The sequence below is a fragment of the Callorhinus ursinus genome, unplaced genomic scaffold, assembly GCF_003265705.2.
Source record: "Callorhinus ursinus isolate GAN/ISIS: 27379988/994484 unplaced genomic scaffold, GSC_fseal_2.0 scaffold25, whole genome shotgun sequence".
Taxonomy (NCBI): domain Eukaryota; kingdom Metazoa; phylum Chordata; class Mammalia; order Carnivora; family Otariidae; genus Callorhinus; species Callorhinus ursinus.
This window is the reverse complement of record NW_027397087.1, coordinates 35,812-107,900: the sequence shown is the minus strand read 5'-3', so window position 1 is coordinate 107,900 and position 72,089 is coordinate 35,812. Positions and strand designations below refer to the sequence as shown.

General features: G+C 35.5%; 4 protein-coding genes and 1 pseudogene across 4 annotated transcripts; 1 reads left to right on the top strand and 4 right to left on the bottom strand.

The window, feature by feature from the left end:
* Window positions 1-4,381: 4,381 nt before the first annotated feature.
* On the bottom strand, window positions 4,382-5,323 carry LOC112832894 (olfactory receptor 4K13-like). The gene has a single exon (XM_025883737.1). The coding sequence runs from the start codon at window positions 5,321-5,323 to the stop codon at window positions 4,382-4,384; it is 942 nt and encodes a 313-aa protein (XP_025739522.1).
* An 8,632-nt stretch (window positions 5,324-13,955) lies between these two features.
* Window positions 13,956-14,882, bottom strand: LOC112833460 (olfactory receptor 4N5). The gene has a single exon (XM_025884639.1). It carries the CDS (start codon window positions 14,880-14,882, stop codon window positions 13,956-13,958), a length of 927 nt encoding a protein of 308 aa, XP_025740424.1.
* An 18,197-nt stretch (window positions 14,883-33,079) lies between these two features.
* LOC112833425 (olfactory receptor 4L1-like) lies at window positions 33,080-33,921 on the bottom strand (annotated as a pseudogene).
* A 13,703-nt stretch (window positions 33,922-47,624) lies between these two features.
* LOC112832893 (olfactory receptor 4K3-like) lies at window positions 47,625-48,494 on the bottom strand. Its single transcript, XM_073877438.1, has one exon. The coding sequence runs from the start codon at window positions 48,492-48,494 to the stop codon at window positions 47,625-47,627; it is 870 nt and encodes a 289-aa protein (XP_073733539.1).
* A 15,979-nt stretch (window positions 48,495-64,473) lies between these two features.
* Window positions 64,474-65,418, top strand: LOC112832892 (olfactory receptor 4K13). Its single transcript, XM_025883736.2, has one exon. It carries the CDS (start codon window positions 64,480-64,482, stop codon window positions 65,416-65,418), a length of 939 nt encoding a protein of 312 aa, XP_025739521.1. The 5' UTR covers window positions 64,474-64,479.
* Window positions 65,419-72,089: the final 6,671 nt, after the last annotated feature.

Below are 72,089 nucleotides of genomic sequence, written 5' to 3'. Positions count from 1 at the left end.
TGAACTTTCTCTAGTAAGTGCTTTGCACTAACTCAAGTGTTTTGGTTGGGCCAGGATGAGCACATTTATAGAAAATGGATCTATTATAGATGATAGACTTGAGGAAATTATAATTCTATCATTTTGATTACATCAGTCTGAATATTTATGATTAATTTGGTAATTGAATGCATTCAAGTAAAATTAGAATAGTGCCCACATTGAACAAGGCATGTAAGGAAATTCATGGCATAGAACAGTTCTTAACAGAGACAGATCTCCTTTTACCATGTAAAGGGAGAGAGAGGAGAGAGTTTGAGCAAGCAAGCAGAGGATTCTTTCACCATGGTAATCAATAAATGATTACTTAGTGGATTTTTGCAATCAACCATTCTAAAGATACAGAATTTTGCTAGCCCTTTATAATTATATAGGACTTCATGATGACTCAAAAGTATTAAGAAAGATCTGTAGCAAAACCTTTATAAAACAATTCAGTTAAGCAAGTAAAATTCTAAAGGCTAACAGCCATAACAATATATGATTGCAGATGAGTTCATATGCTACAGAATTTTTTTTGTATTTATTCTTATATATAAATATTCCATGTTGCTCTGATTAAAATCTTCATGAAAAGGTTACAAGAAAGTGAGGGTAGTAGATATATGATAAATGTGGTGCCACATTCATTTCCAAAGCCCATAGCAGACATTGTTAATAGAGTTCTCATACTTTTTAATTGAACCCCAGAATTTTTTAAAAATTTAGTTCCTTATATAGCCACTAGCAATTAGAATTGCCATGAAAAATAAACCTTTAAAAATATATATATGGATGAGGTGCTTGGGTGGCTCAGGCAGTTAAGTGTCTATCTTCAACTCAGGTCATGATCCCAGGGTCCTAGGAGCCAGCCCCGCCTTGGGCTCCCCACTCAGCAGGGAGTCTGCTTTTTCCTCTCCTGCTGCCCCTCTCCTGCACACTCTCTCCGTCAAATAAAAAAATAAATAAAATCTTTAAAAAAATATTTATGGTGAGGAAATATATGCCATGGTTTAATGTGGCATTTAAGGAGATGTTTGCAAGAAGAAGATTCTTAAATATAGAAATCAGAAGGATAATATTAGAACAATATTGGGTGCTCTGACTCGATTACCCAAACCAGTTAGTAAGGAATGTACACATAGAATTTTTCGGAAGAAAGTTGAACTGTTTTTTTTTTTAAAGATTTTATTTACTTATTTGACAGAGAGAGAGATAGCGAGAGCAGGAACACAAGCAGGGGGAGTGGGAGAGGGAGAAGCAGGCTCCCCGTGGAGCAGGGAGCCTGATGCAGGGCTCAATCCCAGGACCCTGGGATCATGACCTGAGCCAAAGGCAGACACGAAACGACTAAGTCACCTAGGCGCCCCAGAAAGTTGAACTGTTAGGAACACATGGTCTAGGGCCAAATCAAAGTAGGACAAATATACTTAAAAAGGATAAAGAAGGGGATAAGGAGGGAAAATATGTAAGTTTGATATTCAAGGTACATTGTAAAGCTTTTGCACAGCAAAGGACACCATCAGCAATACAAAAAGGTAGCCTACTGAATATTTGGGAGAGATATATCCAAGAAGGGATTAATATCCAAAATATATAAAAAATTTATACAGCTCAACACCAAAAAAACAAACAATTGAATTAAAAATAGGCAGAGGACCTGAATAGACATTTTTCCAAAGAAGCCATACAGATGGTCAACAGACTCATGCAAAGATGCCTGAAATGACTAATCACCAGGGAAATGCAAATCAAAACCAAAATGACATATCTTAACCTTGCACTTGTCAGAATGGCTAGAATCAAAAAGACAAGACATAGCAAGTGTTGGTGAGGACTTAAAGATAAAGTTGTGCTCTGTTGGTGAAAATGCAATTGGTACAGCCACTGAGGAAAACAGTATGGAGATTCCTCAAAAAATTAAAAAAAGAATTACAATATGATCCAGTAATTCCCCTGCTGAGTATTTAACCAAAGAAAACGAAAACACTAATTTGAGAAGATATATGCACCACTACATTTATTACAACATTATTTACAACAGTCAAGATATGGAAGCAAACAAAGTGTCCATCGCTAGATGAATGGATAAGGAAGATATGGTATATATACACAATGGAATATTACTCAGCCATAAAAGAGAATAAAGTCTTGCCATTTGCAACAGCATGGGTGGACCTAGAGGGTATTATGTTAAGTGAAATGAGTCAGAGAGAGACAAATACCATATAATTTCACTCATATGTGGAATCTAAAAAACAAAACAAATGAATTTAAAAAATAAAAAGCAGAATTAGACATATAAATACAGAGAACAAACTGATGGTTGCCAGAGGTGAAGCAGGTGGGGAGATGGGCAAAATAGGTGAAGGTGAATGGGAGATACAGGCATATAGTTAGGGAAGGAACAAGTCACAGGAGTAAGAGGCACAGCGTCAGGAATATAGTCAGTAATATAATACTGTTGTATGGTGACAGATGGAGCTACACTTCTGGTGAGCATAGCCTAATGTATAAATTTATCAAATCACAATGTTGTACACCTGAAACTAATGTAATATGTATTTCAACTATGCTCAAATACAAAGTTTCATATTAAAAAAACAAAAAATATTAAAATGCTTTTAAAACAGACATTTAAAAAATTTTTTAAAGGCATCAAAAGAGATGGTCCCCAAGATGTTCAAATAATTTTAGGTTTTCTATTTGCCTTTGGAAGTCTTTACAGTTTCCACAAACACATGTATTATATATTATTTTATGTATTATTATTGTATTATTTAATAAACTCAGGCTTACTATCTGAAGTAGTCCACTAACTATTCCCTCTACTTTTACTTTTGCTACATTATATTCTCTACTTAAAAGGACAGAGATATACCAAACTGTAATATATATGGGATCCCATCTTTCCCTTTATCAAAATACATTAATAGCTTTGTATTGATAATAAAAGGGAATCCACTAGCCTGAAAACTCTGGTCTTTTCCTTTCTGTAAAATCTCACCATAGATCTTCTCCCTTTTATTCATCAATCTCCTTCACCAAGGTCTCTCTTTAATACTTATACAAAATCTTTCTCACTTATCAATGTCTAGGTACACTGGCCTTTTGCCTGGAATGCTCTTTTCCCTGCTTAAATGTCTAATTCTAGAGCTTTCTTAATGTGTTCATATAAATGTCTCCCCTTAACGTAGTCTTCTAGACCACCACGCCTAACATAGAGACCCTTGGTTACTCTCTCTGGAACAGGGACCAGGTCTGTATCCATAACCGTATCTGTATTGATTTGGAAATGATTGGTACCTAGTAATATTTTTTCTTTTTTTTATTATGTTATGTTAGTCACCATACATTACATCATTAGTTTTTGATGTAGTGTTCCATGATTCATTGTTTGCGTATAACACCCAGTGCTCCATTCAGTAATATTTTTTTAATGTTTCATGAATGATGAAATTCAGTTGAAAAAGCATTGAGTGTTCATGCAATCTGATAGAGCAAGCTACACTAAGCAGTTCATGGTTTTAATCTTTAATATTTCAGTTGATATTGATTCTTAGAAAACTATTTGAGTACTCAAAGATATGTTGGAAATATTTATTTTTAGGCATATTTTTACATTCTACTAAAGATAATTAATGTATTGAGGCTATATAGTGAGAAAGTATTCTTATCCTTAATCAAATCACAACCCCTCTGTGAAGACCCATATGGTTGACAAATATTGATAGATATTTGAACACCTATTAAGTTACTTAATATAACTTCAGAAATAAAAATTGATACTAAATACCATATAGTGTGCTATCTTCCTAAAATTACCTATTTTTACATACTGAGTCATTAAAACTTTATAAAATTTTTGTAAGAAGACATATGCTTATGTATTTTAAGCATTCATCAGAATTGTTTCTCTGAATTCTTTTTTTTAAAGATTTTATTTATTCATTTGAGAGAGAGAGAGCACAAGTGGAGGGGAGACAGAGGGGAGCAGCAGAGGCAGAGGGAGAAGCAGACTCCCCACTGAGCAGGGAGCCTGATGTGGGGCTCAATCCCAGGACCCTGGGATCATGACCTGAGACAAAGGCAGATACTAAACCATCTGAGCCACCAGGCACCCCTTTTTCTCTAAATTCTAAGACAAGGAAGGAATGAATACACACTTATTTACATATTGGATCTGTGCTATGAACATTTTCCGTTAGATTTTTAATAAAACTGACCTTAATAATTGCATGAATTTTGAGAGAAGCAAATAGATAGTATTAATATTTTCATTTTAATTATTCCAATAAATATGTAAGACTCAAAATCCCCAAAAGGCAGAGAACACAAAAAAATCAGTTGTTATAGACATTACTTAGGAAGTGAGCCAGGAACCAAGATGCTGGCTGCTGAGTCTCTTAATGGCTGCTTTCATTTCCTGATTCCTCAGAGTATAAATAATTGGATTAAGGAGGGGGGTGATTATAGAGTAAAACACAGAAAGAAACTTATCTACAGAGTAACTATTGAATGGGAAAGCATAGATGAAGATAGCAGGGCCAAAGAAGAGAGTGACCACAGTGATGTGAGCAGATAGTGTGGACATTGCCTTGGAGGATGCACTGGAGGAGTGCTGCCAGATGGTGACCAGCATAATAATGTAGGATATGAGCAAGAGAATGAAGCAGACTAGGGACAGGAGTCCACTGTTTGCAATTATGAACAGTTCTAGGATATAGGTGTCAGTGCAGGCAAGCTTGATGATCAGGGGAAGGTCACAGAAAATGCTGTCCATAACATTCGGACCACAGAAAGGTAAACCTACAGTGAAAACCATCTGGCTGGTGGTATGTATGAACCCAGTTGCCCACGAGAGCAGAAGAAACACAATGAGTGCCCTGCAATTCATGATGGTCTTATATTGCAAGGGTTTGCATATGGCAACATACCTATCCATGGCCATAGCTATCAGAAGAGACATCTCTCCACCCCCAAAGAAGTGCATAAAAAACATCTGGGCCATGCAGCCCCACAAGGAGATGGTCTTGCGTTTTCTAAGGAAGTCTGAAATCACTTTGGGAGTTGCAGCAGAAGAAAGACATAAGTCAAAAAATGATAAATTTGCCAGAAAGAAATACATGGGGGAGTGAAGATGGTTGTCAACTATCACAGAGATCACAATGAGGAGGTTTCCTACTATGATGGCTACATAGACAAGAAGGAAGATTGCAAAAAAGAATATTTGAATTTCTTGAGAATTGGAAAGTCCCAGCAAGATGAACTCAGAAACACTTGATCTGTTGTCCAGGAGATCCATTCATCCTTTTGTATGAGTTTGTCAGAGGTTGCCTAGAAGAGGGAAGAAACAGGATGTCATAGGGACTGACAAATCAGTAAACCTGATCTTTACTTACACCCTGTCTCATATGCAGGCAACAACTCTGTTGGTAATATGACTGTTTGTAGGTATTTTGCAGGAGATATTTCAACAGGACCACATGGCAGTAGAAAGTGTGGAGGGAATGGAGCCAACTAAATGAAATGTGTGTGTTAGTTAGTAGGGGCAAGTTCAGTTGGACATTTGAGAAAACCTCTCCCTTCTTGTTCAACTGCAGATCAGATTGTGTGTGAACACATAACTTATTAGAAAGATAGAAAAGAGTTTTGGAAGGCACCAGCAAAATAGATTTTTATCTTTTTCATGAAGTGCATTTACTGACACATTTTTGTGACATTCTCAGTATGCAGTAAAAAGCTTGCCATATTAGGGGCATCTGGGTGGCTCAGTCAGTTAAGCATCTTGCTCTTGGTTTCAGCTCAGGTCATGATCTCATGAATGGTGGGTTTGAGCCCCTTGGAAGCTTGCACTGAGCCCATGGAGGCATCTTCCCTTCAGTTCATTTGGTCAGACATCAAGTGTATCCCATCTGTGCATTCTTATCCAGTTGTTGCAAAATTGGATCAAAAAAACATTTTTATCTATTTGTTTTTAAGTTGCATGTTTTCATATACATGAATATATAGAAACACCTAAATCACTATTATTAAGACTAGTGAAGTTTACCATTGTAGTCTTGTTCCACTTTTCTCCATTAGTGAGGGGTAAAGAGTAAGGTGAATCATTTACCTTTGTAAACATGACTTAAAAAATTTTTAAATATGATGTATTGTTTGAGCAGAGTACCATCTTGGGTTACTTAGCTTCCTTGGGCCTATCCACCCTCACAATTATTTTCCTTAAAGTTCCTTTAACCTTTAACTTTGTCAAGGATGGAAAAAAGTCATGGATATTATGTTACTGCCTTAGGTGGATTCTGCTAAGTGAAATGGACTATTAAAAAAATGCACACATTTAAAGGGAATAGGTCAGTGCTCAATCTATATAAATTCACCTATTTAAGCCATTCATTATTTGTCTGATTTTAGCTATTATTCCAGTCTTATTCCAGGCTTCTTGTTCATCTCCAGTCCTTTCCTTGCTTTTATGAGAGCCTAGACCCAGGCCTAATGCAGATTGTCAGAAAAGAAAATAGAATATACGTGGTTTCAGGGTACATTTTAAACTTCTAGTTACACAGTTCGAATTTTTTTTTAAAAAATATAGTATATTTTGATAACTATAATAAGCATTTAGTCATATTCTCTTTTCTATATATAGTTATTATCACTAAGACACACAGTTATTGTAAATGGCCCAGAATCTCCCATTATGTTTGATATCATCATTCAGAGTAGCATAAAAACTTCCTTCTTTCACAAGGAAATAGAACTGAAAATGGAAATCTTTGTTAGTTCTCATTCACAGATGTGAATGTATATTTCTTCTTTGTGCTTCATACCCTTGCTATAAGACAATGATTTTACCTGAGATATAGCTCCTGGACCTTCTGTATTTGTCTGAAGTATGCATAAGTACATTTGCTGGTGCACATGGGTCTGGCAGAGATAGAGTCCTAGACAAGATGCTATCTCTATATTTGTTTTCAGCTTAAAAGTGTTTAACTACTTGGCCATTTTCAGACTGTTGCCATAGGAAAGTTGAATTTTCTCATGTGTTTTTCTAATAATTAACAAATATAATGATAGCATCAATATTTTATGAGTGGTGATAGTCTATGATTTTCAAAGTCATGAATCAGGCACTTTATCCTTGCATTTCTGTCATTTATTTCTCTTAAAATATTACATTTCTAAAAATAACAAAGGAATTTTCTCTATCTTTCTGTTACATAGAATTCAAAGAATAAAATCATTCAACCTGATAAGGATAGCCAAACAATTTGAACATACCTAGATTTCTTTTCTGTGAGAATAATTTACTTGGCCTGGTTTGCTGCACTATTATCTTAATTTTTAGTAATCATTTGTATAGTGTTTCTGATTTTTGTATTTTTTTCCAGTTGTGACAAAATCAGGTATATTCCAGTTTAATTTTCCCCTTTCAGCCCTCCCTTTAGTTATCTTTTTGGCATTTGTACTTATCACTTATGTACACATTTAAGGTTATTAATGACAATAATGAGATAGATGTGGTATGTAGGGTAGAGTGACAGGTCAGGATTATGTAACCTACCGGTTTGCACTTGGACTTCAGAAGTCACATCAGTATGAAATGGATGCTTAATCTTCATCATCCAGTGATTTTATTTTCTGCTCTGAACTTCAAGAGACAGCAGTATATCAATGTATCCCTTGGTAGAAAGCACAAAGGAGGAAACTCATTTGATTGTCTTAAATTCCTGAGAGACTAGTAGTAAAAAAGTAATTAGGATGTTAAAATACACTTTTGACTTTACAGAAACGAGACACCATTTTTCATCCATAATATTGATAATACTTTAAAGACAATTTTCAGTACTCAGGTGGGCAGTGGAAAGAGGACTAGAGTTGAATTATGAGAAATTTGTATGATGTTCATTCTTTTGTTGTAGTTTGTTTTCTACAGTAAGCATTGATAAATATGATATGTAGGAAAATATAAATATTCTAGGTTATTTTAATTCTAAATTTTATTAAGGCTGAAATTTTCACATTTAAACTCTAACCTGTCTAGAATTTATTGATAATGTGAGATCATTTTTCATCTTTGCAATTAAATAATAATTCATTCCACTAAGAATTTGTTATACTTTCTTTGTAACCTTTTAAATTTGCTGATAGATCAGGCTCTTCTTCAGGTGTGCTCATTTACTCTTTTTCTTCCCTGATAATTTTTGAGGAGGTATTATGTATTTTACTACTCATTATGTTTACAGTATATTTAATGTATGGAAGGGCAAGTCTGCCCTCACTGCTTTATTCATTCAGTTTTCTTGGCTAGTTTCATATGCTTTTATTCTAAATTAGATTTATTTTCTAAAGTTAAAGCAAGTTCCACTGACATTTCAATATCACAGTATTAAACTTATAAGAAATGTAGAAAAAATGAACAGAATTACAAAATTGAGTCTTTCATCCAAAAAGATTTTATGTCCCTCTAAATATTTGTCTGCCTACTTACCACACAATAAAATTTTCTCATCTTCATTATCAACACATTTTTTTGTAACTCATTTTTTGTTATAAGTAATTTTGCCTATTTTCTACCTTGATGCTTTACTTAATGTGATCTTTTTCTTTATCATAATTGATTTTAATGCTCTTGTTTCCATTTTTTACATATTTAAGTGGTAAATGGTATCATTTGTAATTTTTTCCCAGTTCATTGTCTTCTTGGTTTTAGGTTACTTATAAAATAATTTACAAACATTAATAACATATTTTTTCTAATACATTTCTTGTGCTTTATTGCATTAACTAGAATTTTAGAGCAATGTTGCATAACAGTGATGATAACTGGCTATGGCAGAACTTGTTAGTTTCCCAACCATGACCTTTCCTTCTTTCTTGAAAAAGAAAGCTCATTTTCTCGGGATCAGGTGTCTGTGCACTTCCATGGAGTCTCCAAGCCATGCAAAGAGATGCATCTCGCTACCCTGAGCCAATCACAGTTCTTCATTTTCCTCACCAGTTTAGCAATGAGTCCAGACCATGTACCAGAGACTACTGAGTAGCCTTCTCCCATTCTTCATTAGTAACAGACACCTGAATTCATTAAATGACATTGTGCAGCCTTCCTTGCAAGTAAAAGTGGCCAATACCATGAAAGTAAACAGTATTATCAGGCAGCTACTTGGTGAAAATTCTTTGTAGGTGCTGACTCCTGGGAGGGTTATGCTCTTTCCCTCTCCCCAACTCCATATTTTTTCAGGTCTAATTGGAAAAGTGTGAGTGTTTATATTAATATTAAGTACTGTAAATGCTTATAGTTTAATGCTATCAGTTAAATATTGTACAAACAGAAGGATGTTAAGCAATTACTCAAGTGACAAAATATCTGAGTTGCTAACAGGAGATGTTCAGGGAAAGCAAAGATGAGCATCAGCTGGAAGTTACCACCACATCTAAGCTGGAGGGGTAAAAGAAAATGCAGTCATACCATAGCCCAAGGGTGTGATCATGTATTCATTTTCTTCTTCTCCCTTGAAAAACTTCCATAAACATGAAGGCCAACCAAATTCATTATCTCATAGCTGTGTATGTCCAAAATCCAACACTGGTCTTACTGAAATACAATCAAGTTGTTGGCAGGACAATATTCCTTACTGGAAGCTTTGAGGGTGAAACTGCTTCCAAAGTCATGCTGGCTATGGGCCAACTTTAGTTCCAGGTGGTTGTAGAATATCATCTCCATTTCCTTGCTGATTTTTAGTTAGGCATTGCCTATATTCCTTGGTCATGTCTTCTTCCTCTTCAAAGCCAGAAAGAGTGCATTGAAGCCTCCTCAAGTCTCATCCTTCCTGGATTCTTTTTTCTTTCTCTGGATCCATGAAAGGCTCAATGCTTTTAAATACTCATGCATTGGATTGAGTCCACCCAGATTATCCAGGATAATCTCCCCATCTCAATGTTTATAAACAATCATATCTGCAAAGTTCTTTTTGCCATGTAAGGTTACATATTCACAAGTTCTCTGGTTAGGGTGTGGAATTCTTTGGGAGACCATTATTCTGGTTATAATGGCTTATATACAAGTCAGAAGTGTTGTGGCCCTTTTCACTAGGAGAGCTAGAGCCATGGAAGTGTTGCTGAGTTCCAGAGTGAGCCACAGAAGTACTACAGATGTTTGGGCTAAGGCAATGGGAGTGTGTGTGTGTGTGTGTGTGTGTGTGTGTGTGTGTGTGTGTTCTTTGTTGTCCTTTCCTCCTACCCTATGTTAATCTAACAGTGACACTCATTTGTAACTATCTGGAGGTCAAGTGACCTAGAGTCCTGGAAATGCAGTCTTCATGGATAAGGGCTGCCTATAATACAAAGCAAATTTATAGAAATAAAAAGAATGGATTGGAAGGAAAATGGACCTATAATGGCACACATCCTTTTATTACTCAGTCTTTCTGGAATACAAGTGTGGTGTGTGGAATTTTTACAGACATTTTGTGACAAATTATTTTAAAAAGACCACACACACAGGAGGTTTTGGAGTCTCTGGTGATACTGTGATACTACTATACAAACATTGGACTAAGATACTATGATTTATTTTACACTAGAAAATAAACCTCTATCTAATTTAACTATAACACTGTAATCATGGTTGATTACTAGCAGACCAACAATTTTAGTCAAGGACATGTGATATACAGTTACTTATAGGGACGTTAAGTGAAATTTTCAATATTCCTAAGATAGGGCATAAAGAAAACAACATTTTTTCCTCCCAGATTAAGTACTGTGAAGGATAAAGTGTGAAGACCAAAACCTCATTCATTGAAGATGGCAGGGTCCTGCCACATTTGTGAATTTTTGGGGAGTTTATATAGGGCAAGTATGCTGAGATATCAGCTTAAAAGTTAAAGTATTGCATCTTGTACCTCAGTCACTATACTACTAAGAAGAAAGCATAATGTCTGGTAGTCCTCTCCAGGTTCTAGAGGCAGTATATTCCAACGTGTATATATTACTTATTTATTGATTGACATGAGGGTTCTAGTTTTAGTGAACTTAGTTCAGGAAAGGCATGTTAGCAGATACAGTACAGAGTGTAAGGAGCCTTACCACTAGGGCCATATGTCCAGGCAAATTTTACAGTATTAAAGTTACCTAATCTGGGAAATAGGCCATTTATAAGGTTTTCCATATCCTAATAGGAGAATCATAATGTAGTTTCATAAGATTATGTAGCATGGCTATGCCATGTGCAGCAGAGAGCTATACATGAGCTGGAAATCAGCTCCTGCCATTCTGCTGTGCCCACATAGGATATGGATCATGTGACCATAGAACTTCAACTGACTGTCGAGATGGAGCTGTTCTTCATGTTTGTGTTCTTTTATACTAAGACTGACTAGAGAGCAGCACAATTTTAAAATTGTATCCTGCTATCTTGGGATGGCATCCTCTAGGATGTAGTGTACACTCTTATTTAATGAATTGTATGTAATTTGTTCCCAATAAGAACAATCTGCAGGTTTTTATAGGATATTCCCCATTCTTCATTCCCTGTAAAACACGTGTAGAATTTATGCTTTCTTTTTCCACAGCTTCAGGCTCTTTATTTCCAGAAATTCTGGAATATGTTTTCACCAGTGATGCAGTAAAATTTCTATTCACCTCAAGCTCAATCACTTTTCAATTTTCTTTCCCAGAGACATAAAAGCAAAGAAAGGTGTTACCATCTTGTAAAGGGTAATTTACCTTGATCACCTGAAGAGGTAGTACTACTACTATACAGTGATTAAGTAGGATCATGGAAGATTGTTTTTTTAATCCAAATTGTAATGTGAAGATGAACTATCCTATTTCTGAGGTGAAAAAAATCCACTGGATGGTATTACAGAGATGACATTGAAGAAGAAAAGATTAGTGAACATGAAGACATAGCAATAGCACTATACAAAATGAAGCATGAGGAGAATAAAAAAAATTTTATTATATACATCTCTTTAAAAGGTAAATGACCATACACAGCAAAAGTAATAACAATATATTGTTGAATATATTATCTCAATAGATAATAGTAGACATTAATATAAAACAACACAAACACCAGGGCCAAGAGAAAGTGAATGGAAATACACTGTTGTAACTTTCTTATATGATACCTGGAAAGATATAATATTGATGTTAGACTGTGATACAGTAAAATGTTCAGTATGTATTTGTAACCCTAAAATAAACACTAAAAACCTCAAGAAAAAGATAGATAAGAGGTCAAGATTATTAATATGAAAAAATTTAAATAATAAGTAGAAAGAAAATATAAGTAACACTCAAGTATCCAAGAAAATACATAAAAAAGACAAAACTGAACAAAGAACAAATGAAACAAATATAAAATAAAAACATTGTCAATTTTAACTGAAACGTCTATGATATATATAAAGGAACTAATAACCTATTTAAAGGCAGAGATTATTGTATTAAATAGATATATGTTGCATACAAGAAACCATTATTAATAATAAAGGCCTATATAGATGAAAAGTAAAAGGATAGTGAAAGAAAAACTACTTTACTATGTTCCTATTTAACCAGACTGTGTTGTATCAATTTACTCTTTAACTGTAACAAATTACCACAAACTTAGTGACTTAAAATGGCAAAATTTTTTTTAAAAGATTTCATTTATTTATTTGACAGAGAGAGACACAGCGAGAGAGAGGGAACACAAGCAGGGGGAGTGGGAGAGGGAGAAGCAGGCTTCCCGCAGAGCAGGGAGCCCAATGCGGGGCTTGATCCCAGGACCCTGGGATCATGACCTGAGCCGAAGGCAGACGCTTAACAACTGAGCCACCCAGTTGCCCCAGCAAAAATGTATTATCTTACAATTCTTTAAGTCAGAAGTCTGATCCAGGTCTCACTGGGCTACACTCAGAGTGTTGGTAGAGTTGCATTTCTTTCTGGAGACTCTATGAAAGAATCTGTTTCCTTGCCTTTTCCAATTAACCAAAATGAAGCAGAAAATGTGAAAAAATATAAATATAAAACATCTGACAAGAAAGCAAATTTTAGGGTGCCTGGGTGGCTCAGTTGGTTAAGTGTCTGCCTTCAGCTGAGGTCATGATCCTGGAGTCCTGGGATCAAGCCCCACATCAGGCTCCCTGCTCGGTGGGGAGTCTGCTTCTCCCTCTTCCTCTGTCTACTGCTCTGCCTACTTGTGCTCTCTCTCTGTCAAATAAATAACTAAAATCTTTAAAAAAAATCAAATTTTAATCCAATCATATTAATAATAATCCTATTACATGTCATTCATTTTATAGGACTATTGTCATGCATTTACATATATATACATATATATATGTATACACACACACATATATATACACACACAACCCCAACAATACATCATACTATTTTTTTATACAGTATTTTGTACATACTTATTTACATATATCAACATTTTGACAGGCTACTACATTCCTTTTTGTGGTCCTGAAATGTACCAATTCATAAGATCTTTGTACCCTTGTACTGGTCATCCTCTCTTTCTAGAATTTTCTGTCTCCGTGTAATTCCATGGGTGTTTCTTTCAGGTTGTCTGGATATCAGCTAACCACCACTCTAAAAAACCTTGCTTAACAAACAAAAGCAAAGTAACTACCATCTCCCAGTCAAACTCTATCATAACACTATTTTTTATTTGCTTTAGAGCACTATCTCTTTTGGATATTATGGGTTGTTTTCAATTTAATAGTTTAATCTGTGTTTATCTACCTGAATATAACCCCAAGAGACCTGGAATCTTACCTGCCTTATTCACATAGCTAGAATAGTGCCTGAAAATTGCAAGTACTTAATAAATGTAGTATTTGCTAAAATGACTGAATGATTTGGTACATTAATGAATAAGTGGTTTAATTAATTCCAACTGTATTTTCTCCTTTGTTGCTTGTCTCATTCTATTTCATTCAGCAAACCATGCGACGACTCAGTAACTTCTTCATGGAAGCTTTCACTTCCTGGTTGCGAAGGGTATAAATCACAGGGTTCATCAAAGGAAAGATGACTGTGTGAAAGAGAGAAACCACTTTGTCAGCTGGGAAGGCTCTGAATGGGCGAGTATAGATGAAGATGGCAGGTCCAAACATCAGAAACACAATGATAATGTGTGTGGTACATGTGGAAAGAGCCTTATTCTTCCCTTCAGAGGAATGTCCCTTCACACGGCAGAGGATGACCGCATAGGAGGCCAGAAGTCCCAGGAAGCACAGCAGGGTGAGCAGGCCACTGTTGGAGACCATCAGGAGCTCCACCACAAAAGTGTCTGTGCAGGCCAGCTTGATGACCTGCGGCACATCACAGAAGAAGTTATCTAGCTGGTTTGGGCCGCAGAAGGGCAAGCGGAGAATAAGGGCTGCTTGTACAATGGAATGAGTAAAGCCCCCAAGCCACAGAGCCAACAGCAAGGCATAGCAGACTCTAGGGTTCATGACAGTAGAATAGTGCAAAGGATGACAGATGGCGATGTAGCGGTCAAAGGCCATCACAACAAGAAGAAATATCTCCCCTGCCCCCAGGAAGTGCAAGAAAAAGAGCTGAGTGATGCAGCCTCCGTAAGAGATTATTTTCTTCTCAGAGAGGAAGTCCGCCAGCATCCTGGGAGCCACAATGAAGGAATAGGATGCATCCAGGAAGGCCAAGTTGCCCAGAAAGAAGTAGAGGGGGGCTGTGAGGCCAGGGTCTGATCTGATGGTGAGGATGATGAGGAAATTTCCAGGGAGGATGATGAGGTAGAAAACTAAGACTAGCACAAAGACCAGGAGCTGAGCATGTCGAGACTGGGTCAGACCAAGGAGGATGAATTCTGTCACCACTGTGCTGTTCTCCCTCTCCATCTCCCCTCTGTCTGCAGAATAACAAAGTATTATCTGTTATAACCACCTTTTCATCTACTCCATAGCTCTTCTCCAGATAAATACATTTACCACATCCAGAACTTGCCTAGCTGAAAAAAAAATGCATGTCCCGTAAGTGTCTTATGTTTTGAGCTGACCTTTCTACCCTCCATTTCTTGATCCCTCCCTAAGACATTGTTCTCATAACCACACTCTCATTCCCATTTTACCATGTGCTTCTATATACTTGTGCTCCCCTAGGAGTCTGGGCTACTTTGCTTGAAGAATAGTTAAAATTTCCTGATTAAAACAAAACTTAACCATTATTTAATTTGTCAGGTGTGTTGTTTTCTCATAAAGCTGTGGTGCACTGTCTCTAATGTTTAGATTTGTTGCTGGGTTTTCATTGTTTCTCTTCATTCCCACAGAGCAAAGTGCTTTTGCTAGTGCTTCTTTCCTTTGGCTCCTGTAGAATCCCTAGTTCTTGGTTGATAACTCTATGTCTTGTTTTCTAAATGTGTGTCTTACTTGTTCCTATCACACTGTTCTGCTTTGGTGCCCTTGTGCACCTTTGTTCTAAGCTGGTTTAGGGTCTCAAACAAGAATCCTACATTCTCCTAACATAGAAGTATTCCCTTAGGTACACTCTTGGTTGGATCCCAATTCTGAGTCTGCTACATACCTTGTTCTTAAATCCTAATGAATATTAATCCAGTTTTATTTCTCACTATGTATCCATAACCTACTTTACCCTCAGATCTCAGAAATAAGAATTCTATTTAGAATTATATTTGTGGTTATTTTCTAATTTGTATATTACTATAATTGTAGAAACATTTTGTAAATAAATACTCATATATTGTGATATCTGTATGTGTTTATTGGCATGAATGATTTAAAAAATGAAAGATTGCTAATTGCAACACAATACTGTAATGTGACATATAAGTATATTTCTCTTGAATTTGAATTACATGCAATAGTTGTTTTTCAAAAGTACTATGAGTACAATGGAATACAGTTTGGCAATAAAGAGGAATGACATATTGTAGTATGCTACAACACGGATGAACTAAAAAACATTATGCTATGTGAAAGGAACCAGTCAAAAAGGACCACATATTGTTCAATTCATTTTTTGAAAATCTGTAGACAAGGCAAATTAATAGAGATAGGAAGTACAAGAGTGGTTACCTAGGGCTATGTGTGGAATGAGGAGTGACTGCTAATATGAGTTTTCTTTTTGGGGTGATTATAATGCTCTAAAATTTATCATGGTGATACTTGCATAACTCTGTAAATAACTTAAAACGATTGAATTATACACCTTAAATGGTAAATTTTATGCTATGTTCATATATCTCAATAAATCTTTTTTTTTAAAGAATTATTTGAAAGAGAGAGAAAACGTACCAGGGTGGGAGGGGCAGACGGAGAGGGAGAGAGAATCTTTAAGCAGACTCCCTGCTGAGCATGGAGCTGGACTCAGGGCTCTGTCCCAGGAGCCCGAGATCACAACCTGAGCTGAAACCAAGAGTTGGACACTTAACCGACTACATCACCCAGGTGGCCCTCAATAAATCTTTTTTTTTAAGTGCCATTATGTGTGGAAGGGAAAACTGGAGAAGGAAAAAGTCTCACTTGAAATTTGACAGAAATTTTTGATAGCATTCCTAGAAAGAAAATGTAGGAAGAGAGGAAAAAAGAAAAAGACTAAGGAAAAATCAACCTTAAAAAGTCCATAAAAAAATTCATGGGAAATTTAGGCAATATGCTGGTATTTTAGGGCACATGTACTAGGAAACATCAAAACATATGTTCTATGTGATTAGTAACATTTGTAACTAGCAGCTAAATGTTATAGAAAATGCATTTATAACACATGGGCACATATCTGTGAATAGAGATACTTATTTACATATGTATAAACACACACAGAGTGAGTCTAAGAAACAAATGAGCAAAGGAAAAAAAAAAAGAGAGGCAAACCAAGAAACAAACTCTTAACTATAGAGAAGAAACTGATGTTTACCACAGGGGAAGTGGGTAGCGGATGGGTTAAATAGATGATGGGGATTTAGGTGTGCTCTTGTTGTGATGAGCACCAGCCCTTGTATGGAAGTGTTCAATCATTATATTGTACATCTGAAACTAATACCACACTGTATGTTAACTAACTGGAATTAAAAAAAAACCCTAAAAACAAAAGATATAAAAAAAATATCTTTGGTTTCTTTGAAATTAGTTTAGGAGCTTCCTTCTGTCTTTTACACAGAATGCCTCCACATTCATTTCTTATTCTGTCTATAGAAACCTGCTCTTAGGAAAGTAAATCAATAGCTCCTTCTACCTGTTCTTAGATTTTGTGCTTTCCAGGTGCTCACTGACAGTTATTTCATGCTTCTCTGGGTTGACAATTCCAAGGCACCGGAAGCATTCTGAGTTACAGTCTCCCACTCTTCCTCTGCTTTGTTTTTCCAGATCCACCTCTATTCCCTGTTACTAATGGAGGGAATTGCATACCACTTCCCCTCGTTAATCCACTTTCTTCTCCCTCCCATTTACATACCTCTGTTCCTGTGATTTTCAAATTGTGCTCATCACAGAGACTGAGGACAGACATGCATCAGATGAACATTACTCTGCATAAAATGAATTCCTGGGGAAAAGAAGTCCAAAACAATGATTCTCACAGAGACCAGTGTTTTGCTCTAGTCAAATAGAGCAAAGAAGTATTGTCAGTGTAGGCTAGTGTATGAATGTTTTCATCATCCCTAACCCTCCTTGTCATTTCAACTGATACAAAAACACATCTGGCATTGAAGATGCTCATAATCCTCCCCTCTTTTTAGAGTGCAGACACACAGCATCCCCAGGCCACCCTGAGCATGCCTAGATTCCAACTGCTATCAGATCAGCTCCTGGAACCAGGTGTTTGGGGACTGATCACCTTCCTAACATCTCCCTTCATCTCTCCCCATTCATTTTCTCTTGCTCCTTTTTTTATTTTTCCTATTTGCCTATTCTTTTCCTGCTAATTCTATTTTACGCACTCATTTTCTCAGTTATTCTTTTTTTTAAAGGTTTTATTTATTTATTTGACAGAGAGAGACACAGCAAGAGAGGGAACACAAGCAGGGGGAGTGGGAGAGGGAGAAGCAGGCTTCCCTTGGAGCAGGGAGCCTGATGCAGGGTTCGATCCCAGGACCCTGGGATCATGACTTGAGCGGAAGGCAGACATTTAATGACTGAGCCACCCAGACGCCCCTCAGTTATTCTTTTTACATTTGCCTTACCTTCTTTTATTTCTTTATTTTTCTTGCAATTTCTCTACATTGACGTTTTGCTTTTCCTTCCTCATTGCTTTCTTGCTTGTCATTCTCTTTCTTTCTCTCATTTGCCCAGATTCTTTGAGTCTTAATTCACTTTCACTCTGTTTTGTGCTTGTATTCTACTTCATTATATTCAATGCCTGTCTTTCCACTAATTCTGAGACAAGAAATTATTTTTCTCCAAGGTAAAAGGAGCATGCTACGTGTTTCCTAAGTCTTCCATTCCAGTAGATTTTTCTATACATAAGAAAGCTTGACTTGCTCTTCACTGCTACGACTTTGTTCCTGAACATTATCCTTTTTGAAATTTACTTACTCTCACCCACTCATTAGTTACTTCACATTCTCTCAAATATTTTGTCTAACTCATTCTGACAAAAATAAATTGATTTATTTTTGTGCTCTGAAGTAGATCTCCTTAGAACCACCCCTGCCAACATGAATCCATTTAATGAATGTTTGAAAATGACAAGGTGGTTCCTGGGGCATCTGGGTGGCTCAGTTGGTTGAGTGGCAGGTTCTTGATTTCAGCTCAGGTCATTATCTCAGGGACATGGGGCTCCGGGCTCAGCAGAGAGTCTGCTTGAGATTCTCTCCCTCTTCCTCTACCCCTCCCCTGGGCGAGTGTTCTCTCACTCTAAAATAAATAAATAACTCCTTTCAAAAAATAATAGAAAATGACAGTGTGTTTTCTGACTCTGTATTTATTCCCTTTTTAATTTTTTTCCTTTTTTATTTTTTTAAATATTTTATTTGTTTATTTGTCAGAGAGAGAGCACAAGCAGGGGGGAGCAGCAGGAAAAGGGAGAAGCAAGGAGCCCAATGTAGGACTCGATTCCAGGACCCTGGAATCATGACCTGAGCCAAAGGCAGTCGGCTTAACTGACTGAGCCACCCGGCATCCCTTCATACCCTTTTTTAAATTATTAAAATACACTCTTACCCATTTCTACGAGTTTTGAAAAATGTGGATCAAGCTGAAGAACATCAAAAATATTTAATTGATACTAAACTTGGGGATTATATAAAAGTTTATTCAATTGTATAAATCTTCACCCAGACAACTACTTATCAATTCAATGGGATAGCTAAATTGGATGATGGAAACCTCATCATCCTTTAATATTTTGTGGTTTTAGACAGTATCCTAAATGTCACAGGAAGAACTCTGGGAATTATTCTATCTTATTTAAGTTACTATTTCTGCAATTTGGTAAGCATATAACGTTAGCCAATCATTTAGTCTTTTAAAATCTGAATTTTTTTAATCTATAAGGGTGAAATAATATTTCTACTCTTTCTACTGCATAGGGTTGACATGAAAATCAAATGAGAGGGTTAGTAGCCACATCACATCTACACAAACTGAACTAAGAAAGCACTCAGTGATTAGACAAATTCTAGTAAAAAATGCTAAATGGACCCTGTGTCAGTAGATTTTTTTGTCATTGTGCTGGAGTTAATCCCAGAGATGGTGACTACTTAAATCTGAGTCATTTCAAGGTAAAAACTTCTGTTGTTTCAAGGAAGACTGTAAAGTGTTTATTTGTATCGTTTTTTAAGCATAAGGAATGTAGTAAGCCTGAGGGGGTTATTTTATTTTATTTTTTTTAAAGATTCATTCATTTATTTATTTATTTATTTATTTATTTATTATTTATTTATTTGAGAGAGCAAGAAAGAGAGAGAGCACATGAGGGGGGGACTGTCAGAGGGATAAGCTCCCTGCTGAGCAGGGAGCCTGATGCGGGGCTTGATCCCGGGACTCCAGTATCATGACCTGAGCCAAAGGCAGTCATTTAACGAACTGAGCCACCCAGGCACCCTGAGGAGGTTATTTTAGATCTTTTTATATAATTCAGCTAGGATTTGTGAATCAAGTTTTTCTTGTTTTAAGATCCCTAACTCTGAGCCTTATATTTATATATGTTAGGACCATATGCAAGAGAAGAAACTCAGGTCAGCTGAGTATGGTAGCCCAGAGATTTATAAACCTGTGAAATCAGTGAAGTTTGTCTCTGGACTCAGCCTACCCCTTATAACTTGTGATTCCCAATTTTCTCCTCCTCCTTATCTCTGATTTACAATAGGAAAAAACTAGTCATTTGTGTGATACTCAAATGTAAGTCCAAGTGGTGAATCTCCCAAGGCTATTGGCATTTTCAATTCTTTATAATAGTGCAATTAAAGATTTTTAACCCCTTTAATATAATACTAAGCAGCAGGAGGAAATGCAGGATGTATATTTGAGGGACAAGGTAGAAAATGCTATATGTCTAAATTTAGAACTTACCCTTTTCCTGTTTCTGCAGGATTATTCCATTCTCGTGCATTTTAAGGCAGCAAATATCTCAGACAAATAGTATGACTTTCTTTCTATTCTTCCTCTCAATTTCTTTTAAATATGAAGAATGACCAAAAATTTCACCTCGTTAGGGCTCCAGTGCTACTCTCAAACAAGGGGCTGTCCTCTTCCCGCTGATGCAAAGGAGATTACCTGATCATTTCTGAAATTTGCATCAAATATATGTCCTCATGGTGGGACACTGTAAATTCTGAAATCTGCTGTCTAATTTGTGATGCAATAGGGAATATGCTTTGGGGTTTTACAGCTACCTTAAGAAGCATACAGAGTGCTTCCAATGGGAATTATTAGAATGTCAAATAGAATTTGAAGAAAAAAAAGACCAGAATATTTTAAGGATTAAAAATATTCAAATCATGTGCCAGCTAAGACCCCACTGGATCATGTCAGCATTTTAAATTTGACGTTTTGGGGCACCTGGGTGGCTCAGTCATTAAGCGTCTGCCGTCGGTTCAGGTCATGATCCCAGGGTCCTGGGATTGAGCCCCACATCGGGCTCCTTGCTCAGCGGGAGGCCTGCTTCTCCCTCTCCCACTCACCCTGCTTGTATTCCCTCTTTTGCTGTGTCTCTCTCTGTCAAATAAATAAGTAAAATCTTTGAAAAAAAATTGACGTTTTAAGAGTGACAGTGATAATGGAATGGCACACGTGTTTATTAAGCATAATGAAAGTAGCAAGCCTGGGGAGGTTATTTTAGATCTTTTTATATAATTCATATAAGTGATGAGAAGGCAATAATGTTTAATAAGAGGTTAGTAGTGACACTAAGTTAATGGTAAGTATGTTAGTATCTGCATATTTCGGGTGCAAAAAAAGTTAGGTAGAGAGAGAGTATATTATGCTCCAAAAAGATTTTTCAGGACTAATTCCACTTAAATAAGAGAACTCGATGGTGTCTTATACACTAGTTTTTTTTTCAAATTTATTTAATTATTTTATTTATTTGAGACAGAGAGTGAATGAGAGAGAGCAGGAGCAGGGGGAGGGGCAGAAGGAGAGGGAGAAGCAGACTCCCTACAGAGCCGGAAACTCCACACTGGGCTCCAGCATAGGGCTCCATCGCGGGGCTCCAGGATCATGACCTGAGCTGAAGGCAGATGCTTAACTGACTGAGGCACGCAGGCATCCTTATACACTAGTCCTTCTAGGAATATGCCCTCCCAAAGAAGAATTACTCTATTGTGATCTTGGTATTTATAGTTACTAACTTTTTTGAATATGTAGTTCCTATGTTCTGCTATAGCAAATGAAGGTCTTTGTCTTTTTCAACTAAAGAATATTACCTAAAGAAAAAATATTTAATCATACAAAAATCCGTTATTTTAGTTTCTTTGTTATACATTAAAAGGGAATATGCGATAAATCTGAGTCATTAAAATTAGCAACAAACTTAACTTTTATAAAATAAATACAATATACAGTCAAGTATACTTCCAAATTTATGTCCAGTTCAGCCAGAGGTGCAGTGGGAAACGATGAAAAGTGGAGAAAACAGATAAAGAGATGGAGATAATATTGTTTGCAATTTTTTCCTATTAAATTTGTGCTGCAAATAAGTAATTTTCCTTCTTGAAAGGTTAGAAAGCTAGAAATATAAGATAATTGGAAAAGAGAAGAGCAGAAGGAAAGAAATGACAAGACACATATGAAAAAAAACAGGGAGAAAGATGAAAGGACAGAGAAACCATGCCTACAGAGATGCTATACCACAAAGCCACATGTGCAGATACCAAAACAGGGGTCGGGGGTGGGGGGAGTAGAGAGCTAGAGGGCGGAGGAAGGAGATATCTTTGGAAACACAAAGTCTTTTGTTTTTGTTTTTTGCTGTTGTGGTGGTTTCATGTAATTATAGACTTCCCAGGATCTCACTTCTCAGAATTTCCCACAATGCTTTAGAAGTAATTAAAAGTAATATGGCTGAGCGAAATAAGTCAGTCAGAGAAAGACATGTATCATATGACCTCACTGATATGAGGAATTCTTAATCTCAGGAAACAAACTGAGTGTTGCTGGAGTGATGGGGGGTGGGAGGGATGGGGTGGCTGGGTGATAGACATTGGGGAGGGTATGTGCTATGGTGAGCGCTGTGAATTGTGCAAGACTGTTGAATCACAGACCTGTACCTCTGAAACAAATAATAACTTATATGTTAAAAAAAAAAAGAAGATAGCAGGAAGGGAAAAATGAAGGGGGGAATTGAAGGTGGAGATAAACCACGAGAGACGAGGGACTCAGAAACAAACTGAGGGTTCTAGAGGGGAGGAGGGTGAGGGGATGGGTTAGCCTGGTGATGGGTATTAAAGAGGGCACGTACTGAATGGAGCACTGGGTGTTATATGCAAACAATGAATCATGGAACACTACATCAAAAACTAATGATGTAATGTATGGTGATTAACATAACATAATAATAAAAAAAAGTAATGTGGCAATCTTAACTAGTCTACAGTAGGCCTCTCCTCTCAGCTGGGAAAGCTGAGGTGACTAAATGATGGGCAAATGGGAGAAAAGTGTAAGGTCATGTCTGAAAGGTAGGCAGCAGTTGCACAGGATGTGGCATTTAGTCATTATTCTATCTGTGTAATTACAATAGGGCGTTTGTAATCTCAAGGCCACTCTGGCTACTGTGGAAAACAGATCTGAAGGAGGCAAGTGTAAAAGTAAGGAGAACGGTTTGAAGATTTTGCAGTGCTATACACAGGAGAGTTTGGGGACTTAGCCTGGGGAAAGATGGAAGAAGGAAGTAGGTAGCAGAAAGAATAAAGAGAACTCAACTTATATTTTTAAGGTACGGTCATTTGGACTTGCCGATAGACATGCTATCTGAAAAGAGGAATCAGGAATAACTGAAGGATTTAGGTGGATTAACCATGAATAGCATTGCAATTTAACAACATGGAAATGACTCAGACAAGATGAGCTTAGTAATAGGAAAAACCATGCTGTTTTAAACATACATTAATTTTTTGCGTGGGAAATGTGTTTGCATAGTTACACGTTTTTAAAATAAAAAAATATGTTCGGTGAGAAATCTTCCCATCACAGTACCCCATCCATAACCCATGCTACAAGTGAGGAAATGATCAATTTCTTGTGTAAATTGTCAAAATTCTAACTGTGTAAGTAATATTTATGTACATTTTTTTTCCTTTTTTGAACATATATTTGAAACATATCACACAATATCTTGTACCTTACTTTTCACTTAAAATATATCTTGGGGAAGTTTTCATGTTAATGCTTCAAGAGTTTCCAAACTCTTTATATGGCTGCCTATTATTATTCAGTTCATTAATTTATAACTTTAATTTTTTCCCTAATGAGGAAAATATAAGGTATTTATAAATTTTTTGGCTATCCCAATGTGTTCTGTAATAATTAAACTTAAATGTGTCATTTTTTGAATACATAAAGGAAAAAGTCTCAAAAATATAAGTAGAGGGTTAATATTAGTGTGTGCATGCATGTACATGCTGTTTTTTTCTGTAGTTTACTGAATTGTAATTTATGTACAATAAAATGAACAAACCTTCAGTATACAGTTAGATGAGTTTTTGAGCATGTATGTACCTTCTGACCATTACAAAGAATAAGATATAGAGTCTTTCCAACACATCAGGAAATTCCCTTGAGATCCTTTTCAGCCAATGACATCCCGGAAATAACCACTATTCTTATTTTTATCAACATGGGTTAGTTTTATTTGAAAATAATATAAATAGAACCATAGAATATGTATCATTTTGTGTCTGGCTTTTTAAATTCAATATATTTCTTTTGAGATTGATCCATGTTTATTGCTGATAAATATTCCATTTTCTAAATATATAACAACTGAAGAAGTCTTTTTTCCCTGAATTTGGGAGAAACATAAATAAAGCTAACAAGAGCATTCTTGGATAAATCTTTCCTGGACATTTGCTCTCATTTCTCTTGTGTGTATACTTATGAGTTGGGTTGCTAGAACATAGGGTCAGGATATTTTTAATGCTTGAGAAAAGACCCTGCTTTCTATAGTGGCTATAACATTTTACACCCCTAGTTACAATATATGAGAGAAACAACTGTGTTTTTTTGGTTTTTTTTGATCTTCACAACAATTTGTATTTTTAGTCTTCTAAATTTAGCAGTTCAAGTTAGCATGTAGTGGCATCTCCTTGTAGTTTTGATCTACATATCTTTGATGAGGAATGAGAGTGAGCAACTTGTCAAAGTTTGCTACTTGGATGTCATCTTCTTTGCAGTGTCCTTTCTAGCCTTCTGCCAAGAGGACTCTGTTTTGCACCCTCTGTCCTTTTTAATCCAATTTGGCTTTTCTTTGCCAGAATATTTGTCTAAAAGCCTTGTGCATATCTTAGGAATTGTTTTTGTGTATACTTCATGTTCCAAAAGCCACATCCATAATTCTTTCTGAGACAGATGTTTTTCTACTTTAAGTGTTCTTAGCTAATGTGGACAAAACTTGTAAGATTCTTGGAGATCCTATTTTCCAGCTAAGATTCTACTAGGCACTGTCTCTAGTGTTTCTGAAGCTTCTGAAGGGACTCAGAGCCACATCATTGATTTATTCTTTATTCTGAAGTTATTTCTTTCATGAAGTTTTTTTCCTGTTTTTGCCAGTTGGAGAGACTGTCCTGGGCCTTCCATATTTTCTCTAAAATCTTTTGAAAACTGATATAAGTATTTCTTCTTAGGATCTCTCTGTTCCTGTACTTTATCACACACAGGATTAAAATAATCATCTAGTGCTGTCAACATCCTGTCTACAATATTCTTGAGCCATATCTTTAAGGAAATTTATACATTTTCCATATTCTGCATTTATTCTGAAGACACTTCACCAAACAAGTCACTATGATATGTGAGGCACTTCTCTTTTCCATCCTCCAACGCTTCTGAGGCAATGCATAAGTGACCAACTAGCTTGCTACCCACTGGAAACTGTATAGGTTACACCTCTCCAAATCCTAATAATGAAAAACCCCTTCCTCTAGGTTGGTTTTTTTCTTCTTTACCTTTTTTCATGTGTTCAACTTTAATAAAATGAGTTATTTTAGTTTGAAATAAAAAAAAACAGTATCTCAATTTTGAAAAATAAATGATCTCCCATTTTTACAAGATGTAATAGCAAACAGTCTATCTTTTATATTCAGATTAATAAAGAAGGGATGACCAGGTAACAATGAGATTTTAACATTTTAGGCAAGTCATAGAGGTCTTGCTAGTGTAACACAACCTGTGACTTACAGTCTTTTTATCTTTAATCATAAATTGCTGATATTGAAAGCAGAAGAAATCAATAGCTTGGAAAAAAGAGAAAGAGAGAGGGAGAGAAGAAATCCAAAAAGATTTAAAGAGGTGACAGAGGAGACAGGTGAGTTGTGTGGTAAGTTTGGTGTTTCCCTGGTAGGCTTAGTGGCTGAGTTGGAGGCAGCAGAGTACCAATTACAAGAATAGCTGTGAGGTCGTTCTCTGATACCTATTTCCCATAGACTACCCTGCTTATCAATACTTCTACTCCAGCCATGTCTCCATGATTCAAGCTTGCTTTCTACTTTCTACCATTGCAGAAGTTTTCTTCTCTTTCCTCTATTTTAGGTCCTAAATCCATGTTATTTTGAACTTAATACTTCATAACTCTACAATTATGTTTGTTCTTGTCCACGATGAAAAATTAAAAAAAAATATCCCTGTGTAATAGCAGTGCACTGCTTTTGAAGATCATATCAGATAGTGGTCTCTTTCTAGTAACATTAACCCTAGTTATATGAAATATAGGGTGACAAAGTAAGTAGAAGTCGAGCTTGCTTTGATACAGAGATTTGATGTTAAGATAACAGGACAAAAACAGATGCCACCATTTTATTATTTATGTATATATATATATATATTTCTTCTTTCTCCCTCTCACTCTTCTTTCTTTCCTTCCTTTTAGATGGTTGTTTGATCCTATGGAGAAGTCAATTGTTTTATTATTTCTGGGCAAAGAGGAGTCAATTCAAAATTCAGAAGTCATAACTCAAAATCAGCCTTCAAGTTCTTGAAACAAAAGCCACATTACTATTAAGAAAAGGAACAGATCATCATAGGAGATAATTCAATATAAAAGGAAGAACGCTTTGCATTCCACATTGCACCTTGAGAGGCAAACTAACTTCTCAATTAAAAATTAGAATGTTTTTAGATGAGTAGAACCTCTGAGATTCTTATCAGTCATCCATTTTTGTTTATAATGAAATTGTGACAAGAATCTATTTTCCTCATTGGAAATTTTGTCAAAATTTTGACACATTACCTTGTCAAATAAGAAGACTAAAGCTCTATCTAGTCATGTGAAATGATCTATAACTTTGATGACTGTGTTTCTCAGTTTGAACTGAGAAGTTGATATATACACTTATAAAAAATGTGAACTAAAAGTCAAATGTTCTAAATTACATTTTAGTTGGTAAAACATAATTGCCTATTCAGGTGTTACTGCTAGGGGAAAAAGAGATTAGGTAATAAATAATTTATTAATAAATCAGATTATTTTGCTGGAAGGAACATACAAATTGGAAGATACTATTAATTATAGTGTACTGCCAGTTTAATTTTAACACATGAGGTAAAATTAGAAATAAGTAAAGCTACAAAAATTCAAAAGACAAACAAATTTGAAATTAAAAAAGCAAACAAAAAGCAAGGTATCTATTAAGCCCAGCCAACCTAGAATTCCTTTCCCCCGGGCCTACTTTTACCTTGGAGCATGTAATTAGAAATTGGCTATAAGAACTTACAGCTGGCTAGATACCGCTCAAGGGAGAAAAAAAAAAAAGAGGTTTCTGGTAAAGAAACAAAGCAAGATATTGTTCTAAAATAATTAATATTATTTCCACGATGTATCAAAATATTTTCTTTTATTGCCAGTACTGTTGAAATGATATCAACCCAAATCCTACTTTAAACCACTTTATTTATTGCTTTTGTTGTTCTTTTTTTTACTAACCTGTTTTCAATTTCCTTTATGATGAGAAATATCTTATAGATATCAAGATGAACTAATCTTAATGTATAGATTGAAATTTTTCCCTATGCATGCATCTATGAAACTACTACACTTATCAAATTACAAAACATTTATCACACAAAAATTTCCCTTGGGCCCCTTCTCAGTAAATAATCACCATCAGGGCTAATGACTATTTTCATTTCTATTACTATCAGTTTGGCTATTTTTAATTCCATTTAAATAATATGTCACAATATATATTCTTTTGTTTTGAATGTCTTCTAATAAAATATTTTAGAGATGGATCTATGTTGTTGCATGTACTAGTTTAAAAAATGTTTTTAAATTTTATTACTGAGTAGTATTCTACTGTGAATGTACTCTAATCCTGTCTATGTGTCTTCTCAGATGACCCAAACTAACATAAGTGGTACTGGGAGTGATCTGAGAAAACAGGTGATAAATGGGGTTGTGGTTGGTTTACTCACTACCTGGTTCGGGAATAGGACTCCATTAGAAGTGGTAGATGGGACACAGACAAGTCCTGCCATAATATAAATGCCTGATTGCTTAAGACTTCGGTGATGGTGGGGTGCCGGCTGGCTCAGTCAGTGGAGCATGCGACTCTTGATCTTAGGGTCATGAGTTCAAGCCCCACATTAGGAGCGGAACCTGCTTATAAACAAAAAACAAAAACCCTAAAGATTTCAGTGGTGGTGACCTGGGGAAACATCTTGGGGAAAAGGAATGCTATTGTAAGTGAATGGTCCAGTTATTTGAAAGATAAAGGGAGAAAAATTCTTATAAATAGTGGAGTTGTTTGCTTATTGCTAAGTTGTATTGATGCCTTGGAATAAGAAGCAGAAGACTATAACAAACAGTTATAGGCTAAGTGTAGGGACCTGAGGAACTCTTTTATAGTTTACAAAGATGTCCTTATCTCCTATAGAAGTACTATAGACAGGAGTAGACTGAAGATCTCACAGAGTTACACAGCTCCAACAAAATATGAACACTCAGGCAAGGCATGTGTGTTATGGTAAGGTCAAGGCACTGTAGGGAAATATCTAGAACTCTAAAATCTGGCAGGATCTCCAGTGAGAGGGTGTCCTAAATTTCCTTAAATGCTTCAGTGGGCCTGGTTTAGCATTCTCCAGGGGTGCAGGAGACATTCAGTTGGTTTTTTATTTTTCTCAAAAGGAATTTTCCCATGAATTATGGATGAATTGGTATGCTTGTGGGGGTAAGGGGGATTTCCTACTCTGCCATGTTTGCTGATATGGCTCCTAGCATTAAATATTGATGCATGCTGCCATGTGGTTGAATCTTGAAAACATTAGGCTAAAGGAGAGAAGCCTCACAAAAGGCCACATCCTTGTTCCTCTCCCCCCACACCTAGGTAACCATTAATCTACTTTGCGTCTCTAAAGATTTGCTTATTGTGGACACTTTATACAAATGGACTCATGCACTATGTGGTCTTTTGTGCCTCCTTTCTTGTACATTGCCTAATTTTTCACAAGTCATGAATGTTATAGCATCTGTCAGTACTTGATTCCTTTTTATTGCCAAATATTCCATTGTATAGATAGACCACCTTTGGTTTATCCATTCATCAACTGATGAATGCTGGGTTTTTTAAATTTTTTACTTTTGTGAATAGAGCTGCTATAATCATTCATGTTCAGTCTTTTGTGTGGGCATGTGTTTTCGTTTCTGTTGCATACATATTTGGAGTGAAATTGCTAGGTCACATGGTAACTGTATGTTTAACACTTTGAGGAACTGCTAGAATTTTCTCCAAAATTGTTGCACCATTTTCATATTCCACCAGCAATGTATGAGGATTCCAACTACTCTGTGTTCTTGTCTATCGTTTTTGATTATAGCCATCCTAGTGGATATGAAGTGGTATCTTACTGTGATTTTCATTTGTATAGCCCTATTGACTAATGATGTGAGCATCTTTTCATGTGCTTATTGCACATTTGTATATCTTCTCTGGAGACTTTTTTTACTTAGATCCTTTGCCTATTTTCTAATTATTTGTCTTTTAATTCTGGAATTGTAATAGTTCTGTACATATTCTGGACCCATGTCCTTTATGAGATCTATGACTTATAAATATTTTTCTCCCATTTCATGCATTGTCTTTTCACTTTCTCCTGACTGTCAAATTTGCTGGGATGTTTTTGTTTGTCTTGTGATTTTTTGATTGTGGGAGTTTTTATTTGCAAAACCTTTCCCTGAGAGTTCAGTGTAACTTGTTTTCAAGGAACATTTTTTTTTCACTGAGTATTTGTGTTTACTTTTGCCAAATGCCTGAGCCTATACCCTTAAGCAGCAAGTTAAAAAAAAAATTCTCACACTAATGTGTGGGAACATACAAAGAATATGATGATAAGCCCAACCTTTGTGAAGGACCCATTTATTTTCATCTATATCCAGAATCAAGTTTGGATAACATTTTTTTTTTCTTGCTGTCTGCTTCTGCTAGGCAGGCTTTCTTCTAATAATCTCTCTCCTTCTCTCTTTTTTTTCTCAGAATCTGTGCACTCAGCATGGCCTCCAGTCAATCTCCATCCCTGTTAGGGCACAGAGCCCAAACCACAGTACTTTCAAATTTGTAGGATCTCTAGGCAACAGTGTTCTGTAGATGTTCTTAGAGTGGGTACTGGTTCAGTGCTGGTTTACCCTCCTGGAATGGAGCTGAAGCTTCATACTGGACTCAAATGTGATTTTTTTTTTTACTTTCTTTTAAAATGTTTAATTGATTTTAATGTTTATTTTAGATGATTTTAGCAGTCTTAGATGTTTTGTAACCAGAGGGGTTCAGAGTTTTGAGGGTATTATACTACAGACACAAAAATCTTATGTAATATTTTATCAGTTGGGGTATAATCCCATCCACCACTGGGTGTATATTTTCCCTCATAAATGGTTATGATTTATTTAATATAGGGTATTCTATAATGTAAGACTGAATTTTGAGTTTACTGTGTTAGAGCTGAATACAATTTTCAAAGCAAATATTCTGAACTTGCTTTATTTTTCTCTTCCATTTTCCTGAAATTTTTCATGTATTCCATGTTCCTTTTTTCTATATTTTTTTCTTTTCAAGTTTTTATTTAAATTCTAGTTAGCTAACAAAAATGGCAAAATTGGTTTCAGGTGTAGAATTTAGTGATTCATCACTTACATATAGCACCCAGTGCCTTCCTTAACACCCATCACACATTGAGCCCATATCTCACCCACCTCCCTTCATCAGCCCTCAGTTTGTTTTCTGTAGTTAAGAGTCTCTTATGGTTTGCTTCCTTCTCTTTTTATTTTCCTTCTGCTATGTTCATCCATTTTGTTTCTTAAATTCCACATATGAGTGAAATCATATGGTATTTGTTCCTTTTCTTTAAGGAACAAATTTTTCTTTTAGTAATTCAATTACTAAAATATATGAGCAATATATGCCCTTATGTATTCTAATCTTTTAATAGATAATATCTCACAGTAAAGTGCATGTATTCCTTAGTTGTAGGTCAAATTAAATAATATTCTGCTAGAATATAGTTATTTCATTTTTCTTTCTTCATTCAGTAAATATGTATGAACTGCTGGGGGTGCCAATATGTAGCTAGATACTGGAGATACATAGAATTTATAGCCTAAAGACAAAACTGACATTAACCTATAAGTATATAAATAATTATTGTAATAATTTATGCAAAGGATGGAAATCACAGCATGCTATAAATGAGTAAAATAAAGAAATCTAAACTGGCCAAGAACATACAGGAAAAATGTTCTAAAATGTAATATTGTGAACAAATACCATATTGTGAACTGCTGGGGGTACCAATATGTAGCTAGATACTGGAGATACGTAGAATTTATAGCCTAAAGACAAAACTGACATTAACCTATAAGTATATAAATAATTATTGTAATAATTTATGCAAAGGATGGAAATCACAGCATGCTATAAATGAGTAAAATAAAGAAATCTGAACTGGCCAAGAACATACAGGAAGAGTGTTCTAAAATGTAATATTGTGAAGGGCACGTGGCTGGGCCTGTCATTAAGCTTCCGACTCTTGATTTTGGCTCAGGTCATGATCTCAGGGTCATGGGATTGAACCCTGCATTGGGCTCTGTGCTCATCAGGGAATCTACTTGGGATTCTCTCTCTTCCTCTCCCTTTACCCCTCACCTGCTCAAATAAATAAATAAATCTTTAAAAAATATATTTTTTTAAATGTAGTACTTTGTCCAGGTTCTATACTCTAGGAGGAAGTTAGCTGGGTGTAGAAGTGAAGGAAAGTCATTCCATGTGAAGGGAACAGCCTGGAAATAGTCCTAAATTAAGATGCCTGATACTTCGGAGAATTTGAAAGAAAGTCAGTGTGATGTAACATTATGGAAAAAAATTACATTAGAGCTAAATTTCAGAGGGAGGATGGATTTTGACAGCCAGTGAAGGATATGAACCTGTGTCTTAATGCCACAAAATGGTTTTAGCCAGGGAAGAAACATTGAGAATTACATTTTAATCACATCACTCTGGGTGCTTGTAGAGAATGCATTCAATGGAGGAAAGAATTTATACAGTGCGTAAGGAACAGTTAGAAAGCTGTTGCCTAGAGGAAACAAGAAATGTTGGTTTCTTGAATTAGGAAAGAATACTTAAGATTACCATCAATGAGTATGGGATTCCCAATTTAGCATGCACTGCTCCCTCTTCAACACTCGTAAACAAATCAAATTTAGCTGATAATTAAAGTAAGCATTACAAGCTTACCAGAGGCAAATTTAAGTGTAGTTTTATGTAAAGCATTCAGAAAGAGAAAGTTACATGATATAGTACCTAAAATTAAGAAATATGCTTCTACTTTTATTTATTGAGGTTTGCAAGGCAACTGTGCATCCTTATGATATTTCTTGGAGCATTTGGTTTCAAGGCTACTTTTTGTAGTTCTACTGAAATTTTTTTTGCATTGGTTCCTTCCCTCTGGTATCTTAACATTATCTCTGGCATTTTATATTCACTCTACTCTCAAATTTAATTAATTCTTATTTTTGTCTCATTGGATCAAGAGATTAGAATGATATCTTTCTCATTGTTGTTCATATTATTTCACTCATGATTTGTACTGGTACCTCATTTAAAGATATATAAATTTATGAATGTCATTAACAATTCATATCTATTGAAATTATCCCTATTAGTATTCCATATTTTTTAATATTTATTTCTTCACTAATAAATATATATTGAATATCTATGGAAAAGTGCTCAATGATTTCAAATGTCTATTTTGCTGTAGGTCACTCATTATCATTATGTGCTTTAGCAGCAGTAAATGTGAATTAAAATATTTTATGGTTTTCTGCACAGGTTATGGTTCTGCACTGGTCACTCTAACATAAGAAGAGTGAAACCATGTATTATATATAATCTATTCTTCTATTAGCACAGTATTTGAAAGTTGTGTTAATTATATAGTGCTCAAATCTAAAAGTTCTGTGTAGAGATAACATGTTGGAACCGTAATTTTCTCATGGCCCCTTGCATTTTCTGATTTCTCAGGGTGTAAATAATGGGATTCAGTAAGGGTGTGATAACAGTGTAAAATACAGCAAGGAATTTATTGCCTGCAAAACTACTGAAGGGCCAGACATAGATAAAGATACAAGGTCCAAAGAACAGAGTGACCACAATGATGTGTGCAGACAATGTGGACAGAGCCTTGGAGAGCCCTCTGGATGATCTTTGTTGAACAGTGATCAGGATGACAGTGTAGGAGACAAGCAGTAGGATGAGACAGATGAATGAGAGCAGCCCACTGTCAGCAATGACAAAGAATTCCAGGGTATATGTGTCCATGCAAGCAAGCTTAATCACAAGGGGAAGGTCACAAAATATATTGTCTATGACATTGGGACCACAGAAAGTCAAGTTTACTGTTAATACCATCTGGCTCATGGTGTGTACAAACAGTTGTCCATGAAAATATCACAAACCCACTCAGCAGCCTGTGGCTATCAAAAGTGTTGCCTCAGCACCCCCGAAGAAGTGCATAAAGAACATCTGGGTCATGCAGCCCCATATGAAGATGGTCTTGTGTTCATTGAGCAAGTCTGTGATCATTTTGGGTGTGGTGACAGTGGAGAGACTCATATCCAGAAAAGAGAGGTGGAACTAAATGTCACTATGACCATAATGAGAATGTTTCCCAACACAGTAGCACTGTAGATCAAGGAGAATGTTACAAAGAAGAAAATCTGAAGTTCCCATTGTCCAGAAAATCCTAGTAAAATAAACTCAGTCACTACAGATCCATTTTTAAGATACATTTACTTGATTCAGAAAGGCTCCAGAAGTTCTTTATACAAAGAAAATAAAGAGGTGCCTGGGTGGCTCAGTTGGTTAAACATTGACTCTTGATTTCATCTCAAGTCTTGATCTCAGTTCAGGTCTTGGTCTCAGGGTTGTGAGTTCAATCCCCGTGTTAGGCTCCATTTAAGGAAAAAAAATGAAATGAAAAAAAAATAAAACCACAATTAGCACGGATGTTTCTATTTCTATTTGATGATAATAGTTGATGATATGAGAACATATAATTTTAAATATAGCAGCACCATCTATAATTTGAAATTATTCTATGAGTCACATCACTTTGAAACAATGTTCTTATAGTTATGCAGCAATTAAAAAGCATTTGATGGAGTGGAGGTTTTATTTTTCTATTGTTTTATTCTATCAAATGATACTTTTATCAGTTGGTCTTGACTGTCACTAATTTGTTCATGTAAAAAAATTAGATAAGTAGTTACATTAGTATTTTTTGCCTTTAATTATCACAATTGCTGTCACCTCTTGAGATCATTTTACAACAATATATAAAGAATATAGAATTTGGAAGATTAGGAAATTGTATTGTCCTGCATCACTGAAGTCATTTATTAAGATTATTCAATGTTTCTAAAATAAAGAAAATGTACATGCACATACATACACACACACACACAAAACGTAAGGGCTAATTTGTATCTGAAAGAAAGTCTTTTAATTCATTAAAAATAATTGGCTTTTTAGTTTCTGTGTTATAGTGTACTGAGAATTTCACAAAATATGGACTCATCCTCAGATCTTTATGAACTTATCTTCTCAGTTCCATTATTACTATTGTTCACAGTGAGAAGTGTGTGCATTGTGTGTAAATGTATGTATGTGGTGGTTAAGAAGTAAATAGTGAAATGATTCAACCCTAACATATAGATTTTACTTTGGTTGTAACATATTATACTAAAGTGTCTTTACTCGGCTTTTTAGACATTGTTCATTGGATCTAGAGTGATTAAATGATCAATAACTATTAAGTGATGACTATGTGCTAAATTCTGTTCTAAGTGTTTCACATACATTAACGCATTCAATGCTCATAACAATCCCATGAGGGCAGCATTATTATCATCCTCATTTTGCATATAAGGAAACTATAGTATAGAAGTCTTTAATGACTTACAGAAACACAGCTAATAAGGGTCAGCTGATATTCAAGCCCTGTCAGTCTAGTCATGAATTGGGTCCATACTAATATACATATTGCCTCCACAATTAAAGGAATATATATTTATGGTCAAGTTATCAAGTATTGATTGAATTCATATGTTCCATGTGAATTCCTTAGGAGATATGCTTCAACAGGTATGTTGGAATCCTTCTATGTTACAGTTAATTATACTGTATTTTCTTATACAGAATGAATCACTGTTCCACCTCTAGAGACACATAATTATCAGACAAAAAATAGCAATAAACCAAATAAAAATATTTAAGTGAGTACATGGTGTATGTGACATATCATAAGAATTTTAAAACAATGGAGACCAATTCCAAGTGACACTTCCAGCTATGGCTTCAGGCTCACTTGTTGTTGTCTTCAAAACACCTAAAAAATAAACATCCTAATGGTCAGTAAACAAAAAGGACAAGGCTTAGGGCATATGTGAGGATTTATAAGAAGAAAGCATTAAGAGCTGTGGGTAGGAGGAGTGGTACATTTAGAAAAGGGACCGAATGCAGATAGGAAGGTGCATGGGAAGTGTCTGTTCTCTTTTCTCCAATGAACTGTAACTTTATCCTTCTTTTTATTTCTACTCAGGCCCTTGTCAAAATGTCCTACCACCATTTTCCAGCCTTAATTCCCTCCACTGCTTTCCTATCTGAGATATTATTAAGAACTGGATAATGCGTACAAATTAAGAAAACGAAAGATGAAAGTGATGTTCTTGTCAGACAACCTCCAGGAGTAGACAGAGTAGATGTTGAATTATGACAGTGGGTCTGGAAGAGCACACAGAGGACAGCCACTCAGCACACCCTCTTCGAAGGGCTGTGTTGCATGATTATTGGGTGAGTGAGCAGGAATTTTGCTTTGGAGACCTTTGTGACAGTAATTTTAATAATTAGGTGCACTTTGAAGAAGTGCGAGTCTTGATGATTATTAGATGAAATGAATATGCCAGCTACAATTTGGGAATGAATATATTTGATACATGGAATTTCATGCCCTATGAAATAATGACAACAGAAAAACTTGGATATAAAATTAATACAGTTGGGGCGCTTGGGTGGCTCAGTCGTTAAGCGCCTGCCTTCGGCTCAGGTCATGATCCCAGGGTCCTGGGATCGAACCCTGCATCGGGCTCCCTGCTCCAAGGGAAGCCTGCTTCTCCCTCTCCCACTCCCCCTGCTTGTGTTCCCTCTCTCACTGTGTCTCTCTCTGTCAAATAAATAAAATCTTAAAAAAATGAATACAGTTAAGTGTAATGCAATTAATATGAATAAAACCTACTTTAGAGCTTTATTTTGCCTTTTCATTTTATTTTAGAGAGAAAACTGGCATTCATTTATGTTGATAGTTTTCCCAGCATTTTTTTCTCTTACTCCTCTCTTTCCTTTCCCAAGCAAATTTCTAAAACTATTCCTTTAGTTCTACACTTAATATACCTGTTCTTATATGATGAGTGAATAAAAGCAACATAAATGAAAGGAAAGAAATGATATAGTTTAGACAAAAATTCTATTAATGAAGAAAATTTTCTTCCTCTTCAATAAGCAATTGCACATTTTATTATACTTTTACTCAATTTATGATGTGCTTTTGAGGAAATTGAAGGAAAAATAATTATATATTAGATTAGGAGGGACTTTGTAGTCATTTATTTCTTACATCTTTTTTAGCAAATGCAAAGTCTAGGTCCACATAATTAAGTAAATTTCCCATATATTAGATGTAGAACCACCGTAAAGAGATGTGGTATTAGGTGAGAGGGTGTATGTGTAAGATTCTGGCCATGCACAGAATGAGTACCAAGATGGCATGCACTGAATCTGAGTCATTCATGTAAATCCAAGATTACAATCCAGAGAATTTTCCATATAAATCCCCATTAGGAAAGGAACAAGCCAAAACTTATTTTATTAAGTAGTTGCATATGAGCATTTCTGCTCTTGCTCATGTGTATATAATATATATTACTTAATCTAAAAATAACTGAGTCATTTAAGTATAGCAAACTGAGGGTTACCAAAGAGGTGGTGGGTGGGGGGATTAGTTAAATTGGTGATGGGGATTAAGGCATACACTTGTCTTGATGAGTACCTGATGTGTGGAAGTGTTGGAATTGCTATATTTACACCTGAGACTAATATTACACTGTATGTTAACTAACTGGAATTTAAATAAAAACGTAAAAAATATATAATTGAATCAAGTAAATATTTTCTCTTTCATTGTTGGCACTTTAAGAAAAAAAACTTCAATTTTGACTGGTTTTATGTTTTTCAAAATTTATGCATACTTATGCTAAAGTACTGAAGGATCTCAAAAACATTATGCTAAGTAAAAGAAGCAAGACTCAAAAGGCCGCATGTATGATTTTATTTATATGAAATGTCTGGTGAACACAAATCTATAGAGACAGAATGTACATTAGTGGTCACCTTGAACTGGGGATTGAGTGTAAGTGGGCAGAGTTTTCTTTCCGTGGTGATGAAGTGTCCTATAATAAGATTACGGTGATGGATGCATAACTATGTGAATATAATAATAATCACTGAAATGTATATTTAAAATTGGTAAATTTCAGAGTATATGAATTATATTCAATGAAACTCAAACTATTATACATTTTTTGCTTTTATTATTAAGTTAAAATTATTGTTAATATGTTAGTTTCATTTTTTAAAACAGTTTTCTAGTACTATTCAGCTGCTTTTACTCAAATATATTTCACTACCAGATAGTTGATGACATATATATCTGATCCAACTTAGTTTTAAATTTATTGTTTTTAAGAATTTATTTATTTATTTGACAGAGAGAGTGAGCACAATCAGGGAGAGCGGGAGGCAGAGGGAGAGGGAGAGGGAGAAGTAGGCCCCCGACAGAGCACAATCCCAGGACCCCAGAATCATGATCTGAGCCGAAGGCAGACTCTTAACCAACTGAGCCATCCAGGTACCCCAGGTTTAAATTTCTTAATGTCACCGGTTTGATTTATATTTTTGACTATCTTATGTGTTTGGAAGCTTGCCATTCTCTGATTTTGTTAAAGAAGTTTATTGGTATTTTCCATACTATTTTAAGTACTCATAATTGAGTTTCCTGAATAATTCACATTTTTGTTCATTCCCTTGCATATGAACATTTTGTAGGGATGTCTTTCTTTTTAAAAAAAATTTATTTATTTATTTTTATTTATTTGTGAGAGAGAAAGAGCAGGGGGTGGGGGGGCAGAGGGAGAGTCCAAAGCAGACTCCCCACCCAGCACGGAGCCCAATGTGGGGCTTAATGTGGGGCTTAATCTCACAACCTGGAGATCCTGAGCTGAAATCAAGAATTGGATGCTTAACCAACTAAGCCATCCAGGTGCCCCAGGAATTCTCTCTTTTTATTTCTTTAAGATTTCATTTGTATTTGTGGTGTAATGGTCAGTTTTATACAGAGATTTTCTACCTATCTAGTTCTGGTCATTAATTCTCCCTCACCTCCTCCTTCTCCAGCTCTCATTACATGTCCTATCAGCATCTGAAATGATTAAAAGAAAAAAATGAGTTTCTAACTATTACATTGTTTTCAATGCCAGTATGAGTTAGCTAGATGCTCACAATTTGCTTTTCTTAATTTTCATCATCATTTTTAATCACTAACCATCTACTGCCAAGTTTTACTCATCAATATCATGTTGAGACCGTATATTCTTTAAATTTGTATAAAAATTCTTGGCTGTAGATCACTGTGAAATAGTAATGTGATCTTCCAGTGAGAGAGGATTTCCTGTCTCAAAAGCCATAGCATTTTCCTCCCAGCCAACACAAAATTAATTAAAATACCATCTTCAGTTTATTAAACCTCTAACAAATTAGCTCTCTATGATGTTTCCACTTACCTGTTCTAAAGACACAGTATGAAGAATAATATGTTCAAGGGGATAATCAAAATTATAAATCTGCTTTTCACTCTCTGCGATGCTCTGTATATGAATGTATATACTATCTTCTACTTCTTTTATAAAGATGTGAATCACTTTGGAGGCAGATGTGTTGGGGCTCGGGGTATCTATATTTCAGTGGGAGTTGTTAGGGCACTGAGGCTACTGTCCGAGCAAGACCAGGAGAGATGTTTACACTTAATTTCTGGCCCTGCAGTATGCTGTGGTTCTCTCTGAGCATTGGCTTGATTACACTGGGTGGGAGAGTGTTGGTTGATTGGTTGTACTATAGGAATTCTAGACATCTTTGAATTAATGGATGCTTGTTTTCCCTCATATTACTCCAAGCTATCCTCTTACCTTCCTTCTAACAACTTTGGGTAAATTTTTAGTTGAATAATCTCAGTGCTTCTCTGAACATAGCATCCTCAACATAAAAATAGATCTCTACATGTTATAGATTTACTGGCAGCATATATTATGTACAATATTAATATATTCAGGAAGTAGAAATTTTAAAAGATAAAGTTAAAATAAATTATGCTAATTTAAAATTTGAAATGATACAACTGTTTTATGCTCATTAAAATTTAATAATTATTTATATGATTTTCAAAGAATATCTATGTGGCACAAAATAGTTTCATAATCATTGCCCCTTTTACTATAAAATATTACCATAAAATCTTGTTCTATGAGGTATTGTTTTTATAAAATAAATCATAATTGATGGTCTTGGTGTACTTTGTACCACAGGCTTCCATGTTTGTTTCAATAACTTGCCAACAAAGATTGTCATGAATAACCTTCAAATTGGTTGATATTGCTGTCACTTCTATGGAAGTTCTTATTTAATTCCAGCCAAATTCACCACTTAACCCATGGCTTAATTGGTTTTTGTCAGAGACATTGTGTTTATTATAGGAGTCATTACAGTTCATGAAAGATTTTTAGATACAGATGTTAAAATCATCCATACTTTTGTATAACGCAAAACTCCTTCCCATAAGACAAATCTGATTCTACCACATTTAATCATTTAAAAGATCATTTAATTTGAAATCATTAGAAGTAGTTTTCTGTTTACTTTTTGATACTCTTTGCTGATAAGAAATGCATTTTATTTATTGTCATACTGCTTACATAAGCCATTTTTACAGTAGCTGAAAACAGAAGTATTTTCTCAGTAGAATGTGGCTTTTGTCCTTTTGCTATTAGTAAGAAACATTCAAGAACACTTTTAGTGAAAAATTAAACCCTTCATTTATTAGCTGGTGAGTATTAATACTGCAAAAAATTTATAGAATTTTATGTATTTTATATTTACTTTTTAAATGTGCTTATCATGATCACTAGCTAATATATCAAGGTACAGTATAGATTGTCAAGTTCATTATTAATAATAATGGAAGTAAATCCATATTGTAAATTAATGTTTCTTAATAATTTGGAATGTTTTTAGCCAGCTTATTGTCAGTTCTCATAGCTTCTTGTTCTTTTACTTTGTGATTTAGCTGACAAAGAGTTCATATTATGGGTGAAATTGTCAACCCTATCATTTTATAATTGTTTATGTGAGTTTTGATTACTAGAATTATCTTCAATGCAAGGCTTATTGACACAGATCTATTTAAGCTCCTTATAAAGTTTTGGAGAGCAAATCAAATTAAAATAAAATAACATAATCCTTCAGTATCCCCTTCTCCCAGTTTTGGCGCACCTAATCTATAAGAGATAGAAATATGTTCAAAGGAAATAACTGCAGAGAGAACTGCTCTAAGTCCCTCTGTCTTTTGGTTAACTAATTCTTTTCCAAACAAACAACTATAATAAGTAATGTGACCAGGTATTATACAGATTAATTTTGGGTACCAAAAATAATCTGAATATTAAATATTAATGAAGCTTATCTTTTCAAGTTAAGATACATCAGAGATGTTCACATTTTTTCCGTATACTTGATGAATTGGTTACAGCCAGCTAAAAATGTATTCACCCTCCTTTGCGACAATGGGTTTAAATAAATTGTAATGACTGTTTAATTCAATCTTCTCTTTTGGTTCAACAGTGGATATTGACCTAATTAATACTCTTCCAGGTCCCATACTTTCCACAGTAATAGTTCTTTACTTCTTGAATGAATATTCACCCTCTATTATTGGCCAGGGTAAAATTCTGTGATTCCTCAAGTATTCCTTTCCTGTCCTCAAATGTTTAATAGTCCCAACTTCTATTGCATTACTGTATATTCCTTGGTGGTAGGGATTGTATTTAGCATTCACCTTTCATTTAATTTCTTTTGGCTAATTTATTGAGTGAATTTGCTTTCTGTTCTCTAATATCCTTCAACTCTCTAGTGTTGAATATACTGTCCTTTGATTTCCTCTAAAGAAAATTCTGGGGACAAAATTTCGGTGCTCTAACTTTAAATTTGTTTTCTAGCAGTATAAATTTTTATAGTGCAGATATCTAAGATATAAGGAAACTCTGTACAACTAGTTCTCAAGTGGCTAAAGTGAGGCCTTGAAATAGGTATTGAACTCAGCAAGTCTCAAACTTTCTTGGGCCTATACTGTATGTCAGGAATCTGTCCTCAAGGATCTCAGAATCTTATTATTCAATACCAAACCCAAATAACCCATTGCTAAATGTGATGATACAGGCATGCAAAAGGCAAACCTTGTTTTATGGAGTTTGCAAATTTTTCCTAAAAGAGGCTATCTTTCCCCAAAAAGACAACTTTGTTTTTAATGGTAGGCATTGATTGGCTGCACAGAGAAGCAAGAAGAAAATTCTAGGCAGAGATAATTATATGTAGGGAGGTATGGAAGCATAGAGTATTCTGACATATTGAATGAAGAGAAAATAGTATGTTTAAAGTATGTGATAACTTGGGTGGTGAAGAAGGGAGAGTTTTTGATAAGGACAGAAAGTTAGGTTAGAAAAAGAACTTTGAAGGGTCTTAAATATCAATCAAAGTAGTTTGGAATATATTCTGTAATTAGTGAGGAGTGCTTGAAATGGTAAAATAGAGACTGAAAAGAATTGAGCTTTCACAAGGTGTGGTAGTAGCACTGTGGAGTAATTACTGTGTTATTTTAATAATCTAGGTAAAAAATGATGAAAGTCTGACATAAGGCCATGGAGGGTAATGGAGAAGAGGTTCTGATTAAAGTATCAGGTGGAATTGTGAAAATTTGGTAACAGAGTGTACACAAATGATGAAACATTGAAGAGTAAGTGGTGAGTTCCATAATCTGTCTGCAGATGTTCTACATCAGAATCAAATAAATTAGGAACTTTTGGACCAGCAGAGTGAGGAGCCTAGTGGACTTTCTCTCCAATAAAACAAACACTTCACTCGTGAAACTTACAGAGAACAATACTGTATGGTCTCCAGAAATTGTCCAAATCATATAAAATAGATAAATGATCATATAAGAAAATCTACTAAATCTTAAGAATAGCAGTCTAGCATTTAAGCCTCCCCCCATGTCATGTCTCCTTTCCAAGCTCCATATTGTAGAAGCCCTTTTCTGCTCTACTCTGGGTACTCTGCTCTAGGCAGGTGTGGTGAAGAAAATAGGGATTCCCTCTCTGCACAATCCAGGCTAGCATTGTGTTCTTAGGTTTTACCCTGGAATGGTAAGGACTTAAGTGTTGAAGATATTCCATTCCAGGTGAGTACCAAGGACATGATGAGGCTATCTTTCCCCATTCTGCACCTACTTGTACAACAGAGATTGCACTTATATAAGGTATTTAAAGCAGTCAAACTCATGGAACCCGAAAGTAGTATGGTAGTGGCCAGAGGCTGGACAGAGGAATAAATGGGGAGTTGCTGTTCAATGGGTATAGTTTCAGCTATGCAAGATCAATTATTTCTGGAATTTCTGCTGTACAACATGTCCCTAAAGGTAACAATACTATATTGTGCACTTAAAAATTTGTAAGAGGGTGGTTCTCATGTTAAATATTCTTAGCACAGGGGCACCTGCGTGGCTCAGTTGGTTAAGCATCTGCCTTCAGTTCAGGTCATGATCCCAGGGTCCTGGGATCGAGTCCCACATCAGGCTCCCTGTTCAGCAGGGAGTCTGCTTCTCCCTCTCCCTCTGCCCCTCCCCCCTTCTCATGCTTTTGCTCTCTCTCTCTCAAATAAATAAATAAAATATTTAAAAAATAAAATAAAATGTAAAAATACCAATCATTTAAAAAAATGTTCTTAGTACAGCAATAAATAATAATAACAAAAACAATTCTATTCTAGACATGGCAGACTAAGAACACCAGGGCCCCCCTTAGTACCCCTACCCTCCAGCTTACTTAGAGTGGAAGTTCAGGCCAGAAGGGGCAAGTTGAGGTGACCAGGATCTTTGATCCCCTAGTGCCCATTCACACAGGAGGATGTCACTTAGGGAGTATTGGGCTGCTACCCCTGCCCTCAGCTCCTGTGCAGTGGTACTCAGGTTCTGCACAGAAGGACAGGCATACCATAAGGATGAAAAACTCCATAGCTCTATCTGAGGGGGCCTGGCTTTATTTGGAACAGAACTTGGAGAGTTCCATGTAACAATGCAATGTCAGAAACAGTGGAGCTCTTGGTGAAGAGCAGTTAAGAAAGCACTGATATCAACAAACCAAATTGTATAGCAAACTGAAGTTTAAAAGATAGAAACAGTGACAGGCATAAGAGAAATCCTACTGGGATCACAATCAACCCTGGAGATAAGGGAGACTGTGTGCATTCAGTGACTGTACCCACTTAAGAGAAATCAGACAAATGCAAGGGGCAGGAAAAGATTCTCCAAGCCACACATAGTTTTACCAACAAAGGGTGGAAGCCTTAGTGACACAAAAATATTAAGGACACCCTCTAACTAAATACTGTCTGAAAAATAAGCAACACCAAACCAAGAGCAACTCCTAGGAAGCCAAGCTTAAAAAAAAAGCCACACAAATTCCTGTTAGTCTGGAAGACAGTGTGAGTGCCCAAGTCTGTACACTTTGCAGGAAACACTGCAGACAGAGCATCCAGCTATTAGTCTCTGAATAAATGTGGGGCAAATATGTAAACTCTGAACTGTGATAGCAGCCTCTAAGCCACACACATATCTACTAGTTAAGGATAAAATTCTACCTGACCTAGGAGACTTAAGCAAAACCACTGACCAATAAGTGTCTTATGATGCCCCAAAGGTAACCCAGCTGAAGATTAAAAACAAGAAAAAATTCTGAGCAGGGACATAGGCTACACACGGCAGAGTCAATATACCTCAGAGTTAATTCAGCCAAGGAACTAAACAACCAACCAATCAAACAATTCCAGTAACATCAGTATTGGAGAGGAGAGAAATCAGTAACCAGAGTTGCTACAATACATTATAAAAAATTTCCAGTTTTGGGGTGCTTGGGTGGCTCAGTCAATTAAGTGTCTTCCTTCAGCTCAGGTCATGATTCCAGGGACCTGGGATTGAACACTGTGTAGGGCTCCCTGCTCAGTGGGAAGTTTGCTTGTCCTTTCCCTCTGCTGCTCCCCCCTGCTTGTGCGTTCTCTCTCTTTCTCTCAAAAATAAACAAAATCTTTAAAAATTAAGAAATTAAAAAATAGTCCAGTTTTAACAAAAGCTGATGAGACATGTGAAGAAACACAAAACTATATCTCATACATGAAATAAAAGGTCAATAGAAACTGCTTTTGTGGGGACTCCAATGTTGCACTTAGCAGAAAAAGAAAACTTCAAAGTAGCTATTATAAATATATCCTGAGAACTAAAGGAAAGCATGCCTAGAGAGGTAGAGGAAGGTATGACAATATCTCACTAAGTAGAGTATCAAAATAGAAATTATTTTTTTATTTTTTTAAAGATTTTATTTATTTATTTGAGAGAAAGACAGTGAGAGATGGAACACAAGCAGGGCAGAGGGAGAGGGAGAAGCAGGCTCCCCACTGAGCAGGGAGCCCCATGTGGGGCTCGATCCCAGGACGCTGGGATCATGATCTGAGCTGAAGGCAGATGCTTAATGACTGAGCCATCCAGGTGCGCCAATAATTATTTTTTTTTGAAGTGGAGATTCTGGAGTTGAAAAGTACAATAACTCACTCAAATGTAGAAGTCACTAGAGGAGCTCACCAGTTGATGTGAGCAGTCAGAAGAAAGAACCAGTGAACTTGAAGATATATCTGTAGCAATTATGCAATCTCAAGAACAGATGTAAAACAGAAAATGAGGAAAAGTGAACAGAGCCTCAGAATAATGATGACACCACTAAGTGCACCAATATATATATATGTAATCAGATGTAAATTTTGGCTTCTAGATTGGACCATTAATCTGATTGAGATCTTATTAATTCAAATAGGGAATGCAGGAAAAATAACAGGTTTGGGAAGGTAGGTAACTTATTTAGTTTTTACATTTTGGACTTGATATTTCTTCAAGATACCCAGGGAATGACTCAGTAGAAAGTTGAAAATAAAAATTTGCAGCTCAGAAATGAGGAGCATAAAGGAGAAAATGATATTACTGAAGGTAAGTATAAACAACTACCACCTTGAAGGCTGGATGAGCAAAAGAGGAAGAGACATTACCCAGAATCCATAAATGCTGCTGGATCAGTGTCACCATTAGTGATGTTGAAACCTCTATCCTATTACTGACTAAGAAGACAAGAGCTATGCACTTGATGAAGCTTTAGGAGCCTTGAATCCTTCAACCATACTGATGCTGCTGAACCCCCCAAAATAATTCTGGAGTCCACAGTTGCCCAATACTGCTGCTGCCTGAGCCCAAAGCAGAGGAATGTAAAGTTTCTCCCTTTTTCCTGCTGTCCAGTATCATGTTAATATCTCCCACCGATAAAACCTGATAGGAATAAGTTTGCAAGGGAGTTCAGGAAATGTAATTTTGAGGCTTGTAGCTATCTCCTATAGAGAGAGGACTATAGAGGAGCTAATAAGGGGCTGAGAGTCAAAAGAGAAATATTCAGAATCATCTTCCCATTTGGTTGCTCAGCATCCATGCACATCAATCCACCTTTACTTAAACTTCCAGTCAATGACAGTTGCTTCAACCTAAAGATTCATTTATCCTACATAAATTTAAGACATTCTCCCCTTTTTCCTCCAAGCGTAAAGCTAAATATTCTCATAAATTACTATATCCATCTCAGTGTAGTGTTGGGATCTCCTCTAGTTTAGTCATAATCCCACAGGAATATTCTATAACCTAGAGATTAAATGGTAAAATTAATCACCAACATCTCCTTGGTGAGGAAAAATAAAAGAAAAAAAGGAATTTGAAATTTCTTAATAAATACCATAAATACACAATTTTACCATAATACACAATTCAGGAGGAAAATATCCTTAATTACTGTAATCATCGTTTTCCTACTAATGGGTCACGAGACTCAGTTGTCCTTGGTTGTTTTCTTTTACTTCCAACTGCTTTCTTCTTTTGTCTACATCTAATATCTCCAATAATGATGATTCCTTACTTGGTAGAGTGAATTAAATTTAAAATTTTATTGGCTCATGCCCTTCTCATTTACTTTTCTTATTGAAATACCCTAAACATACAATATTATATTCATTTCAGGTGTACAATATATTGATTCAGCAGTTCTTTACATTACTCAGTGCTCACACAATATATGTAGTCACCCCTAGTCACCATTAATATTATCCCGGGAATGTAAATTGATGTAGCCACTGTGGAAAACATTTTCATTTACTGTTATTACTTGATATGCAAATATTATGAGGCACCACAAAGAATCACTTGAGTCTCATACATGATTTACCCACCCTATTGAGTAACACTAATCTTAGTATACCTTGATAATTGGGATCAATCTTTTCAGCTGGCTTAATAAGTTCTTCTGTTAAATCAGAGGTATAAAGAGACTGAAATGGCTGGTGATTTTGACCTTCAGATCAATGGGAGATTGTTTTATCCTTGTTGGAAAGAGCTATTTATTGAAAACATGTAAAGGAGGGGATGGGAAACAAATTTATGAATGTTAAAATTTAGATAGAAAATCTATTATAAAAGCATATATTTTGAAGTTAGAGGGAGGATCTGATTCTTGGTCTAGTACTTAAAATTTCTGTGGCAAGTTCATTAAATTTTATAATTATCAATTTTCTACTGAGAATATGTTAATAATATGCTCTATTTTCATCATTGGGAAGAGAAAACATGCAAAGTGCCTCATTCACGGTTAGAACTCAATAAATACTTATTTAGAATCTCATTTAGTCTATAAAAAACTGAAAATTACAACATATATGAATGGGATTATATTAGTATGGTTTGTATTTTAATGCATGATTCTGGATGTTTTATCGCACATATATACTTGTGTAGGGAAGGATTACCATTTCCCAAAAATATGACTTATGGTTGATACAAAATCAAATACCTCATTATCTTTGGATGATGATGATAATGGCAACAATGATGATGATGATGACTTTGATGATTGTAATGTGTCAGTTAAAAGGCTGATCTGGAACTCGCTTGGTCTTTATTTTTCTTATTGCTTTCCTCATGTCTTTATTCCTGGTGTAGATGTTTGGATTTAAAAGGGGAGTGAAAATTGTGTAAAACAGAGAGGATCTTATCTATGGATACCCTGTTGAATGGCCATATATAGATAAAGATGTAGGGTCCAAAGAACAGTACCACCACTGTAATGTGGGCTGAAAGAGTGGACAAAGCCTTGGAAGACCCACTGGATGAGTGATGCTGGACAGTAATTAGAATGATGCTATAGGAGATAAACAGGAAGATGAAACAGAACAAAGAAAGTAGTCCACTTAATGCAATGACTAATACTTCCAAGATGTAAGTGTCAGTACAAGCAAGTCTGATGACCTGAGGCAGATCACAAAAAAAGCTATCCACAATATTGGGGCCACAGAATGGTAAAGTCACTGTGAACACCATTTGGCTCATAGTGTGCACAAAACCAGTGGTCCAGGACAGAAATGCAAGTCCTATGCAAACATGATGACTCATGATAGTTTTGTAATGGAGGGGTTTGCATATGGCAATGAATCTATCAACTGCCATGGCTACAAGCAGCATCATCTCACTTCCACCTAAAAGGTAAAGGAAGAACATCTGGGCCATGCAGCCTTCATAGGAGATAGCCTTATATTCACTAATTAGGGCACAGATCATTTTAGGAGTAGCAAGGGAGGCCAGGGACATATCAATAAAGGAGAGGTTGGCCAGTAAGAAGTACATGGGAGAGTGTAGGTGAGGGTCCAGTTTTACTACCAAGATAATAATGAGGTTACCTAATACAATGGCTATGTAGATAATGGAAAAAAACAAGAAAAAGCAAATCTGTAACTCACAAAAATCTGTGAGGCCCAGCAAAATAAACTCAGACACCATGGAGTGATTTTTTTTCTCCATTTGTTTGGGTGTTGGCATATGTTACCTAAAACAAAATCAAAATAGATTAAAATCTATGAATTAAAGTTGAGAGATGAAATACATATACACTTAACTTTGCTCCCTAAAATCCACTGAAATGTGCAAAAAGAATCAAAAGTATTGAACAACATTGAATCCAAAAATTTTTGAAAGAATATACAAAATTTCTTAGCAAAGCTTATGAGGAATTTCTGCCATAAACTAAGACATTTGAAGAAAATTATAGTTGGCACTACTTAACTCATATCTGCACTAATCTTGAGAAAAGTGAGTATCTGAGTTGGTGAAAGAATTTAGAAGTTCTTTGCCACCATTTTCGAGGATAAGGTATAGATTTATTGGTAGTCCATGGGCAAAGAAAAGGACCCTTCCATTTTGAAATCTATTTCTACACTGCATATCAGTGAAGGAGAGGCCAAAGTGCTTTTCTAACTGAAAAGTAGGACCAAGAGAAATGAAATTAAGCAGATGGAATATAGAACATGGAGAATCTAGGAGTCAGTTCTGTAGTGGCTGCTGAAAGTCAGATGAGCAGCGATAATACACACTATGAGTTTTGAGAAACTTGAATATATGGTTGGCCAAATTGAAATGGCTTCTCAACTTCTTTTTCCATAAGGTGGAAGAAAGGCTCAGATGTTTGGGTCTTCTCCTATGGGCTCTGACTTTACTTCCATGCTTATGAATTTAGTAGATAGGAAGGTACAATGATCAGGTATGGCATAAATGGATGCTGGCTTCCTACTCCCTCACTTAAGTTAGTTTCTTTGTCAGGTGGCTGAACATCCTAGTGGATTTGGTATAACATCCATGTCACTTGTAAGAGAGTATAACTGTAGAGTTTTGATAAACAAAGGAGGTTCTATAGGGAACACATCTATGTGCTTCTAGATGACTAAGGCATACCCATGTAGAATGATATCCATTTAAGCATGAATGATGCCAGCCAGAAATTTTGATGCAAAGTACCAAGGAAGATATCATAGATATCCACGAAGAGATAGTAGTAACAGAACAAATTTTTTGAGACTTAAAAAAAAAGTGATGTCTGGAAAAAAAAATGAAAAAATTGGAAAAAAACCACGAGTTTATATCTGACTGAAGACCTCATTCATAGAAATAGATACAATGTAGTTTTAAAATATTTTGAAATGTTTTAAGAATTTGGAGAATATAAGAATAAAATAATTGAAATATTCATACTATTATTTAGAATTAATAAATATTTGTATTATCTATCATTTGCACAATTTTAAATAAAATAAAAACTACTGGCATAGGAAAATTTCACTTATCTTACTATTTTGTGTGTGGCTTATAAAAAATGAATAAATGATATCCTATCATAACAAAATTCTGAGGAAAAAATTTTATTTTTACTGAGGAATTGCTATTATAAAAATGGTGCAACCATCAGTTTGTTTTCTGTAATTATAGGTCGGATTCTGCTTTTTGTTTCTTTATTCATTTGTTTTGTTTTTTAGACTCCATACATAAAAGAACACACTGATGGTTGCCAGAGGGGAGAGGGGTGGGAGGATGAGCAAAATGGGTAAAGGGGAGTGAGAGACACAAGATTCTAGTTATGGAATGAATAAGTCATGGGGGAATAAAAGGTACAATACAGGGCCTGTAGTCAATGGTACTGTAATAGGGTTGAATGGTGACAGATGGTAGCTACACTTGAGGTAAGCATAGCATGACATAGATTTGTGGAATCACTGTGTTGAATATCTGAAACTAATATACTATTGTGTGTCAAGTATAGTCCAATTTTTAAAAAATGGTGCATTTAATGTATAGCTACATGTTTATGTGAAAGAATTTTTGAAGATTATATAATTAGAAGTAGAATTACTAAGTCATTTTCAACTAACCTAATAATGTCAAATTCTCAACAAAGGGTTGTACAAATTTACACAACTACTTCCTTACAAATCTTGGTGTTTTGTTAGCTCTTATTCTAACCACTATTATTGTAGGAGTGCAAAAATGGTTCAATATTAGGAAATCTCTACTTAATGATTTAAATATATAGGTAAACAACATAATAATTTAAATATGACATCAAAATAGACATCTAATAAATGAAGAGATATATTAGGTTCATGAATTGTGAATACGTCAGTTTTCTTTAAATTGATGTATATATTCAACATATTCCCTATGTGAATCCAAGGTGACTTTTGGAAATCAAGTTTATTCTAAAATGTATATCAAAATGCAAAAGGCCAAGGTGGGCCAAGGCAATTTTGAAGAACAAAGCTAGAGGATTTATACTATAATATATCAAGACCTCCTATAAAGCTATATAACAAGAGTGTTTGATATTGGCTCAAGAACCTAAAAATAAACCAATTTGAAAATATCAGAAAAGCTCTACTTGATGATGACAGCAACAAATAACAGTAAAACACATTTGTCAAATAAATATAGTCAAAGTGCTCTTGGTACTATTATCTTTAATAACCAAAAATTGGAAAACTCCTCCAAAGTCTGTCTTAATGAAATGATTTAAAATGGAAACTTATATGTGCTCATATGGAGATATTTTTAAGATGTATTATTAAATTTTAAAATGTCATTATATTTTAAAGAGATTATTATAACATTTTATGGAAAATTATGTACCCACATACAAATTTCATACAAATCTCAGAGAAACATAGATTCATTAATATATCAAGAGTGCTTACCTCTGGGTGTATTAGCTTATAGGGTTAATGCAGATTCCAATTTTTATAAGTCAAGTTCTGTAAAATTTAATAAAGTTGAATTAGATTCTAGCCCTGGATAAATGCTCCCCAAAATGTAGTTGGTATTTAGGGACTTCAAATCAGAAAATCATTTATGTTACATACAGCTGTAAAGAAACCTAAAAAATAATTGTAACTTGTAGCTTGTGCTGGTTTATCAACTACTTCCTAAAACATTATAGTTGTGGCAGCACTAAAGGTGATATTATGGATTTGGCGATCTATTACAGATAGCCAGGATTGGAAATACATTCTATGTCATATATCCACTTGTGACAAAGCAACTCACTAAAAAAGGCGAGAAGATATCTTCTGCCCTCTTTTCCCACCAGCCCTTCCAAAGTGTCCTCTGAGAATTTCCAGGACAATTCTTGAAAACAACAATGAGGGAAACAAATCTTTTGATTTTATTTTTTTTAAAGATCTTATTTATTTACTTGACAGAGAGAGACACAGCAAAAGAAGGAACACAAGCAGGGGGAGTGGGAGAGGGAGGAGCAGGCTTCCCGCCGAGCAGGGAGCCCGATGAGGGGCTGCATCCCAGGACCCTGGGATCATGACCTGAGGGGAAGGCAGATGCTTAATGACTGAGCCACCCAGGCGTCCCAAATCTTTTGATTTTAAAATGTGTTAGAAAGCTAGAGTAATGAAATGATTGATACTTTACCTTCCTAAGAATAGAATAATAAACAATTGTAAGAAAACAGACTTGAGTAGAAGAGTCCTATATTAAAAATACAGTGTTTAGGATAAAGTTGCAGTTACTTGGGAATAAATAGGCTGGTAAACTACACAGTCTTAAATAAAAATGAATTCAGATACTTTAAATATATGAATAATAGTTCAAGCAATAAAGGATAGAAAGAAATATATAAGTGAATAACATGCTTTGTTGTATTTTATAATATTGGCTTAGGATCATGACAAAGGCAGAAGCCACAGAAATTAAGGTTAATAGATTTTATTCAGTGAAGATGGGCAAGCTCCCTATTACCTCAAAAACATATTCAAAATTCTAAAAGGCAAAGCTGAACTAGAGAAAAGTAGCCAAATATATATGTCCTTAATATCAAATCCTTATAAGTTGATATTGAAAATTTCAAGAGCCCTGTATAAAAATAAGCCTAGGTAAAATACAAAATGTTTAAGAAAATATATAAATAATGGTTGAATATATGAAAATTCAGTAAAATATACATCGAGATCACAGACATCAAAGTGTTTTAGTGCTTTACTTTGGGTGGTATAATTATATATCTGGTATGTATTTTTCTATATTTCTTGATTTATCACAAATATTATGTATTAAACATGTTCTATATTTGAAATTGGAAGTTTTTTAAGTAAATAATTTATTTAATGAAATGGAAACATAGAAAAATCTTTAACTTTTCTTCTCCATACCTTATTCTTGCTTTGGGAGTTGTGACTCTCAGACACTGAGACTTAAGAGTTTTTCACTTGCCCCCACTTTCTTCCATGTTCCTTTTGTGTGTCCCCATTCTAATGAAGGAGAACTCCCTTTTATTTTGAAACTGCAGAAAACAACATGAGGAATTTGTCAGTTAATGACCCTGGGAAAACCTTGCATCTTATAAATGAACTCCCTCATGATTTCATAAATGAAATCCCCTGGGTGACTCAGTTGGTTAAGCGACTGCCTTCGGCTCAGGTCATGATCCCAGGGTCCTGGGATCGAGTCCCACATCGGGCTCCCCCTGCTCTGCAGGGAGACTGCTTTTGCCTCTGCCTCTGCCTGCCACTCCCCCTGCTTGTGCTCTCTCTCTCTGTCAAATAAATAAATAAAATCTTAAAGAAAAAAATGAATTCCCTTAGCTATTAAAAGCCATACATTTGGCAAGCTAGATTATTCAGAATCTCTCATTAGTGTGTAGCTTTTCCCCATAAAAAAGAGACAGAAAACTGAATGTGAAGAAATCACAGAGGGAGACAAATCATGAGAGACTCTGGAGTCCCGGAAACAAACTGAAGGTTACAGAAAGGAGGGGGGTGGGGGGGATGCAATATTAACTGGGTATTAAGGAAGGCAGGTGTTGCGATGAGCACTGGGTGTTATGCACAACTAATGAATCGTTGAACACCACATTAAAAACTAATGCTGTACTATATGTTGGCTAATTGAACATTAAAAAAAGAGACAGAAAGAAGGCATTATCAACCAAATAATATTACCATGTTTCTATGAGCAGACACAGACATACAAACTGAGTGTCTCTTTAAAATGTGGAAAACTTTGAAATTTCCCAAGTCCAAAGTAAGAAGAATTTAGAAACATGAGATAAATAGAAAACTTGTTATAAAACTTTGATGGTCACAAAAATCTCTTTCATTAATCCTATCATCTGGATAAAGGTGAAGAGAAGAGTACCATTTAATGAAAATAACTAGTTCCTAAGAGTCACAGCTCTCTGATACCTTTCTAATTTTCCTCTATAATTAGTTCCTTTTAGATATGTAAACTCTGTTGGTACTGCATTGTGCCAGAATACTTCATGGTTAAAATGAAAGCAAATTGCCATTCTTTATTTGATCTCTTCTTTGTTAAGCAATAGCTGACTAATTTATTCTTTCTCACATTGGACTGCCTGTGTTTATGAAGTCAACAAATGGCCTATGGCCTATATAACTACTTTGTCTAATTATGCTATTATTTCAGTGAACAGCTTGGTCAACAATACCTAAAAATACTTTGTTTTTGTCATCTCTGAATTGATTACTTCACCCATTGATTACTTCATACATTTGTAGCTCAGACACTTAAGAAAATAACATATTTATTAATGGGGTTCATGTATTATTTCCAGAGCTGCTATAGTCATTCTTGTGTATTTCCAATGGGCATAATCACTCATTTGTCTTAGATATACTTTGGAGTAGGATTACTGGATCATGGGGTAGGCATGTCTTTGAGAAAGTGCCAAAGAGTTGCAATGTGATTGTACTGATTTACACTTCCACCCACAGTGTAAAGAGTTCCGGTTGTTCTATAACCTAACAAGACTTTGGTATTCTGAAGCCTTTTTAATTTTAGCAATTTTTTAAGATACATTGGAATCCTCATTGTGGCTTAATTATTATTTCCCTGATTATTCATGGTGTAGAATATTTCTTCATATGGTTATTAACTTTTTGAATATTTCCTGTTGTGAAGTATCTACTTACCTCTTTGTGTCCAAAGCTTATGAGTACTTGCCAAGAGAGAGGGGCAAACCAAGAAACATTCTTCACCATAGAGAACAAACTGATAGTCACCAGAGGATAGGTGGGTGGGGGGATGGGTGAAATAGATGATGGGTATGAAGGAGTGCACTTGTTGTGATGAGCAATAGGTGTTGTATGGAAGTGTTGAATCACTATACTGTACACCTGAAACTAGTATTACACTGTATATTAACTAATTGGAATTTAAATAAAAACTTAAAAAAAGAAAATTAAAAGTTGACTTATACCAGAGAAGACATTTGAAATACATATTTCCAACAATGTTCTTATTTTGAAAATATACAAAAAATGCAATAATGTAATATTTGTAGTGTATTGGTAGGGTTTCTCAATATTGGCATTATTGACATTTTAGGCTCGAGGATTCTCTTTTGTGGGAGACTGCCTTGAGCACTGTATGATATTTAGGTGCATTCCTAGCCTCTATCCATTACATGCCAGTAGTAGTTCCCACATGGGATACCCCAAAATATCCCCAGATATTACCTAATACCCCTTGGTTGAGAACCACTGATATATCCCATTTGAGTAATAATAAATACAACCATAAATATATAAATATTAAATATAAAAATTTAAATGTAAAATTTTAAAGTATTAATAAAAATTGCAAGAAGAGTTAAGATAACTAAGAGAAAAAAATAACCAAGAAAACCATATTCAAAAATACTTAGATGATGGAATTTTAAAGATTCTAAAAACAGGTTTTTTTAAATGATCAGGAAATTATAGGAAAACATAAACATGAGAGAAAAAAATAAAAGATATTAAAAAAAGAGTCAAATGGCATTTTTAGGGCTGTAAAATACAATATAGAAACTGAGAAATTCCATTTCAAAGACAAAAGAATATCAAAACAAAAAATCCCTAGATAGAAAATAGAAACCATTTAAGCTAAAGCTAAAGCAAAAGCCAAAAAAAATTGTGGAACATATTAACAGAAACTCAGTGACCTATAAAAAATATCAAATGATCTAACACATCTGGTACTGGATTCAGGGATGACAGAAAAAAATATTTGAAGAAATAATGTTTAAAACATTCTAATGAAAAGTACAAATTAACAAACTAAAATTAGGTTTGAATGCATCAGGAAAAAAGAAAGAAAATCACTTCAAGACATACAATAAATGCTGAAAATGAGCAGTTTATAAAATTTAAAATCTTTTAGAGGAAAAAAGATACATTATAAACAGAAGAACAAGAAATTAACAATTCTAGAATTTTTTTCAGAAACTATGCACACTATCTATAAAATATGAAAAGAAAAACACCGTCTCAAAGTAGAATTCTATACCAAAATTATCTTCTTGAACTTTAAGGTGAAATAAAGACATTTTGAGCAAATAAAAGATTAAATATTTCATGGCCATCAGAAATGTCAAATGAGGGGCGCCTGGGTGGCTCAGTTGGTTAAGCGATTGCCTTCGGCTCGGGTCATGATCCGGAGTCTCAGGATCAAGTCCCGCATCGGGCTCCCTGCTTGGCAAGGAGCCTGCTTCTCCCTTTAACTCTCCCCCCATTCATGTACTCTCTTTCTCATTCTCGCTCTCTCAAATAAATAAATAAATCTTAAAAAAAAAGAAATGTCAAATGAAGCTGTAATGACAATTTATTACATTTATAATATGTTAAAATAAAAGTAGGACATGACAATACGGTACAGATATAAGAGGGTAGAGAAATTCAGTATGTTATTTGTGAAATGGTATAATACTATAAAGGTACTAGAATGTGATAATTTAAGTAAATTTAAATAAAGTAAATTTAAGGCAAGTAAATTGGCTGTAAGTAACTGGAAAATAAAACCACTCTCATTTCAAGTATTTAGTCATGCACACATTTATGGGAACTTAGAGGAAGATTAAAACAAGTCATGTAGAAACCACCCAAAAAAGACGTGGTACTGAGGTAGGAGTTTGGAATGTTAAGGTTTTTGTCAGATGCTTTAGGGATTGCTGAACCAGCTATTGGGGATAAAGAAATAAAATGACATGGAAACATCCAAACAGAGAAAGGGTGGGCATACTTCTCTCTTACCCACTAAAGCCATTAGTCTGAACACTGTGGATTTAGAGTCCATAGGGAGAAATCATCTGATGATGATATTAAGCAGATTTCCTGAAGACAAGGGCCTGCACAGAAGCAGCAAATGGATTATACTGGACTTCTTCCAGAAGCCCCAGTGGTCTAAAAATGGGAATTCAATGGAACTAACACCTATTCAGTGCTAGGATTTGCTAATCCTCTTGTTAGCAAGCCTTCTTGCTCAACTCTAGACCTCAACAGTTCTCTCTTATTGTGCTACCTTGAGACATTGACAATGACTGAACCGTTCCAACCTCCAGACCAAAAAAGCCCTATCTCATAGCAATGGGATGCCTAGAAGACCACTCCCCACAGGTCCTCTTCCCTGGCATGATCAGGGGCCAAACACATACCGATCTGCACCTGTGATCACACAATCCTTGCCTACTCTCTTGCAGGTACTCCCCTAAACGTCTCCTAGAAAACTCTAGGTGTCCATCTTGCAGTCAGAGAGGTCTGTTGTAAGGCTTGAGCTTGCCACCTCACCCGCTACAGGCACCCGAACTAAATTTTCCTTCTTTTCCAAATCCTTGTCTCTTGAGTTTTTGGCTTCTCTTGCCATGAGTTTATTCGGGTTTGTTTGGCAAGTGTTGGCAAACCCAGCCAGGAGCTATGCTCTCAATTTGCGCAGCCCTGTCAGGGTTCCCTGGGACAGTGCAGTTGGCCCCAGCAACATTCCAGTGCTCACCCACTCATTTCCTGAGTTAAGGGCTCTGATACATGGTTCCATAATAGTCTTACAGAAGCAGCCACCAAGAATACAATGGAAGGTTTATAATATTGGAGAATCTATCAGTGTATTTCATGTGGAGCAATTCCTCTGATAAGAAAGGCACTTGACTGTTACTAATCAACAAAAAGGACCCAAGAAACATTAGATTACAAGGCTATATCACATTTCTTTTTTATTTTTTTAAGATTTTATTTATCTATTGAGAGAGAGAAAGTGAGAGAGAGAGAGAGAGAGAGAGAGAGATTGCGAGTTGGGGGAGGGGCAGAGGGAGAGAGAGAGAGAACCTCAATCTGACTTCTGCTCTGAGTGTGGAGTCAGTCGGCAGGGCTCGATCCCACTATCCGAGACCATGACTGGAGCCACAATCAAGAGAGGAAATCAAGAGTCAGCCCTCAACTGACTGAGACACCCAGGCACTCCTATATCACTTGTCCTATCACTCTTGGAGCAGTGATCTCATTGAAAATGGAAATAGGCAATTCAAAGTTACTTCAAACAGGAGTGGAGAGGCATGAAGGTCTGGCTGGTTGTATTGGGTAAATGTATTTTTCAATTGGATATGGAAGAGAGACAAGGGGATACTCCACAGGAAACATTTCCTATAACTGGAGGTGGGAATAAGGAAATGGTGGGACTACAATTCCCCAGCTTTCTATCTTTATATCTTCTGTTTTGATAGGCCAATTATGCTTACAATAGTGCCAGGCCTGAGATTATTATACAGTAAATGGTAGGTATATGTTTATGATCCTTTTTTAATATTCTTTGAGTAGGTTTTCATATTAGAACACTCCAGACCTGATAGTGGTTTTATATTTCCTTGGTAAAACATATCAATTTTGGTAAGTATGCAATGCCAGAAAAAGTTTTCTCTGTTGTAACTCAGGGAAAACAACATGGCATCTTTAATAATTCCCATTGGTATTTGGGCATCAGTTGGGTATTGTTAGGTCTCAAAATACGTCATTTCTTTATCACCACTCTCTCAATCTATATGACTCTTTTTAGAGAAAATATTCATATTTGTCCTTATTTTAGGGAAATGCCATTTTTTTGGGGAAAGAGAAGCTCTCTAGGTTTCAGTGTGTCTGACTCAAGTAATGTTCTGAAACACTGTAGAACTGGTAAGTCATAGGGGAAGCTTTAACATACATTAAAACAATATAGAACCATTTCTAGATATTGGTTTTTAATCCCATTGTTCAGAGGTAGAATAAAATGTTGAAAGCCCTTTAGGAACTAAACACTGTGACAACATTAGAGAGTTCTAGAAGGCATTATCATTCTAGTTGTCATACAGACAAACAGCATATTCTCATTATAAGTGTGGCAACATCGGGCAAATTAAATAATTGAGTACACTTGGATACACTTCAAGTGATTTTACTGTCCATCTGCTAAAGAATTTCCATGTCAAACTTCAGGATGTCAACATCATTACCAATTAACATTTGAGAATATTTCCAATCCATGTCAAAGAGTGCCTCCTCAGGAAGTAAGTGGCTGAATGAAATTTTGCATTTGTTTTCAAAGAAATGTTATTCCTTGTGCTTATAAACCTACTAGACCTAATACTTCAATTTATCCTGTTCTGGTCAACAAGCAGACAAATAAAAGTCAACTAAATTGACTAGTATCATGTGGACAAGAACATGATTTTTGGCATTTCTGACCTAAGCCATAATTGCTTTTATTTCACGTTCTTCTGTTTTAAGATTACAAGTACTTTTTTAAAAAACACATTTTAATAGAATAAATCATTCCTATATTCTCAAATAATTGGACAGACTGCTCTCTGTAAACTAGTAGATCAATCACAGTATGTCTTTTCTCTTCATAATTTGATGCATATGATCTCCTGTGAGTAAATTTCTACTTCTCATTCTCAGTTTAACTGCACATGAGTCTATACGTTAGAATTAAAATGTTGATTTCAAAGTTTATATATCTTTCTCCTCAGCCATTTTAGAATAGCCAGAAAATTGTTCATAGTAAGAAGAAAGCTAAGAACTTTGTTTCTGTGGGAAAGGATGATGCTGGTCAGATAATCAAAATGATTGCTTTGAAAACATAAACTTTTTCTCTTTTCTCTCTTGCCCCTTCCTCATCGAGAGCCTATTTATCCCTCTCCCTCTGCCCCTCCCCCATTCATGCTCTCTCTCTTGCTCTCTCTCTCAAATAAATAAATAAAATCTTAAAAAAAGAAAATGTGTTTTAAAGGAAAATTATAAATCAGTGCAAGTTGAACTATCAAAACAGAAACAAAAAAAGTAGAAAAATTCTTTGACTTTCAATAAACCTATATATTCCACAGTTATATATCACTAGTGCATTATTACAAAAAGTTTTTCTTTTTTTTTTTTACTTTTCTGTTGTTGTTAACAAACTTTATTTTTAGATTTACAGAAAAATTTCATAGCTAGTACATCGAGTTCCTGTATTCCTTGCATCCAGTTTCCCCTATTACGGTGCACTCGTCCTAACTAATGAATTGATATTGATGCATTATTATTAACTAAAGTCCACACTTTATTCAGATTTCCTTAGTTTTTACCTAATGTCCTTTTTCTGTTCCAGGATCCTATCCAGGATAGCACATTAGATTTAGTCCTCATGTCTCCTTAGGCTCCTCTTGGCTGTGACACTTTCTCAGACTGTCTTCACTTTTTTAAAAAATATTTTATTTGTTTATCTCACAGGGAGAGAGAGAGAGCACAAGCAGGGGCAGTGGCAGGCAGAGGGAGAGGGAGAAGCAGGCTCCCTGTTGAGCAGAGAGCCCGACATGGGGCTCGGTCCCAGGACCCTGGGACCATGACCTGAGCTGAAGGCAGACACTTAACTGCCTGAGTCACCCAGGTGCCCCTGGACTGTCTTCATTTTTGATGACCATCAAGGTTTTGAGTGTTACTGGTTGGGTATCTTATAAGATGCTCCTGCATTGGAATGTGTCCGATGTTTCCTAATGATTATACTGGGATTATAGATTTGGGGGAGGAAGTCCACAGAGGTAAGGGCCATTTTATCCTATCAAGTATACATAATGTTGAGACTAATTACTGTTGCTAATGTTGACTTTTATCACCTGGCTGAGGTAGTCTTTGTCAGGTTTCTTCACTCTCAAGTTACCTTTTCCCTCACTTCTCATACTGTCCTCTTTGGAAGGAAGTCGTTATGCACACTGACCACTTAAGGAGTGGGGTGCTATGCTTCACCTCTTGAAAATGAAATATTTACATAAATTATTTGGAATTCTTTTGCATGGGAAAATTTTCTCTTCTCCACTTATTTATTTGTTGACTTATTTATTTATACCAGTGTAGATTCATGAATTTTTATTTTACACTCTGGGTTATAATCCAGTATTGGTTATAATCCAATACTACTTTATTTATTTGGTTACTCAAATTGTTCCAGCTTTGGCCCTTGGGAGCTCTTTCAGTTGGCTCCTGTGTCCCTTTGACATGTCCCCATAACTCTCAGGTTTTTTTTTTTAAGCAACCTGTTTGCTTTTCAATGGATTTTGTTCAGTCTAGGGTAGTAAGTCTAATAGCATTTAGCTCCATTATTCTATGAGCATTTCTCTTTTCCATTATTAAAGTAATAGACAATAATGAAAATGAAAGATAAAAGTAGAAAAAAGTACAATTCAGTCTTTATTACTCGAGTGTGTTCTCTTGAAGTGTCTTCTTTTTTCTGACTTTGCACACTTTCACCATTTCTTTTTCTTTAAAAATAGGTCTAATCATTCTTTGTAAATAATTTCATATTTGGGTTATTTCTATTTAACAATATATTATGAAAATTTTCCTGCCTCATTAATATATATCACTTAAAATGTTCTATATAGATCAATTAACCTTTCCTTTTAATTGATTAAAATTAGCCCATAAATATCCTCGGTGTATTGCATAATGATGCATAGCAGGTCTTTACACAGGGACTGAATAAACTAGCTATTTAGAGAGTTTCGATATTTCTTAATTATAAATAGTGATGAAAGGAGTGTGTGTGAGGCTACAGGTTAAGTACTTTTACATATTTAAGATTTCTAGAAGTTGAGCAGAGTCCAATAATAGCATCAATATTTTTGAAGCTCTTAATTCATGATTAGATTATATAAAATTGAGGAAATTGTGTAAGGCTAACCCATTGAAAGAAAGGGAAAAATATTGTCCATTCTGCCCAAATAAGCAAGGGATCACTCTTTGAGAATATCAACAAAATGGGCTGATTAATGAGACATAAGTCTTAAGTTTTTCTTGTTAAATATCTGTTTTCACTCACCTCATCAACATCTCTATTGATGGCCTTTATAACATGTACTATGGAGAATATGAGTAATTTGTCTATTTTCAAGGAGCTTAAAAATGATCTGGGGAAAGAAGAATCACAACACTAGAAATGAGAGAACTCAGATTAGAACAGATTTGCCTAGCTCTTGTTCTACTGTTACTTCAATTTCAGAATATTAATACCTAATGGACATGGTATACCTAGAGAATAAGTAAATGGTAGAGCACATGAAATGGACCATAAGTATAGTGGAAATTGTTATGGGTTTTGCACTAGGGAAAGTTTTATTATTTAGAAGAGAAGCCTCAAAGTGTCCCTAAGAATATGGTTATATAGACAGAGGAATTTGTCTACCTAAAAAGAAGAAAACATGCAGAGATAATAAAAAATGGATGGGGAATGCAGAAAACCATGAATTTGTTTTTACCAAAACAGAAGTTGTATTTTTGCACTATTAGAAAACAGTATTGGATATTTAGAGTGGTTGAGAGGCTGACTGTGAAGGCCTTGGCGAACTTGGGGATTGATGATGGAGTTATTTAATTGTAGGTTTTTAAAGAAGACAATAATAGGATGAAAACAGAATTTCATGAGTAATGTTCAATTCCTTAAAGAAAACTGTATTTGTGGGTAATTACATTGTGCATCATCAATACTGAATTCTATATAGTTGTAAAATGCTGTAGATTTTCGTGTGTTCATAGGAATATATTTTTATCGTATTGACAAACCCAAGGAAAATAACTATGCATATGAACACCATTCTCTCATTAAATAGTATTGAACACTGTTGTCTTAATAAATAGCATATAAATGTAAATATATACTAATATCCCCCCCCACACACACACACTGTGCTAATGTGTATATTACTTTTCTCAAAGGCTATCCAGGCAACAAACTGTTAAGAGTTATCATCCTACTATGTGTGGCATGTTTTCTTTTCCATTAGTATAAGCTACTTTGATCTTTTTCTAAAGCAAATTAGGGAAAAATACATACTTCTAATTTTAGAATAGTTATTCTGTTTCTGTTTAAAAATGCTCACATTCAATTTGACAGTTAAAAATATGCTTGAAGTTCCTAATTTACATGGATTTTGCTTTAACACTGTTTTTAACCTAGATCCTGAATATTCATTATATATTTCATTCATTCATTCACTCCTTCAATAGATATTTGGGTAGTCATACAGTATTCCAGATGCTAGAATGTGTCCTGTTCTCTTGAAATGCAGTTTCAAAAATGAGATTTCAAAAAACATTAGTATGAGTCTTTAAAGGATTATCCATAAAACTGAAAGGAGATATAACCTTTCTAGACACAGAAAGGAATAACTTTACATACAAAATAAGACTTAGCACTTTGCATCAATCCAAGGTTCTCAGAGTAGGAAATCGACTTGAGGATATGTGTATATGGGGGAAAAAATACATCCTCTGTTGGATAAATGTACCCATGGGGTGTCTCAGAGAAACAGAGCGTACAGCATCATGATGCTTCTTCCTTCTGTTTCTGATGATTGGGAACGTAAATTGCAGGAAATTGATGGGATTACAGAATAAGGAGATGCAAGGCTATTCCCAGGATTCACATGAGGCACATTCCCCTGGAAGTATTTTCTCCATTCTGGTGAGAAATAACGACACAAAAGGAAGGCTATACTTTATTTACTGAAGGAGCTTTATAAGACTCTAGATAATTGAGAAACCATTAATGATGAAAATAATTTTTTAGAGCAAAACCAGTAAAACCAGTGTTGTTATAAGCATGGGCTAATAGGAAAGTTATACCATAAATTTAGATGACTGTACTGAAAGAACTGTATTTCTATTATCCATATAAATCAGTTACCTCAAGCCACCTCATTTTGTCATTTTGAAGCTTGTGATAAATAAAAATGCACAGTCCAAACAGCAATCCTTTTTATAGCCATCAACAAGTAAATGAATGAATACCAACTGAAAATGAAATAAATTCAGTTCCATTTCTCTGTGGACCTGTGCATCCTTGGTACTTTCTACTTAAAATCCTAGAAGAGTCGTTTGATGTGAATGATGTTAAATGTTGAGTGAATAATTTTTACGTGGTTAATATATATAATAATATATGTCATATATATAATTATATGGTTTCACTCTTACAAAGTGTGCAATGACCATCACTGATACTAGCATGAGCTCGGAGGGTTTCATGCAAGAATGGAGCAGGGAAGAGGCAATACATTTCTCAGGACCCAAAAACTTACAAGTAAGACATAATTTAAGGTTTAATTAATAGTTCTTTACCAGAATCTCTTTCAAAATATGGGTCTTTAGAATCCTTGCTGTATTTTCTACATTTATCATTTCCAGGTTAAGAAACGATATTATTCTGTGAATGTAGAACCCACCACAATCATTATCATACTTATGAACATCTTTATAGCACAAAGAGGCATTCAATATCATGTCGTCTGATTGTTTTAATATTATTTTACTGAGGAGGAAACTTAACCCTGGTAAGGAGATACTTGTCCTATGTTGCCCCCAATGAGTAGCTCAGCTAGGTGTCGTATTGAGGTCTTTGGATTCCAAGTTCACAGTACAATGGTGATTTCATGTGCTGTTTTTATTTTTGTCTTTCAGAAATGTATATTCTGAATTCTCCTTGCTATTTGGTACACTTCTCTGGAACATTTCAGAAATCAATGACTAACAAAATCACCCCCCAAAAGTGGGAGGTGCTTTAAGTTCAGGTACCAGTCTAAGTATCAAAATTAAACACCAGCATGAACCATCCTTTCTGTAACCACAACTTGTCTGCCCACAACTGTCATTCATTTTGATTATGATAGGATAAAGTTGACAACATGGAAAGCGCAAACCATTCGGTGGTGTCTGAGTTCATTCTGCTGGGACTTTCCAAATCTCAGACTCTTCAGATTCTATTCTTCCTAGGATTCTCTATGGTCTATGCTGGGATAGTGTTAGGAAACCTCCTCGTCTTGGTCACCGTGATCTTTGACTCACGCCTTCACACACCAATGTATTTTCTGCTTATCAATCTCTCTTGTATTGATATGAGCCTGGCTTCTTTTGCTACCCCTAAGATGATTGTGGATTTCCTCCGAAAACAGAAGACCATCTCTTGGTGGGGATGTTATTCTCAGATGTTCTTCATGCACCTCCTAGGTGGGAGTGAGATGATGTTGCTTGTAGCCATGGCAATAGACAGGTATGTTGCCATATGCAAACCCCTCCATTACATGACCATCATGAGTCCACGAGTCCTCATTTGGCTGCTGTTATCCTCCTATACAGTTGGGTTTGTGCACTCATCTAGTCAGATGGCTTTCATGTTGAATTTGCCCTTCTGTGGTCCCAATGTGGTAGACAGCTTTTTCTGTGACCTTCCCCTTGTGATCAAACTTGCCTGCAAGGACACCTACCTGCTACAATTGCTGGTCATTGCTGACAGTGGCCTTCTGTCCCTGGTCTGCTTCCTCCTCTTGCTTGTCTCCTACACGGTCATCATATACTCAGTCAGGCACCGTGCTGCCAGTGGTTTGGCCAAGGCCTTCTCCACTCTGTCAGCACACATCACAGTTGTGACTCTCTTCTTTGCCCCATGTGTCTTTATCTATGTATGGCCCTTCAGCAGATATTCTGTCGATAAAATTCTCTCTGTGTTTTACACAATTTTCACTCCTCTCTTAAATCCTATTATTTATACAGTAAGGAATCAAGAAGTAAAAGCAGCCATGAAGAAGATAAGGACTCGACATATAAATTCAAAACACACTTTGTAGATGATGCTTCTGAAGAAATAATCTCTTGTGTGGACATTTTAAGGAATGAACTTTTAAGCTATTTCAAGTTCTGTATAAGGAAGCAGTAGGTATAACTTTTAAAGAGCAAATCCCTTGTATTAAAGAGGGCACGTTCTGCATGGAGCACTGGGTGTTATACGCAAACAATGAATCATGGAACTCTACATGAAAAACTAATGATGTAATGTATGGTGATTAACATAACATAATAATAATAAAAAAAGAGCAAACCCCTTTTCTTGTCACTGTCAGTGATTAAACACATGACATGTACAGTCTGGAAGACATGCATTTAAATCCTTTCTTCACTACTTCTTATGCAAATTTGAAAAAATGAATAAATTCTCTTTATCTACAAAACTTCTTTATATGTTTCTTTTATTATTTTGACATGTTTTTAATCTTCACAATTATTATTACTACTTCTATTATGCTTGTAGTTATTACTGCTGCTATTATAGTTATAGTTAATATTGGGAATCTATATATAGAAAATGCACACAGATGATGCCTCACATAGCCATGTAGCTGAGTGCCTGGTACTATTTGGTGCTAGAAAAACACATTTTGTAGATGATCCCTAGATGATGTGTATTAACTTTTAGTTACTCTTTTGCCCCAGATACAGCACCTCCAACCATGCTTCACATATTTTGTGAGACCACAATGTGCCAGGAGGTATATCCAGGCTTTCAGGAAGCTTATAGTCCTTGGATGAAAAGAGTGAACTAAATTTGTAAACATGTTGTGGCATGGACAGTATTATATTACATGGTTGAAAGTCCAACACAACTTTATCAGTAATAACACTAATATTTGTCTCTTCCTTTTTTTCTGAATCCATGGGTAAATTGCTTCAGAGCCCACAGGGGCGTAAGAGGTGATCAATACTCCTGAAAAGTCTGCAATCAATTCTTAGTAGCAGTATCAAGCTTTTATTTTCATTTTCAAAATACAGTTTACAAATAGAAAATAATCACTTTCTTTATTGTTTACTTATTTTTTTGAGGGAGAGAGAGTGCGTGCAGGTGTGAATGGGGAGGGGCAGAGAGAGAGGGAGAGAGAGAAACTTTAACAGGCTCCACATCCAGTGCAAGCCTGATGCAGGCTCTATCTCATGACCCTGAGATCATGACCTGAGCTGAAATCAAGAGTCGGACATTTAGCTGACTGAGCCACACGGGTACCCCAAGAATCACTGTTTAGTGTAGAATTCTGTGAGTATTGAAAAATGCAGAGTCATGTAACTATCACAATGAGAATATAGGAGAATTTCATCAACCCTCAAATTCCCCTGTGCTCCTTTGTGGTCCACCTCTCTCGCTCCTGTCTTCTGGCCCTGAAAAAAGTGATCTGTTATTTATACTAGTTTGCCTTTCCTAGACTGTCACATAAATAAATCATATAGTAAGTAACCTTTTAAAAAAGTTTTTCTTTAAATTCCAGTTAGTTAACATACAGTGTATTAGTTCCAGGTGTAAAACAGTGATTCAGCACTTCCATATAACACCCAGTACTCACCACCACAAGTGCCCTCCACAATCCCTATCACTATTTAACCCATCCCCTCACCTCCCCCCTAGTAACCATCAGTTTGTTCTCTATAAGATAATAATCTGTTTCTTGGTTTGCTTCTCTTTCTCTTTTTTTGCCCTTTGCTCATTTGTTTTGTTTCTTAAATTCCACATATGAGTGAAATCATGGTATTTGTCTTTCTCTGACTGACTTATTTTGCTTAGCATAATACTCTCTATCTCCATTCATGTCATTGCCAATGGTGACATTTGATTCTTTTTTATGGCTGAATAATATTCCATTATATATATATAGAGAAAGATATAATATATCTCCTTCGTCCTATCCATTCAACAGTCAATGGACACTTGGACTGTTTACATAATTTGGCTATTGTAGATAATGGTGATATAAATAGTGTATTAAGTAATTTTGTATTCTCTGGGTAAATAAGTAGTAGTGCGATTGCTGGATCATAGGGTAGTTCTATTTTTGATTATTTGAGGAACCTCCATACTGTTTTCCAGAGTAGCTGCATTAGTTTGCATTCCCACAAACAGTGCAAGAGGATTCCCCTTTCTCTACATCCTCACATGCACCTATTATTTCTTGTGTTGTTAATTTTAGCCATTCCGACAGGTGTGAGGTGGTATCTCTGTAGTTTTGATTTGCATTCTCCTGATGATGAGTGATATTGAGCATCTTTTCATGTGTCTGTTGCCACCTGGCTGTCTTCTTTGGGAAAATGTCTATTCTGCCTTTTTTTTTAAATTGTATTTTTATTTATTTGACAGAGAGAGACACAGCAAGAGAGGGAACACAAACAGGGGGAGTGGGAGAGGGAGAAGCAGGCTTCCCTGACTCAGGGCTCGATCCCAGGACCCTGGGACCATGACCCGAGCCGAAGGCAGACACTTAACGACTGAGCCACCCAGGCACCTCTATTCTGCCCTTTTTGTAATTGGATTATTTGGGGATTTTTATTGTTGAATTGTATAAGTTCTTTATATATTTTGGATACTAACTCTTTAACAGTCATGTCATTTGCAAATATCCTCTCCCATTTCACAAGTTGCCCTTTAGCTTGTTTATTGTTTTCTTTGCTGTGTAGAGTAAGTAGCCTTTTGAGCATGGTTTCTTTCACTCAGCATAATGCCTTTGAGATTCATTCAATAGCAAGTTGTGTTTATCATTATAAATCTATGTTACATTTTAATATCTATTAATTATCCTCATTGCTATTCTTCCTCAAATTGTCTTGAAACCAGTTCAGTTATTCATTGATATTAACTAGAATGTTTTTATCAAATAACATGAATACTAAGTAATTATATATGCATTAATTTTATACATTGATATGGGAGAAATATGATATTGACAATATTGGTCTTTTTAATCCTAGAACCTAAAATTCTGCACTTATTCAGGCCTTCTTTTGGATCCCCCAGTAATGTTTTATAGCTTTCTTCATTAAATACTGAAACTATTAAACTTATGAATTATTTAATTTTATTTTAATTTTTATGAGGTCATTTTTACTCATAACATTTTGATATTTCTGTAATGAAGGAAAGAGATATATTTATATATATATATTTACTTGAAATTAGTCACTGATCTGAACACTGTAATTCATTGAAATTTTTAGTCAGTTTTTCAGGCTTAGAATATAATGTTTCGACTATGAAAATCTTATGTTCTCCTGTTATTTTTCAACATCTTATTTCATATTTTAGCTCATGACATGTCTAGGACTTAATACCGTTTTGAAATTTTTCCTGGATACTAAAGAACAAAATAGATATATGTCATAGAAGGTCTGACACATCTGTGCACTAATAAAGAGAATTACTAATTTTAATATGTTTCTACAATATGGTGAGTATTTTACACATTTTTATAAAAATGACACATATTTGGGAGGATAACAACTACCAATCACACTTGGCTTATTTGACATGGAAAAATTTGTTAATTTCATTGGCAAGATTATGAACATTTCCAATGGGTTGAGGTAAATCTTTTATAACTGTAGAAGAAATCTAAGAAAATGAAATCTAAAGTTGGGTGTTAAAACTAAGCAAAGGCTGGAAGAAGTTTACAAGCAGCTTGCTTGCCACCTAGTGGCTGCAATCTCCTGTGTTTCTCTTTCATGTTTTAACAAAAACCAAGAATTAGGAAGGAGGATTTATAAGAATGGTCTGGAGTCTTTGCAGTCCCCCAATAGGTTATCGAAATGCAGCCTATACCTTCCAAAGAGGCAGTCAAGCTGATTACCATCTCAGCATTACCCAAAATAGCCATTTTTCACGGACAAATTTTAATGTTATTTTAAGGGCTTCCCATCCACTAGTACCCATCAGCTAAGTCTAGAATTCCAGGGGACATCACAACTCATTAAGTCACCATTAGGAGTTAGAGTATTCTGAAAAAGGCAAGGCAGACTAGTACCTAGAAATTATGTGTGTCAAAATCGTGGTTCATGATTTTTAAATGTATTGCCTGCCATAAATTTACAAGACTTAGTTGTCTTTAACTTCCCTAAAAATATGGATGATCCTTCCAAATTTCAAAAATAACTAGAAATATATATACATCTCATCATTTGAATTTGCAAGGCTGAACCCTTTGCTCAGAATTGTTCTGCCAAATGATTTTACTTTGAGCATAATTGGTCAGATAGTTGGTGTGTATAAAGGAAAGTAGGACTTGTTTGAGGCTACTAAAGAGAGAGTGGCCAAAAGCAATTCTTCTGTCTGTATCTAAAAGACAGTATTTGAAAAATTAATTAAGTAAATAATTAGACTGTCTAGGGAAGGCTTTGAGTTTCTCAGTCTTATAAGTGAGGTGCTCTTTTCATCCCCGTTTTCTGTATGAAGAAATGGAGGCAGAAGGCTTTCATAACGTATCTAACTTTCCACAGCTAGAGGGGAAAGGACCAGATTCCAACTAGTCTGTTTTTAGAAGCTGTGCATATCTTTATAATTCTATGCTACCTCTAACAGTATTAACCAAATTCTGGAAACACATTTGTAAATTACCTCCTTTCCAAATCCAGAAATTGTTTAAAATATAACAGAGGGCTGGGATGCTGACTCCATGGACAAATAATGCAAAGGCTAATTTATTGCTCTCATATACTTGAATCGAAGAGTGATGTAGAAACTTTCAACTCTAAGAGTCACTCAAAGGAATTCGATTTTAAATATGACGGCATATAATAAAGAGGATGAAATTTATAAATAGTGTTGATTGAAAAAAGGCAAACTCAAAATAGTAAATGGTTTATATTTCTGCCCACAGAAAGTCTAAATAGTGGTGTAGTCTTTACCAAACTCAAACTTGTCCTGCTCCCAATGTGCTGTAAGTCAAATTCTGAGACACTGGTTTTGAAGGAAAGAAAGCTTTATTAATGAGAAGGCAGCCCAAGGAGAAGACAGGGAATCATTCTCAAAGCTGCCTTGCCCTGTTGGGCCTAGGCACAGCTTATATACATGAGAGGAAGGTAATGGGTTTCTTGAAAAGTTGGTGGGGTGTCCTTGAAACAATGTGGAGGTAAACATTCTTCTGGACAATGTGATTTTATCGGGACCTGGTATGATCAGATATGTCAAGACAGTTGTTACTGTCCAGCCCCCATAAGTTTCTACAATCAGTGGGTAAACAGGGAGTAGTGGTAAAAAAGGCAAAGCTAATGATTGATCATGCATGATGTTAAGAGGCGCATAAACCACAATTAAGTAGGGAACAAAACAGAACATAGAGCCAAGTTAATAATGCAACTAATACAACTGTAGTTCTGCTTATGCTTTCAAAACAGGTCCAGAAACCAAGGACCTGCCTCAAATCGCCATTCTTATTTAATAATTCCTCAATCATGGGGAATAGGGATAATGACTGCTCTGGCTGCTTCCTGCTAATAAGGTGCAAAGAGCGATAGCCAGGGGAGTGGAAGTGGAAAACATGCCCTCAGAAATATTCTGGAGTGTCTGGGCACGGGGCTTGGACCTTGCTTTTGAATGTTATTCTCTGGGAGACTTTCCCGAGGTGGCAGCAGCTAGCAGAGTAGCATGCTGTCTTATTTTGACTTCTTTGTTTGTTTCTCTGTTTTCTGGACTTGATCCCATTTAGTAGAAAACTTAAAAGCATTCCCTACCAATGCCCGGGTAACCATCTCTAAAGCTACCTCTACTTTTTGTAGTTTCCTTTGAATATCTGGGGCACTTTGCTAATAAGAGTCATATTTATCACTTTTAAGTTTTCAGGTGCTTCAGGATCAATATCAGCATATTGATGATATGCTTGTTGGAATCATTCAAGAAAAGATGAGGAGTCTTCTTGACACATCTGATTAACTTGTTGAAACTTATTTAGATTCTTTTGTCTGGTACTCCTGTTTTTATTACTACCAACATAAATTCTCAGTACTTTTGAAGTCTGGGGAGTCCTCCTGCATTTATATCTTGATTGGGGTCACAGGATAGCACCTTCTCTGTTGGCCCTAAAGCCTCTGCCCTGGCAGGATTGTTTGGAGCAAGTAGGTGAAACCCAGGTTTGTTCAAGGTAAAAGAATGGGAAAAAATGGGAAACCTTAGCTGGGAGAGTCATAGACAGATATTCGAAGAAACCAGGAGAATTTAGGATCTAGTCAGTTGTATAGGCAAACAACAAACATGCAAAGACAATCAGAATTAGAATTTAACATGCATAAAGTTGTGTTATTGGAATATAATTTTTCTCTCTAAATTTACCCTCATTTTTATTGAAGGTACTAGATTAAGACCAATTTGTTTGCAAAATAAGTCCAGTTTTTTTGGGGGGGGGCTATGGTGAGCTCTGTGAATTGTGTGAGACTGTTGAATCACAGACCTGTACCTCTGAAACAAAAAATAAATCCAGTTTTAACAAACTTGGCCTAATTACTTACATAAGCACAACAAGAATAGTGATCAGCCACATAGATTCTTTTAAATCTGCTTTGCTAGATCTATTCATAAGGAATATCAGATTGAACTTCTAATAATCTTTTGAGGCCAGAAGCCAAGTCAAATACTTGCCATTTGATTTGTCTGCAATACCTGTAGACTTGGGTTATTTTCTCTCTTCTCAAGGTCCCCCAAATATCCTGAGCTTCC

Bases quoted from the DNA above. Each gene is read 5' to 3' on its own strand.
- LOC112832892 (XM_025883736.2), top strand. From the start codon at position 64,480: ATGGAAAGCGCAAACCATTCGGTGGTGTCTGAGTTCATTCTGCTGGGA.
- LOC112832894 (XM_025883737.1), bottom strand. From the start codon at position 5,323: ATGGATCTCCTGGACAACAGATCAAGTGTTTCTGAGTTCATCTTGCTG.
- LOC112833460 (XM_025884639.1), bottom strand. From the start codon at position 14,882: ATGGAGAGGGAGAACAGCACAGTGGTGACAGAATTCATCCTCCTTGGT.
- LOC112832893 (XM_073877438.1), bottom strand. From the start codon at position 48,494: ATGGAGAAAAAAAATCACTCCATGGTGTCTGAGTTTATTTTGCTGGGC.